Source organism: Pelophylax lessonae (assembly GCF_965119305.1).
Source record: "Pelophylax lessonae genome assembly, chromosome: 12".
NCBI classification, from domain to species: Eukaryota; Metazoa; Chordata; class Amphibia; order Anura; family Ranidae; genus Pelophylax; species Pelophylax lessonae.
In genome coordinates, this window is record NC_138779.1 from 128,821,432 (window position 1) to 128,882,379 (window position 60,948).

Sequence of the window (60,948 nt, forward strand, 5' to 3'; positions counted from 1 at the left end):
AGCTGCCGCCAGCCTCAAAGCACTGAAGATTTTTTGGGAAGGAATGCGTTTTTGTTTTTCTTTATCTTTTTTGGAAAAAAAAAGAGAGCAATGTAGGTGGCCGGGACGGAATACATTTTTGTCAGTTGGTCACTCCGAATGGACCTGATCGAGTGTGGAGCCACGGTGTAGTGGGGATGAATGTGAACGAAGCACCCTGCAACCTTGATTTTAATTCCCCAGGAGATCACAGATTGAAATATTGACACGGCTGTGAATGCTGTCACTTGGCGAATGCTTCACCTCATCTTATCACTAATTTGGAGGATATGTCAGCAATACCTTAAGGAGGTAGTCCAAGGATCTTCCTCTCATTATGCTTAGCACAATGAGGTGCTGGGAGGATACGTTGCCAGGAAGGAGAATGTGTCTATGCCTTAATGAGGTAGTCAGAGGCTCTCCTGTCCACTATTTATAGCCACAAAGTTACTGTGAACACTGGATGTAGTTACCATTCCCAAGTGTTTGCATATAGCTTGCGCTGCTTTACAATACTGTTGCTACCTGCTGCAGAGACAAAAACAAGGTTACTTCTGTTTGTAGGCGACGGACAACAGCATAAGCTGGCACTTTATGTGCAGCCTGTGGCTATCCTATTAGTCCTTATTGCTTAGAGCAGATAAGGTTCTCCATGTGGAGGAGAAAGGGCTCTGGTTGGGAAGCTTGTGTAAAGTTTTCTCAGTTCAGGTAAAGGCTTGTTTGCCTGGCTCTTGGAGATGGCCCAGGACTACAGCATCAGAGTTGCCTTAGTGGAGATAGCCTATGGCCACACCACACCACCCTGTATGTGCTTGATCTCAGAAGCTAAGCAGGTTTAGACCTGGTTAGTGGATGAATGGGGGACCACATGGGAACACTGGATTCTGTACAGCAGCGCATATACCTCTTAACCAGAAGAGGGCAGTAATACTGATAATTGTGCACTTAGCTTCTCTAGGTTATTGAGTCAAGCTGCCCAAGTGATGTGGGGGACAGTTCACCACTCTAGGTCCATGGGGGCCCTTACATGTTCTGCATTCTGAGGCTTTGCAAAGTCTAACAGCCATAGGCATGCCTCCTCAAAGCAGAGGCAACAGGGGGTTTGTGATTTCGGAAGCCTTGGCGCCCTGGATGTTTTGGGGCTGCATTTCTCATGTTGCTCATGCACTCTGAAGTGTAGTTGGGCATTGTGGGAGGTGTGGTTCTGGGGTGCCGAGGTTCGCCATCACTGCTCTAGAGCTATGGTCAGGTGCAGGTTTTAAAAAGAAAGCAGTGTACAATGTTTGCATTACCTCCCATACCCTGGAAGACCTTTTTAAATGTTTGAGGATCAATGATCGCTAATGTTCTCATCCCGGCAGCAGTTTCCTGCTTCCTTACCATAGCTCTCATGCTCCACCAATCTGTCAACAGTTTTAAGGAGTGATTTGTGGACTTCAATTATCCCGACATTGACTGGGATGAGGGGACTGCACACTCTCAGAAGGCCCGTCTATTCACGGGAACTTTACAGGACAACTACATGTCACAGTTGGTGGATTCCCCTACCAGAGAAAACGCAGTCCTGGATCTATTGATCACTAATGACCCAGACATAATCTCGGAGGTAGGAGTTCAGGACGACCTGGGCTCTAGCGATCACAGGATGATCACATTTAGTATAAATAACAATATAACAAGGCAAGTTGGGAACATAAGAACCCTAAACTTCAGAAGGGCAAACTTTCCAAAATTGTACTCATTGATGGAAAGGGTAAACTGGGACCAAACCCTGGGATCACTGACCACAGAGGAAAAATGGGAATGCTTTAGGAATATATTAAGCAAATGCATCTTGCAGTGCATTCCTATGGGAAATAAATTTAGAAGAGACAAAGCCAAACCTGGCTGGCTAAACCGTAGTGTTAAAAAACTTATTAGGGGAAAAAAATTGGCCTTCAAGTAATATAAATCAGAGGGCACAGTATCGGCTTTCGAGCAATACAAGGAGGCTAATAAGAAAAGTAAAGAAGAAATCAAGATGGCTAAAATCAACTTTGAGAGACAAATAGCGGAGGATAGTAAAAAAAACCCAAAGAAATTCTTTAAATATATCAACAGCAAAAAAACTAGGCCAGAGCAAATTGCACACATAATTGACGATGATGGGAGGATGGTTACAGAGGACACTGAAAAAGCAACCGTGCTGAATGCTTTTTTCTCGTCAGTCTTTACACAGGAAAAGGAGGGGTACACTGACCATGACTGTATGGTTAGTAGTAATACACAGGACTTGCCACTATGGCTAACAGAGGGTGAAATTAGGGAAAGGCTGGATAAACGTAACACAAACAAATCACCAAGCCCGGATGGCGTACATCCGAGAGTACTCAAGGAACTCAGTAAGGTTATATCTAGACCACTGTTCCTGATCTTTACTGACAGTATTAGGACAGGAGATGTACCAGGGGATTGGAGGAAGGCTAACGTGATTCCGATATTCAAAAAGGGCCAGAGGCATATCCCGGGAAATTATAGGCCTGTCAGTTTGACATCAATAATATGTAAACTTCTGGAGGGGATGATAAGGGACTATATCGTAGAGTATGCTAAAGACAACAACATCATCAGCAGTAATCAGCACGGGTTTACAAATGGGCGTTCTTGTCAAACCAATCTCTTAGCATTCTACGAGGAGGTGAGCTGTGAGCTAGATAGGGGCAGACCAGTGGATGTGGTGTACTTTGATTTCGCTAAGGCGTTTGATACAGTTCCCCACAAGTGCTTAATTTATAAAATAAGGTCTGCAGGTATCGACAGCAGGGTTTGCTCTTGGATACGAAACTGGCTAAAAGGCAGTGTCCAAAGGGTGGTAATAAACAGCGCATACTCAGACTGGACTGAGGTAGTAAGCGGGGTGCCCCAGGGCTCAGTCCTGGGACCAACCTTGTTCAATTTATTCATAAACAGCATTGAGGACGGGATCAGTAGTTCGTTATCAGTTTTTGCAGATGACACAAAATTGGCCAGGGCAATAACTACACAGCATGAAGCAGATATCCTACAGAATGACCTGGACAAAATAACGGAGTGGGCAACGACATGGCAAATGAGGTTTAACGTGGAGAAGTGTAAGGTTTTGCACTTGGGGACTAAAAACACAATACACGTTAGAAGGGGAACCCTTGGGGGAATCAAAAATGGAGAAAGATCTGGGAGTCTTGGTTGATGATAGATTAGGCAACAGCATGCAATGTCAAGCGGCAGCTGCCAAAGCCAGCAGATTATGAGCATGCATAAAGAAAGGGATGTATTCCAGAGATAAGACTATAATCCTTCCACTTTATAAAACTCTGGTCCGACCACACCTGGAGTATTCTGTCCAGTTCTGGTCGCCAGTCCTCAGGAGGGATGTGTTGGAGCTGGAGAGAGTCCAGACCTTCACTATGAAGAGCGGCTGCAATCGCTCGATTTATTCTCCCTGGAGAAGAGACGTCTGAGGGGCGACATGATAGCAATTTATAAATGTCTTAATGGGGATCTCAGCTTAGAAAAAAAACTGTTCATTCGAAGGAATTGCATGAGGACTCAAGGACATACAATGCGATTAGAGGAGAAGCGTTTTAACCTCAGGCAACGAGGAGGGTTCTTTACTGTTAGGGCTACAAGATTGTGGAATTGTCTGCCACAAGAGGTGGTTTCTGCGGGAAGTATGGTGGCTTTCAAAAGACTCTAAGGCCCCTTTCACACATGCTGTCCGTTTGTCCGTTTTTCATCCATCCGTTGACGGATGAAAAACAGACATCAATGTATCTCTATGTAAAAACGGATGACAACGGATGATCATCAGTTAACATCCGTTTTCATCCGCTTCCGTCAATGTCCGGTTTTTTGAATGGATGAATGCCCTATTTTTCATCCGTCAAAAAAACGGATCGGACAAAAAATAGATGAAAACGGATGAGAACTGATGAAAAACGGATAAGAACTGATGAAAAACGGATGACAACGGATTGAAATCGGATGACAACTGATGAAAAACGGATGACAACTGACGAAAAACGGATGACAACTGATGAAAAACTGGTACATTTTGACGTGACTGAACTGAAGAACTGAACGGACCGTATGTGTGAAAGGGGCCTTAGACTTACATCTCAAGGATCAGGACATTAAGGGCTATGTGAGATGATTACAGCCACACACACCTACACAGGTTGAACTGGATGGACTATTGTCTTTATTCAACCTCACCTTACTATGTAACTATATATTTGTGGCTCAGGGCATTCTTTCAAGACGGATGCAGAGGTGGAGCATGAATATTCATTCCCTCTCTTGGGTCGCAAATATCAGATTGTCTTTGGATTTATCTTAGTACTAAGCACGTGCAGGTATTATGAAGGGTCCTATCTTTATGACAGAATCCTGGAAAACCATTATTCTGGTGGTAAGGAAGGGAGGCTGGTGCCCTTTTCTGGACTTAGCAAACGCTAGTCTACATATTCCTATAGTCTGGGTTTGCAGCACTTCTCAGGTTTTCTAGCAGACGATGACTTGGCCTAGGTCATGGTATGTTTTTTGGTTGGCATTCTCCCCAGAATCCTCTTGAGGGTACTATCAACCTTTATGGCATTTATTTCCTTAAGTGATATCTTGCTGATAGCGAAGTAGGGGTGCTGCAGCTAAGTAACATTTTAGCCTGCAGGACCCTCTAGATCTTGGAGTATCTTGTCAATTTTTAGTAGATTCAAATTCAGTCTACTTAAGTCCTGGATTGCTGTTCATTGCAAGCGAAGGTTATGTCCATCGTTCTGGGTCTGGGTATGTTTTTGGTCACGGCACCCACCCCAGAACCCTTCTGGAGGTACTATCTATCCTTAGGGCATTCGTTTCCTGCTTAGAGCAACGTAGGAGCACTGCTGCTAGTTAACGCCTTAGCCTGCAGGACTCTCAAGAGCTTTCATCTTGTCAAGTTTTAGTAGAATTGAATTCAGTCTACTTACTCCTAGATCGCTGTTCAGTGCTAGTTAAGGTCATGCCCATCTTTCTGGGGCCTTGGATCCTGAGCATTATCTGGACTATATCCTGTTGTTGGCTCACTCCAGGGATTTTCTCATAGACCACCGGGATCAAGTCTTGCAGACCCTATCAGAATTTGGGTGGATGGTGAATGTGCAGAAGAGCCAACTTGTTCGTACCAATGCCTAACCTACCTGGGCAGGGGTTTCAGTACAGTCCAATACAAGATTTTCCTGTGAAGAGAGGAGATCGATCGAGTCTGTGCGGAGACCGAGGGGATTAGGTCCTCAAAGGAAATCACGGTTCGTCTGGGGATGAGTTTTTTTTTTTTTAGCTCTCCTGACGGCCTGTATCCCAGCAGTGCCTTGGGCACAGTGGCACAGGAGAAGGTTTCAGTTCTGCCTTCTAAGCCAGTGGTGCCCCAGTTCTCTCAGCCAGAGTTTCCAGGTTCCTCGCTTAGTTTCCAACAACCTTCTGTGGTAGACCAAGAGGAGCAACCTCTCCCTGGGCGGGCCCATCAGCCCTGGAGACTGGATCACGATTACTTCGGATGCCAGTCTACAGAGTTGGGGGCGCATTGCCTACAACTGAAATTGCAGGGAGTGTGGGACCAGAGTTTGCCATGTTTCTCGAATCTCCTAGAACTAACAGCGGCCAGGGAGGCGCTGAAGACGTTTCGGCCCGTAATCCAAGACAGGAGAGTCAGACTTCTCATGGACAATACGACGGCAGTATTGTACATTGTGAAACAAGGGGGGACAAGAAGTCTGCAACTTCTCCAGGTAACTGCGGAGGTCTTCTCCTTGGCTGAAGCCCACTTGCTGGACTGTTCAGCATCGTGTCTCCGGGGCCCTCAGAATACCCTAGCAGACCAGTTGAGCAGGAACTTCGCCAACTACACAGGATGGATGCTAAATCCAAAATATTTGTCGAATTTTCACACAATGGGGAGTTCCCGAGATAGACTTAATGGCAACACATTTCAACTGTCAAGTTTTTTTCACCACTTATTTTGCCCGTAAGCTCTGGCCCAGGATGCTCTCTATCAGAAGTGGGGCTTCAAGCAGGTCTACCTATTTCCACCAATTTACTCTGATCCAGTGGCGGAGCCAGAGGGCTAGCTGGGGTGTCAATTGCCACCCCAGACAAAATCCTTGCCACCCCTGTTGCCACCCTGCTCAGGGCAGGAGGGGTTTGACCGGGAACTCGGGGCTACATATCAACACTTTAACATTAAAGGCAGCACACTAGCACAGCAAGTGATAAATGGTCGATTCGGCGGGGGAGGGGGCCAGCTGCAATGTGATTGCAGCTGTCAAATTTAGGCATTGATGTCGGGTGTGGGCGGGGCCGTATGCGGGGGGCCGGGGCTCCGCCCCCTTGCTCCGTGGAGAAACAGAAGCTGGCTGGGAAGGAAGCTGGCAGGGGGCGGGACCAATTGTAGCTGCTGTATGGGCACACAGAGGCTGAGCTTCCCATCCTCCCCCAGCATTCAAACCCAGGAGGATTTTCATTTCATCCTCCGCGCCTGAAATTGGCTCCACCCACCTCCCTGCCACCATCAGAGAGAGAAACTGACTGAAGCTGGATGGGGCAGGAAGGATTCAGCCGCAGGATGGATGGTGTCAGCTCCGGTTCCTGGACTTGGTAAGTGTTGCTGGCTCTGCCCCCCTCTCTCTCACCACTACCCCCCACTACCACCCCCTCTCTCTCACTACTACCCCCCCTCACTACCACCCCCTCCCCCCTCTCTCACTACTTCCCCCCTTCCCCCCCTCTCTCACTACTACCCCCCTCCCCCTCTCTCACTACTACCCCCCTCCCCCTCTCTCACCACTTCCCCACCCCACTACCCCCTTCCCCCCTCTCTCACTATTACCCCCCTCCCCCTCTCTCACTACTACCCCCCTCCCCCTCTCTCACTACTACCCCCCTCCCCCTCTCTCACTACTACCCCCCTACCCCTCTCTCACCACTTCCCCCCTCCCCCTCTCTCACCACCACCAACCTCCCCCCCTCTCTCACTACTACCCCCCTCTCTCTCACTACTTCCCCTTCTCCCACTCTCTCACTACCTCTCTCTCTTCTTCTATCCCTGTATCCCTCTCTCCTTCTATTCCTCTCTCTCCCTCCCTCTCCTTCTATCCCTCCCTACCCCCCTCTTTCTCCCTCTTTCCCGCTCTCTCCCTCTCTCTCTTTATTTCTCTCTCTCTCTTTATCCCTCTCTCCCTCCCTGACTATTCTGATTCTATTCTTCCAGAAGCACATTTGTGAGGTCAGGGCTTCTCATCCAACATCTGTGCCTGTTATAGCTGCGAAGGGTGAGTCATTTTATGGTGGGGCATTGGGTGGATCTTGGGCGGGACTTGTGGGAGGGGTTATCAAATTTACCTTCGGGCTGCAGCCCCTGGTCTTTTTACCACCTAGCAATGCCCCTGCCGCTCACGCTCGCTTATGCGTATAACATTACATAGCATAGCTGAACCTGAACGAGAGGGCCCCTGTGTAGCTAGTTCTCTGTGACTCTGACTGAGTGCGGTGAGCTGAGCAGGAGCGGCGCCATGATTCGCTGCACAGCTAACCAATCACGCGTGCCTACACACCTGATTGGTTCGCTGTACCGCTACTCACGGTGAGTAGCGGCACAGCGAACCAATCAGGTGTGCAGGCACGCGTGATTGGTTAGCTGGGCAGTGAATCACGGCGCCGCTGCTGCTCACCGCGCTCAGTCACAGACAGTCACAGAGAACAAGGTACACAGGGGCCCTCTCGTTCACTTCTTCTACCTGTAACCTTAGGTAAGTCTCTCTCTGGTCTCTGCATGATTGAAGGGGACACAGCACGCTGGTCACTACATTGATAGGTTGGCAATCACGCTGGTCACTACATTGATGGGTTGGTACGCTGGTAATCACTACATTGATGGGTTGGTACGCTGGTAATCACTACATTGATGGGTTGGTACGCTGGTTACTACATTGTCAATTGATGGGGGGGTATGCTGGTCACTACATTGATGGGGGGCAATATTGTGCAGCCCTACTCATAGGCATGCGCACGGGGTGTGCCGGGTGTGCCTAGTGCTTCCGCCATGGCCGCCGCCGCTCTGTCTGCTGCTCTCTGCCTCTGGCTGCTCAGCTCCCGAACCCAATCCTGTCGGTGCGGAGACTGATAGGGACTGTCTGGGGGAGGACCCTGGCCTGCTGTAAGAGGGAATCTATATAGGGGACCTCACCTCACCCTGGCCTGCTGTAAAGGAGGATCTATGGGGGACCTGCCCTAGCCTGCCCTAAAGGGAGATATATGGGGATCCTGCTCTAAAGGGGATCTATGCAATAGATCCCCCTTTAGAGCAGGGTCCCCATAGATCCCCTTTAGAGCAGAGCCCTGTGATCAGTGTGCGGCCTTAAAAGAATAATGTTTACTTTGATAATTGTTTATTTAATTAAAAATGTTTTAATACCGCTTAGGATGTTTGTTTACATTTAGTTATAAAAGTGTGTGTATATGTGTGTGTGTGTGCGTGTGTGTGTGTATATATATATATATACACACGCATGTATATTGACCCCCCAAAATAATACCTTGCCACCCCTTTGCCACCCCTGTTTTAAAAGTCTAGCTCCGCCACTGCTCTGATCCTAAAATCATCGGTGAAGATCATGGAGGAGGGAGTACCCACTATTGTGATAGCTCCATTCTGGCTGAGGAGGCCATGGTTTTCCCTTCTTGGCCGTCTGGCGGCGCGTCCTCCAATAAGTCTCCCTCAGGTCAGGGACCTTCTCATCTGCAATGGCCACACTCACCCCAAATCAGCCCATCTGGCCTTGACTGCATGGAATTTGAAAGGAGCAAGCTCCAGAACCTGAATCTCTCTGACTCAGTAATGTCCACCATTCTGTCATCCAGGAAATAATCTACTAAGGCCACTTGTTATAGAGTGTGGCAGGGGTTCGAGGCTTTCTCAGTCCAGCAGGGATTTTCTTTCCGTTTCCCCTCAGTGGCGAATATATCTGATTTTCTACAGTACGGCCTCGACCTCAGGACTAAGCTTCAACATGCTTAAAGTACAAATTTCAGCACTTTTGGCCCTTACCAATACCTGATGGTCAAAGGAGTCTCTAGTAGTTGGATTCCTCCGTGCGGCAATCAAGATATACCCGCCTATTCGTCCTTTTCTTTCCAAAGTGGGATTTACCGTTCGTATTAACGCCCCTTTTTTATAAAAGCCCCTTTTTTTTCCCCAGATTTAGACAGTCCTTTATGGTACCTGACATTAAAGACGGTTTTTTGACAGTTTTGGTCTCAGCCAGACGAGTCTCAGACACTGCGGCCTTCTCCTACAAAGAGCCATTCTGCACCTTCCTTCAGGACAGCGTGGTGTTACGACCTTCTCCGAAGTCCCTTCCTAAAGTCTCGTCGGAATTTAATTTTAATTGGGAATCGGTTCTCCTGGCCTTTCACCTTCTCAATCAGCCTTGGAGGAGCCTAGATGGTATGATCTGGATATGAAGTCTCTCCCACAGACATAGCTGCCCAGAATGGTCTCGTTCCTGAAAACCGATGCTCTTTTTTTGTATTCCCAAAGGGTCCCAGGATGGGTACGCCGGCCCCTCCAAGAGTCCTCTCGACAGGGATAGTTAAAGCAATCCAAACAGCTTACTCCCTGGAAGGCTTCCCCCCTCAGGAGATCCGAACACATTCCACAAGAGCGGTGTCATCCTCCTGGGCAGCTTGGTCCAAAGTATCGGCAGACGTGGTCTGTAAGGCAGCAGGTTGGAGATCTCCTAATACCTGCATAAAACACTATAAGCTGGATGTGATGTCATCCCAGTATTCTCAGATGGGAGCTTCAGTATCGTCTTCTGCTTTATCAAGATATTAAAATTTGTTTCTTGCAGCAGTACCTGGTGTTTGTAATTTATTCTTCCCACCCTGTGTTTTGGCTAGTTAAGTCCCGTAGTATGATGGCATGACGCAGAGCCAGGAAAATGGAAAATTGTTACCAATACTTACCATAATTTCCCTTTCCTGGCTCTGCGTCATGCCAGCACAAACCCTCCCTGGTCCGTCACGAGCTCATGCAGAACACCTCCACCAGGTACTGCCTGCCTTTTATGCTATTTCAGGGATGTCCTATGGGGGTCAGAGGGGTGGAGTTGACCCGTAGTATGATGGCATGACGCAGAGCCAGGAAAGGAAAATTACGGTAAGTATTGGTAACAATTTTCCATTATATATACCTTGCTAGGAAACATGTTGTTGTACTCCTTGGTCACTTAATGGTTTTTCTGCTCTTTTTAGGATGAATTTTTAGGATGAATTTTCGTCTAGATTATCTTCATCTGCCTATGATCGATCTTTCATTTTTCGTTTTCTCTTTTTTTCTTTCATCTGTAATATTTAGTGTCTCTGCTTATATATATGATGATTCTATTTATTATCGTGTATGATGTCTGTACAATGCTTGACCTAATGCGGATACATGTGTAGATGTTACCCTATTCATTAATCATTATCACCTTATTATACACATATGAAATTGGGTACTTTATATTTTTAGTTATCTGCCAGATGTTCTTTGATCTTTTTTCTTTTTTCTCTTTTTTTCTTCTTTTTTTTATTTCCTCTCCTTATTTCTTGTCTTTTTCTTCTTTCTTTTTGGATTGTGTTTTTTATTATTTTTTGTTTTTATTTTTTTTTGCTTTTCTTTCTCTTTTTCATGTGGGGTTCACTCTTCTTTCTTCCATGTGTGAAAAAGATTCTTGCCAGAAGCCCATGTTGCAATTAGCTCTCATGGTTAGCAGCCTTTCACTTACCCAATTAACGTTGATTGGTTTTTCCGGTCTTTTGGCGGCAGTTTCATTATTTAGTTGGCATCTCCATATGTATCCACACGGTTATGACTAAGTGAACATAGTTTCCTGAAACGCGTTAACTGTTTTTCACTCTCCTGTCCCTGGTTTGTCGTTTTGGATTTTCAATAAAAGGTTTTTATCATCTACCATCACTCTCAAGTTGGTGTGTGGTTGCCTCCTTCTACTTGTACAGCTGTCGGGACTACAGACCTAACCTGCACCCTTCTGATTGTGAGGACATTTCAACACCAGAGCGGTCTCTGTGCTCTCATATCTATTTGGCAAATATCTCCTAAATGATGCATGTTTAGGAGATATTTACACTACCTATAGGTAAGCCTTAATATGGCTTACCTATAGGTGAAACTTGAAGATGGAAGATTACTTCCTCATTAGGGGACGCCCTGCTGCAGTAAATGTATGTGGGGTGCTCCTTAAGTGATTAATCTCTCTGGTGACAAAAAGTGCAGTAATAATTTATTCCAAGTGCCGATTCCCTGCATCCCTCCACACACCGCACCACTGCACTCACCAGCTATCCATAATCTCTTAAACGAATAAGCGGGTCTTAAAGCGGAGTTCCGGGCACAGAAACATTTTTTCAATGAACATACCCCCGGGACAGTCAGGGCTAGTACATTCCACAATGGCTAGCCTCTGATCTGTCCCGGTTCGCACTTACCTGCAAGAAGAAATACTCACTTATAACATTTCTTCCACATCGTTGCCATCTCTGTTGTGGGCAGATGAAGCCAGCGCGATCCTCTTCTGCGTCCTCTTCCGCGTCGTCTTCTCCCAGAATGCGCCTTCACCGGCCCCTCTCGTCACTTCCGGTGCGGCGCAGCATTCCTACACAGCTTCTGGGCATGCCCAGAAGCTGTTTAGCAGGGAATGCAGCGTCGCACCGGAAGTGACGAGCGGGGCTGGTGCCGTCGCATTGATTCCTGGGAGCGATGACGTTCAGCTCCCAGGAATCATTGCAAACCGGAAGTGACGGCGCGGGCTGCAGCCACAGAGGGAGGAAGTGAAAAAAGGTGAGTATTTCTTTCTACAATTACGAGGTAAGTAAAAAAACAAAAATAATCCTAACTATCCAATTCCTTTTCAGGCGAAGCAAAGCAAGCGGATGGGCACAAAATCGATTAGGTCGATTTTGTGCCCGGAACTCCGCTTTAATATGCTTGTTTTATTCCTTCAGGCTCTCTCTATTTCCTCTTTGGAAATACACAGGTACCGATCCTCCTCCTCCCCGGTATAAGAATTCCCAAGGAAATATATGAAATATATGAAACAGACCAAAATGCTCCTAATAGTGCATTATTGTTATTTTATTAAAATAAACAAACTGTTTAAAAATACTTACATAAGTAATGTTCTTGATGAATAGCACTGCAATCATACTCTTTTACTTTTATAGCATTTAATAACATCAGAATTTTTTTATGGTGATATTTACAGGTAAAGGGCAGCTATTGTAACAATTTACAAAAGAGTCCACAGCGCAGAGTATATGTATATATTTGTGGTCAGAGAACCAATACGAGAGAGCAAAATTATAACAATTAACAAAGTATGGTTGTAGCGTGCCAAAACCTCTGTTTGGGCAGGCCTGTAAATAAAGAGGGCCCACCAAGATGGAATTTAGTAAAAAGGGGGAGTGGTGGGTGGGGTACCCTGCGACATCAGCCCAGCGAGGAGGGCGGCCTGACCTTAAATAGGCCGACTCCTCCCCTCCCACAACTGCAGGCTCCGCCTGCCTATATATAACAATTATTTTTTTTTACATATTTGTCCCTGCTCACCGTCACACCAGTTATGAGGAAGCTGTACTGCACTGGTGACAGTATGTAAAAAATTACTTTAAAAAAACACACCATTCTTCTTCAAGCCAAGTGGTGCACAGTACATTTTTTTTCTATTTAAGTATACACTATAGGATTGTAACAGACCTGGGACACTTTTGGGCAGTGGCACTCCAAAGAGAATAGTAATGTGAAGCACATAGTGCCCCCTTACCCTCCTTTCAGACCATATTCCGAGCCACATTCCTCTCTGAATAATGTGTCTGGGTTTTCAGGTGGACTGAAACCCGGACACGTGATTCAAAACCCAGACTGTCCAGTTGAATCTCAGACAGGTGACAACCCTAGCAGGAGGATGGAAATGGACCGCCTGTCTGTTTCCATCCGACTGTCATTAAATCCGGATCCCCATCCATCTGTTTTTAGCGGACTGGATCAGATGGAATGCTGGCGGGTGCATCCACTGACATCCTCCACTCCAAAAAGAAGAATGGAGGTTCCAATCTGTCCGCCTATAAAACTGACAGGCCAACCCAATCGGAACGTGTGAAAGGGCCTAAACAATATACACAGATTTGAGTTATTTTCACCAGAAATACATATTCGTACATTTATGAATAAAGATTATTTATTTTGTAAAATTTAAAAACAGAAATCAAGAAAAACAAGTTTTTTTTTCTTCTAAATTTTCTGTCTTTTTTTCGTCTATTTTGAAAAAAAAAAACCCAGTGGAGATTATGTAGCACTGCCCCCTTGAGGACTGCTGGATATTACACTTCCGGGTCCCCCTGGGTTACCATTAGCAATACTGGCATTCACAATTTAACACCTTACTTCTTGGCTCAGTCAATGATCAGTACTGGGGTATGTAGTTTGTTTTTGGTGTTTTATTTTAAATAGGGATGGAAGAAGGGAATAGTAGGATACTCCAGATTAACTATTTACAAATTGTGAGGACTCCTCTGTCTGATGATGCAGCCAGGCTGCTGATCCATCTTGCCACTTGGGTAGATTTGGATTTAAGTCTCATGGTAGAAGACTTGGTGAACTACATTTATCTTCGGACACTCTCCTCACTATCCCCTTTCTTGACTGCTGACACCCGTCCACTGACTATCCTACTTTTGGGGTGGGCCCCCTCAGGTCAAGCCCCTCAACATGATCCCCTGTACTCACTATACTGATTTTCTAGGGTCTCCAGTGTCTCTCCCTCAGTTAGTTTTCCTGGACCTCTGGGTTCAGCTCCGTTCCTCTGGCCCTGAGGACGACCTCCTGATGCCATGTGCCACTGCTACAGAAGAGGAGACACCCATCACCCTCCCTCCGGGACTCTGCTCCCCAGCCAAAGACCCCACAGCCCATGTGCTCCTGGCTTTTATACAGTATCCCAGAATGCACCGAGACAGACAGTCTCTACCACTTACCAGGACTGTATCAAAGTCTATGTCAGTGGCGGCCCGTCCATTAGAGGCGCTGGGGCGCCGCCCCCCCCTAATTCATGCGTCTGGCCCCCTAATCTACATGCAGGGCACCGGATGCATAGATTCAAAGCGCGTGATAAGAGCAAGAGGCTCTAATAGGCTTCAAAAAAAGGTGGGCTCGGGGCGCAAAGCCCTGAGCCCACCCAGTTGTGTGACAATAGCGAATGAATATTCGCTATTGTCACACGGATTCTCCACCTGGCCAATCAGGAAGCGGGTCCTGAGACCCATTTCCCGATTGGCCGAAAGGAGAAGCCATCCTATTGGCGAAGGAGGAAGAGGGAGGAAACGCAGGGGAAGCCCGACCAATGAAGGGGGACACTGAGGAGACTGAGGGGGAAGCCGCCGCTGCTGCCACGGCTGCCTCCACATGTCAGTCCAGGGGCAGCACAGGGTGAGTGGGCCGGCGACCAGGGGGGAGAGGAATGTGGTGTGCGGTCCGGGCTGGAGCTGGCCTGGTCCGTGGTCAGATCCGTCTGCTGCCTCCCTGACCCATGGAGCACCAGCCACCACTGGCCTATGTATCCATTGGTCAGGTTTCCTCCCACTGTCCAACATGCCTCCCTATTGGACCAGTGTGAATCACTCTCTAGACTCAATGAATCACACACTGAGCAGACCTACCTCACAGATCCTGCTCTCTGCTAGACAGAAAGCAATATAGATTTGCCTGCTGCTCCTCTGAGAGGCAGACAGAGCCAAAAACTATAATCTCTCACTAGCACCTACCTAGGAGGGTGCTACAATTAAATACCACCAAAAAAGAGCTCTATTTTTGTGTAAAAAAAAAAAAATATATATATATATATAAAAATGTTATATTGGTACAGTGTTGCAAGACCACACAATTGCCAGTCAAACGCTGAAAATTTAAGTGGTTAAATACCAGTCCAGTCACGTGTAATCATTCTTGGGAAGTACAATTCAGCGTGAGTTTATTTGAATTAACTAGTGCTGCCAATTACTTCATTACAAGTAAAATGCCAGCAAAGACATATCAGGGAAGAAGTGGTGGGATAAGCATGGAACTACATTATTTTATACAGGACACATTTTTCTTTTTTGAGTTAAAGCCAGCTGTAAGTCACATCTGGTCAAAAGCCACCTCCACCCCTGCATTCTATTGGTTGCTCCTGCTCCTCCCTATGTGTCTCCGAGATAAAAGTGTCAGTACTTTTCCATCCTCTGTCACATTAAAATAAATCCATAATGTGCACTCAAAATGATGCAGCAGTCTTGCATGCCCTTTTTAACCCTAATGCCCCTTTTGGAGACATAAATGAACAGAATGAGGAAAGCCTACAAGAGAACGCAAATCAAGGTAAGCCAACTTGATCTAACTGATTATTATATAAATCATTTTTTTTTTAACTGTTATATTTAATAGAACACATTTACTGGTCTGAGCACCGAAGGGATTGGATTGATGAACAGAATATAACTGAATATAGTAAACAGGAACAAATCTCTAATAGAGACAAGGGAGACAGCAAGGTTCAAATGCATCACACATGACACCACACACAGTGCAAGAATGTGGGAGGCCCCATGATATGGGGAGAGCAGGGAGTGGGCATGCTGCTACCTGTAGTCCATTTGGACCTATAGAGACGTACAGTTCCACAGAAACCGGATAAATATCAGTGGCACATGATGTGACTTGTAATCCCTTGCCTGAGTGGTTACTGAGGAGTGTTCCTGGTGATTAACCCCTTGGGGAAAGCGCTATTTATTTCATTTTCAGGTGAGCGCAGTGTATTCACTGGTTGTTTCCTTATTTCCTGCACAACCTGAATTGGATTGGGATCTTACTGTCTATGGACTATCTTTTGATCTTTTTATCTTGGGCTGCACATTATTGTTTATGGAATATTTTATGAGATAGCAGTGATTTATCTTTTGTGTTCAGCTGCAATATTTTATTTAATTTTACATCATCTGTCTGCGCTGATTGATTTTTGTATTAGTACTTTAGAAACGGCAGGGACAATGATGGGGACTGCTGGGATTTGTGGTTAATAGTGGTCTATGAACTGTGTCCATGGTTGCAGACTGGATTAGTATCTCTTAAACTCTGGGACACGGGTAACATACTGGATAACTAATATGCACACAATGGGTTCAAGGGTCTGAATTTAGATCAGTTAGAGTGTAACAAAACACTATACTGTCACAGATGATAAAGGAGGCCATCTCATTGTAGATAAATTGTGTCTATAGGCCGTATGTGCTGACACTTGATAAATACTCTGTGTTGCTGCAGGTACAGCAAGTCAACATAACACAATTTCCACCAATCTCCAATTATTCTTTCCCTGCTCTCAACTACTTTTTCCAGACCACTTCAACAGCTCAAATAATTTTTGAACATTTAGTTGCAGACATAGAAATACAAACCTGATACTTTCCCCACGCTGCTAAAAAATGTAAAGTGTTTCTTTCACTTTGTGTCCCCACTATAGAGATTTAGCTCACTTCCTGCCCCAATGACCATACAGGAGTAAAAATCTCACTGTCAGTGACACAAACAGTAAAAACCTGACTAACCCTTTCTCACTATATATATATATATATATATATATATATATATATATATATATATATATATATATATATATACATATATATACATATATACACACACACTTTGAGCTTGGCAAATCTTGCTATGAACAAGGTTATGTGAATAAAAAACACACACACACACACACACCTTTTTTTAACCTTGTCTAAGCCTGATTAAAAATTTGCTATCAAGGCAAGGAAGTAAATTTTATAAGGTGCCGGTTCCGGGGATCTTGTCTCACTATAAAAACTTATCCGAGAGAAAAAAAAAGCATGTATACTCTTCCATGTTCAGGTATAAGAGATATAAAAGATACTTGATAATCTATTCACAAGGTTAGACAAAGTTTTTAAAAACACCAAAGATAAATCCCCTCAACCGGTTATTAGTTTCCTGGTTTATTAAAATGGGAGCTGATAAGAAGAAAAAAAAAAATAACCTACAACACCTCTTGGCAAGGTTCATTACTTCATTCATATGTATATGAAACAATGTATAACCAATAGGTTGGCTGTGGAATCCTACGAACCATAAAAAAAGCATGTATTTGTGCTTTTTGCACAAGTTTATTGTTTTTGTCCCTACCTCACTCTTACATCTAGGGAATGCTCTGTTCAGTTAGTCCCACCCTGCTTTAATGTGTCTTTAGTTTCTGTTCTGAGGACATGGAGCTATACATATTATTTGTTGACCTCTCTGATGTTCATCTGTCAAGATCTGACCCTTTTCAATTAAAAGGAAAGCATGGCCAAAGCTTTTTTTGCCTTTTTTCAGCTGACAGCGGGATAAAGCACGCTGTTGGCTGACATCATTCGGCCTGTCCGGGCTGAGAAAAGATCAAAATTTTACAGTCGGGGTGCACCCAAATGCCTGGACTGGCAGCTGGTTCAGCCTCTCTAGCTGTGCCCTTGGGAGACAGAGCCAACCACTCTCTCCCCTCCACAGCCCAGTGCTCCAGTGAGCGCTGGAGGGGCAGAGCAGAGAGTCGCTGACTGACAGTCAAAGCTCTCTGCTCAGAGTGGAGGGGAGAACTGAGCAATCAGCAGTGTTTGATCGCTCAGTCCTCAGTGCATAGGCAGCAGGGACAGATGCAGCATTGGCCTACACGAGTGAGGTTTTTTTTTTTTGTTAAACCCATACTTCTCTATTAAAGCAGAGGACACTACAGTGTGTGTGTGTGTGTGTGTGTGTGTGTGTGTGGAGGTGGGGTGATGTGAAGGGGGCAGAGAAAAGTACTGTGGGGGTGGGGTGATGTGAAGTGGTGTGATGTGAAGGGGGGGACAAAGGATACTACTGTGGATGAAGGGGGAGTCATATGAAGGGGAGCAGAGAACACTACTGTGACACACTATGTTGGGAGCTTGATGGTTCTTTCTTTTCTTTTTTTTTTTCAACCCCCCCAGGGATCTTTAGTTACCTCTGTGTTCAGGGGTAGATCGCTGAAAGATTGATGTAGAAACTACAAGTGGTTGTTTTTAATACACTTTAAACAGGCATCATCCACTGTTGTCACCATCAGGAAAGCCATTCTGGGTAATGCCATACAGCCATCTCTGGAGTGCAGGTAGATAGGAAATGGCTGCAAAAAGTCTGCAGGAGATCAACAGCACTAAGTTGCAACAAGGAATAAAAAAAATGTGAAAACATGTATTTTATTTAACAAAAAATGGCAATTGTTTAGTGTACTCTGTGTTTTAACAAATTAAATGTCATTCAACTATGGTGACATACCTGGTACAACTAAAAAACCTACACAAGCAGCAGGAAATGAGGCAATTGAAAGTTGTTCCAAAGCAAACTCTTCAGAACCCAAGAGCCCTCACTGCTGGGGATATTAGTAATGGAGCTCTGTCAAGATTAAAGATTAAAAGATTAATTAAAAATTACATCTTACAAGTCTATACTAAGCATTAAAACTGACACAGATTTAATTAGAAAGTACAGCAGAAATGCTGTAAGTAGACATATTTTATTACCTGTAACAGAGTTCCACACCCTCTGTATATTTAATCCTACATATTGATCCTCCACTTCCCACCCACCCCAATCTCCACTTTCCACACACCCTATTGAGTCAGAGCTCCGTAATAATGCCGAGGCTTTAGGGTTATTGTAGAGAAGTGCAGCCTGACTGAGTTGCTCCATATCTAGCCGTAAAACTTTATAACGTATCTACCACCATATGGCAGTACCATGAACCTTATGCCATATTTGTATTGCATTTAGGACATACCAATGTGAATACAAAGTTGGCAAACAGATCAGACTGCCCATGTGCACACAATCAGTAGAACCTTCTACTACTATACAGTATATAGGTTCAAGTGTGGTGTGACCCATTCTACTGCTAGTTGAGGCCTTTTTGGTCAATAAAACCATTGCTCCATAAAAGGCAGCATATCACTAGATCAATCTGCCCCATCTACCTTCATACCTAGTGATGACTCATCTCTTTCTTCTCTGTGCCAAGCCTAGGTTCTTCTCCAATACTTTTTTGTGCTCGCTCTTTGCTTCTCCTGCCTTCTCCATTCTGTTATTAGTCTACACTTTCTCCTCATCCACTATACCCATTCTGCAAACCCCATATCCTCTATTGCACTTGGTCTTGATTGCTCTTTTCTTCCTTTGTCCCCATGTCAAAACACTCCATACAGCTCATGACCGGAGGAGATAGTAGAAAGAAATATATTTACAGCTCATGGTGAAAGACTCACTGCAAGCTCAGCTGAGAAGTCAATGGGTACCAGTTCAGCTCATCGTACTCTGGTAATGCAGTCAGAAATAAGAGCGTCGCTGTCTGTACTGCAGCAGGTTTTTTATTCATTTAAACCACAGGAGGGGTCATCTCTGACAGCAGAAGCTCCTCTGTGCTTTGAGTCCACATCCAGGTCCTCTTCTTCACCTAGTCTTAGGTTTTTATATCATCCTCTGTACCCACTCCTCTAGGTTGGTACCTAGTTTCTATGCATCATCCTCTTCCTCCATGTCTGTTCTCCAATTCCCTGTACTCGTTTGTGCCTGTTCTCCACTCCACGTTGGCATTCTTGTATGCACAGTTACCAGAGATCTACTGCCCATGGTCCTGTAGCTGGTGCACTTGAGGTCTGCTCATGGTGCTCAGGTGCAGCCCCGCTGGTCTAAAATGTTTCACACTGGTCCAATAGGGAGGCATATTGGACAGGGGGAGGAAACCTGACAAATGAGTGCACAGGCATTTAGTACAACCCTGGGAATTGGCAGAGGAAAGTGCCTCGGTGCATGCTGGAATACTGTATAAATGCCAAGGGTACATGTGCTCTGGGTCTTTCAGCTGGGAGCTGCCCCTCCTCTGTAGAAGCTGCAATGTGGCCTCAGGTGGTCAAACTGAGAAGAGCAGAACCCAGATGTCCTGCAGAGCTGACTGGAGGGGAGACACTGGAGAGGATCTGTTAAAATTACCAGAAAAAAGTCACAAATAACGAACCAAGAACTAGTAAGAGTAGCGCAGATAGTAAAATATGTAATCCTCCACACAAAAAATAAATAAAGTCTCTTTAAATCATATGCAGAGTCTCTTAAAGTGTTCTCCACTGATTTGGGAATAATCGTGATTTTAGAGGGTCACCACACCACACATCCTTCACCCTGGTGCTCAATAAGGGGGGTGGCAACTCACCAGATGGTATGGCCCACCTATTCTCATAGGATAGGCTGCAAGGCATAAAACACAAATCTCCTCCAATCAGATATCGGCAAACCGACCGTGTCTCTCCCTGCAGAGATTTCCTTCTCCTCACAATGATTCTTAAACCTCTGCTGCTTATTCTGTCTCAGAAGTCTATTAAGTATTGGTGGTCATTTCCCTTCAAGCTGAGTTTCACGTTCCCATACAGAAGTTCAGATGTCATGCCTGCCTCCAAACGCCTTCAAAAAACACCCAAAAAACGCCTCCTTGGACTTCTCACCCCTGAGAAGTCCAAGGAGGCGTTTTTTGGGTGTTTTTTGAAGGCGTTTGGAGGCAGGCATGACATCTGAACTTCTGTATGGGAACGTGAAACTCAGCTTGAAGGGAAACGACCACCAATACTTAATAGACTTCTGAGACAGAATATAGAGAAAATGGGGTTTTTATAACCCTTCATTTTCTTTATGGGATGGGAGCAGGGGTTAATGATTTATATAAGAAGATTTTATTAGGTCTGGGCTTAGTTAAATAGGCCTACTTCTTGTGTAGTATATGACAGGCTGAACTTTTGACCCGGGCTATATCAGCTTTGAACTTCCCGCCCAGGAGTGGTAGGTCTCCGGGCAGATTTCAAGTTTAACATGGTTTTCCCGCTCATGGGAGCACTGTTTCCAGGCAGATCAACGCGTGCAGCCCGGCTCCCGCCTGTTTTTTTCCCGCTTCTGGGGGCTAACCAGCCCCAGCCAGTTGTAATTCAGGGCTATTTAAGGGTGACTGCGGGGCTCCGAGTCACTTCGTTACCTCAGGAGCTTCAGGAGCAGTTCTCTCCCCAAGTCATCCGGCTCAAAGATCATCTGGCTGCGCTCAGCCTTATCCCCATCTACAATGAGCCTGCTTCGGAAAGTAATTGAGCGTGCCGGCGAAGCTGGGGGTGATGCCTGGCTTAGGCACTGCTTGGGCTTACCTGCGCCCGAGGTCATGGAGTCAACGGAGGTCGGGCCCGAAGAGCGGAGGGGACGGAACCCATCGGCGGAGCTGAGCGGTGCGGCAGCGGAGGATGAAGGACGCAATGAAGATTCGTCACGTCCGGCGGATAGGGTGGAGGTCCTTGGAACGTCATCGGGCATGCGCAGTACCGGATCATCGGTCGCGGCAAGTACGGAGGCCGGTCCGGCCAAAAGAAGACGGACCCCCCGGAAGAGTTTCCCTTCACCTTCGCCCCCGGGCATTTCCGGGTCATCACACCGCAGATCGTCCGGCAAGCGGCAGACTGGAGGGACCGAAGCCAGCACGTCGAGGAGCGCGGCAAGGAGACCGAGCGGAAGGTCGGAGGATAGCGCGCCGGGAGCCTCATCTGGAATCCAACACCCCCCTGAGCACAGGGTGTCGAGGAGGGATCTGGAGTCGGCCGTCAGCATGGAAGCCACTGCTGCTGCACACAGGGCATCCCTGATGGAAGTCGCCAATCAACAGCCTGCATCTGCGTTGCCTGTCTGGGGTGAGTCATCAACTCCAGCTATGTCAGGAATGTTAGCTGTAATGTCAAGAATGTGTGAGGAATTTAAGTCAGTATCTGATCACTTGAAAAGCCTAGCTGTTCCCTCTGCTTCCAATGTCTGGTCAGCGCCATCTAGTGGCGCTTTACCAGAATGTCATTCTAGTGAAATTAACCCTTTTTTAATGGCTCAATCGCAGAACCTCCCAGAGACCAGTCTTAGAGAAGCCATAGTTTGCGAGATTTCCCCACTAGGTTACCATTTATCCGAGGCAGTAAAAGAGAAGATTTGGTCTGGAGTTTATATAGACATGCTATCTCTTTTACCCTCGGCGAAGGAGTTCGTGTCCAAGCCTGACAAAAAGAACGATGAGGAAGAAAGAAGACGCCCTATTACTAAATCGTTCAATAATTGGCTCCAAGCATTTTTAATATTTTCCAGTGTTTTGTGCGAGAAATACCCCAACAAGAGCGTGGGTTTATTTCAACATATTGAGGTGATTTTAGAGGCCTATAAAAATTTCGGTGGGGTAGCATGGTTCAGCTATGATGTCGCTTTCCGACAAAAGCTGGCTGTGCAGCCATCACTGAAATGGGGTGTAAAGGACGTAGGATTGTGGCTAGATTTATTTCTGCCTCAGCGGTCTTTTCCCCCCCAAACAGCCTTCTGCAGTCCAACAATCAGGGAATCAGTCTTTCAGAAAAGGCTTATGCTTCAACTTTAACGAGTCCCAGTGCAAGTGGCCGGGCTCATGTAAGTTTAAGCATGAATGCGCATTTTGTTCAGGCACACACCCAGTTTTTAAGTGCTTCAAAAAGATGGGAAGCTCGCAGCAGCCAGGGAGTTTTCAAAAAGGCTCACACCCCAGTGAGGTTTCCAGAAATGCTCCCCTGGCTGCTCCAATACCCAGACAGGGAGAAAGCACTAATACTAATTGAGGGTTTTCGTTTTGGTTTCCTTTTACCACCGTTTCTGGGACTTGGTTGTACCATACACAGGAATTTGAAGTCTGTTTTTGGTCTACAAGAGATAGTAGAGGAGAAAATAGCTAGTGAGTTAAGCGAAGGCAGGTTTGAGGGTCCATTTTTAGAGCCACCTTTTAAAAATTTTAGAGTATCCCCATTAGGAATTGTCCAAAAAAAGGAGCCGAACACCTATAGACTGATTCACCACCTGTCCTACCCAAGGGAGGGCTCTCTTAATGATGACATAGATGAAAAGTTGGCATCTGTCCAATACGCCACTTTTGAAGATGCGCTAGAGAGACTTCGTTGGGCAGGACAGGGGGCGCTTCTGGCGAAGGCAGACATAAAGTCTGCTTTCCGTCTGTTGCCCATTCACCCTTGCTCTTTCAATTCATTGGGTTTTTATTTTAATGAACGTTTTTATTTTGACAAATGCCTCCCAATGGGCTGTTCATTATCTTGTTTTTATTTTGAGACTTTTTCCACGTTTTTGGAATGGGTGGTATCTCAGATATCAGGATCTCATCTTTTGGTACACTACCTAGATGATTTCCTTTTTATGGGTTCCGCCTCTTCAAACACGTGTGCTTTATTGTTGAATATTTTTATGCAGGTCTGTGATCATTTTGGGGTCCCCTTAGCAAGGGAGAAGACCGTTTTTCCTTCTAGTTGCATAACGTTTTTAGGTATCATCATAGATGCCGACCGGATGGAATTTCGTTTACCCGAAGAAAAAATTGAAAAACTTCGCAGAACCTTGTTGTGGGTAATCCGGCGCAAAAAGGTTAGTTTAAAAGACCTGCAATCGTTATTAGGCTTATTAGCATTCGCCTCGAGTGATTCCTATGGGAAAGATTTTTTCTAGGCGTATATATGCGGCGATTGCAGGGCTTAAATCCCCTTCGTCACATGTAAAAATTTCTGAAGAAATGAAAGAGGATTTTTTAGTATGGCTGCAATTTCTTCTCTATTTTAACGGATCAACAATTTGGCAGGATAAGTTTATTTTAGATAGAGATTTCCTGTTTTTCACAGATGCTGCAGGTTCCAAGGGTTTTGCGGCAGTCTGGCAGAACCGCTGGTGCGCTTCTGAGTGGTGCGACAGGTGGAAGGCGTTAGGTTTTACCCGCAACATCGTTTTATTAGAATTATTTCCCATTGTGGTGGCCCTTGAACTGTGGGGTCATCACTTTAGGAACAGGCGTATAATGGTTAGGACGGACAATAGAGGGGTGCTTTACGCCATAAATTGTCTTTCCTCCAAGTCACCTCCGGTCACCATTATGCTCCGGTACCTGGTAGCAAAATGTTTCTTTTTTAACATCTGGCTAAAAGCATCGTTTGTGCCTGGAAAAGACAACACTCTTGCTGACTGTCTGTCTCGTTTCCAGATGGAAAAATTTTTTCATTTGCTACCAGAGGCGGAACCAGCCGGTCACCTCTGCCCCGACCATCTCTGGAGTTTGATTTGACAGCTATTTTTGACAACATTGATAATTCGCTGGCTCCGTCAACATTGGCTGGATACCGATCAGCCTGGTTGCTGTGGCTACAGCATCTGAATTCCTTAGGTTTACCGGAGGACTCCTTCTCAGAATTATTGGTGCTATCCTTTTTAAATTCTCTGTTTAAGCAAAAATTGTCATGGTCTCATGTGAACAAATTACTGGCGGGGGTGTCGTTTTTTAGCAAGCTACAAAATCAGCCTGGTTGTTTTTCTTTCTTTTCTGTGCATCAAGCTTTGAAAGGTTACAAAAAAGAACACTTCAGGCTTGATGGTAGAAAACCCATTTCGCTAGAATTATTAGTCTCCTTGTGTTCAGCATTAGACAGGGTTTGTTTTTCAAGTTACGAGGCACATCTGTTTAGAGCCGCCTTTTCGGTGATGTTTTTCGGTGCCCTTAGAATTTCGGAGCTAATTCCTGATAGGCGGTTGGGTTTTCATGGTCTGAGGTTTCAGGATATAAAAATTTCTGCCTCCAGTGTCAGCATTTTTCTTGCTCACTCAAAAACTGACCAATTAGGGGTTGGATCGCGTATAATTTTGCATGAGTTTAAGAATGCCTCTGTATGCCCGGTTTTACTACTCAATAATTTTGTCGCGATTAGACCCGCCCAGAGCGAGGTTTTATTCATTCACGAATCGGGTAAGCCTCTCTCTCGGTACCAGTTTTCCTGTGTTTTAAAAATGAGTTTGAAATCTTTAGGTTTAAATGCCGACAAAGTGACTACTCACTCTTTCCGTATAGGGGCTGCCACAGAGGCAGCCAGATTAGGTTTGGGCGGGGATTCGGTTAAAAAAATTGGGAGATGGTCTTCAAACAGTTTTAAGTCATATATCCGCCTTAACTCTTCTATTTGATTCTAGGTAACAAGATCTCTGTATGGATCCTCGGACACTCTTATATACATTGGGCTTATCAACGAGCCGTGAAGAGGGTCTACACGGAGAATCTGGGACTGGACAGGAGCAAATACCAGGTTTTGTGGTTCAGTAAAAGGGGTATGGGTTGGCCGGAACTGGTCTCGGCGGTTGACGCTTTACTTGTTAAATTTCCTGCCCCGGAGATACTAGTCGTTCATCTTGGGGGTAATGACTTGGGAAAACTAAAAACGCTAGATTTACTTAAAATTAGGGATGATTTGTTGCTTATCCAGATGAAGTTACCTAACACTATAATTGTTTTTTCAGAGGTAATCCCGCGGCTGGTATTTTTTAAATACCAGGGTTTGAGGCCTCTGGAAAGAATGAGAAAACGCCTAAACAGAGGGCTAGCTAAACTACTAAAGGAATTGGGTGTCATTTCTTTTAGGCATTCAGAGCTTGAGGGCGGCTTAGAGGGGTTGTATTGGAAAGATGGGGTCCACCTCTCAGAAATCGGTTTGGACATTCTTAACAACAATTTGAGTTTGTGCATTGAGCAGGCCGCGCGTTGGGTTGGTGGTGACAGGCGCAAAGGTGCTGCCTGTCGGGTGGAAAATGTTGGTTGTAAAAAAAATTAAAAAAAAAAGGTATTTGGAAATAAAATTATTTTAATGTTATTTATTGTCAGCCCGAGCTGTGGTGGCTGGGCTGTTTCTGGACGTTTTAAAGTGGATTTTAAACAAAGTATAAAGTATGTTTTATTATATTCGTTTTAAAAGTCAATAATAAAAAACAGCCGCGGCCTTTGTCCAAACCGTTTTCTTGTCTGGTGTTATTTAATTTATTTATAAACATTTAAAGTTTGTTAGGTTTATTTATCTGGGTTAACAAAAAAGGGACATCCTGCTTCCCATTCCCATATAGAGAAAATGGGGTTTTTATAACCCTTCATTTTCTTTATGGGATGGGAGCAGGGGTTAATGATTTATATAAGAAGATTTTATTAGGTCTGGGCTTAGTTAAATAGGCCTACTTCTTGTGTAGTATATGACAGGCTGAACTTTTGACCCGGGCTATATCAGCTTTGAACTTCCCGCCCAGGAGTGGTAGGTCTCCGGGCAGATTTCAAGTTTAACATGGTTTTCCCGCTCATGGGAGCACTGTTTCCAGGCAGATCAGCGCGTGCAGCCCGGCTCCCGCCTGTTTTTTTCCCGCTTCTGGGGGCTAACCAGCCCCAGCCAGTTGTAATTCAGGGCTATTTAAGGGTGACTGCGGGGCTCCGAGTCACTTCGTTACCTCAGGAGCTTCAGGAGCAGTTCTCTCCCCCACCCACCCCCCCCAAAAAAAAAAAAAAAAATTTAGTTTGTCGCGGCCAGTTATAAATTATTTGACTTGTTGCTATCGCCTTAGCTAAAGTGCTTCGGTGGATGAAATTGTTTTTTATGATGATGGTCTAGTGTGTTGTTGGAAAATGTTGGTTGTAAAAAAAATTAAAAAAAAAAGGTATTTGGAAATAAAATTATTTTAATGTTATTTATTGTCAGCCCGAGCCGTGGTGGCTGGGCTGTTTCTGGACGTTTTAAAGTGGATTTTAAACAAAGTATAAAGTATGTTTTATTATATTCGTTTTAAAAGTCAATAATAAAAAACAGCCGCGGCCTTTGTCCAAACCGTTTTCTTGTCTGGTGTTATTTAATTTATTTATAAACATTTAAAGTTTGTTAGGTTTATTTATCTGGGTTAACAAAAAAGGGACATCCTGCTTCCCATTCCCATAAGCAGCAGAGGTTTAAGAATCATTGTGAGGAGAAGGAAATCTCTGCAGGGAGAGACACGGTCGGTTTGCCGATATCTGATTGGAGGAGATTTGTGTTTTATGCCTTGCAGCCTATCCTATGAGAATAGGAGGGCCATACCATCTGGTGAGTTGCCACCCCCCTTATTGAGCACCAGGGTGAAGGATGTGTGGTGTGGTGACCCTCTAAAATCACGATTATTCCCAAATCAGTGGAGAACACTTTAAGAGACTCTGCATATGATCTAAAGAGACTTTATTTATTTTTTGTGTGGAGGATTACATATTTTACTATCTGCGCTACTCTTACTAGTTCTTGGTTCGTTATTTGTGACTTTTTTCTGGTAATTTTAACATATCTACAACTCTAAAGTAGCTGCGATAGGTCTGGAATCAGACTCATTTAACAACAATTTTTACGTGTGCGCAGGGGATATAATATATTTATCATTTAGATATTTATTTTATATACCTTTTACTGGAGAGGATGTGATTCTGCCTACAGTAAGTACAGATATGTGTCATGGGGCCTGCTCTGAGAGGGCCACCCCTTCTGAGGAAGAGTCAGTGGATGGGTGTTGGTCAAGGGGTGTCTTAAAGATAAAGTAGTTGCGACAAGTCTGCTGCTAGAGAGCAAGAAGACCTAATTCTTCCATATAAGTAGTAGTATGGTTAAAGCAGTGTGTCTGCTTCTACAAATAACCTGGTGAGGCCAAGTGAGAGTTGTCCTTATCAAGTTATCAACTGTAAATAGTTCAAGTTGGAGTATCCCACACTATTCGCTTCTCACATCCAAGTTCCACAATAAATATAAAACCAATCCCCTGGACTGTTTATTGAGTAACGAGCAACTGTCCCTAAGTGACTGTCTGCAGCTAATCAGAGGAGGCCCAAGAAGTCATCACACAGCAAGCCCTACGGGGACAGTGCTACATTTATGTCAAACATTGAATGAAAACAGTTTTAAAAAACACACACACATACATAAGTACCATTTTTTTCCACCATTAAAAAAAGACAGCTTTGTCATTGGGGAGATTTGCCTTCACTTCTGTCCCATAGCTAAAACAGGAAGTGAGAGGAAATCCCGGTAAACTAAAAGAATCGGTCAGGGACCCCTAGGTCACCAGAACTAGTGTCCTCATTGGAAGATTTCCCTTCTATTACTTTTCTGGAGATATCCCAAAATTTGGGATTTTCTTTTACTTTCAATGATAATAGCAAACAGGACACATAGACTAGATAATTCTCCCTAACCGGGGCACAGACAGCAATAAAAACCTGACAAGGGGGCTAATCCCTCTCCACTCTATCCAAAACTAAAAAAGAAAAAAAAAGTTTTGCTTTTAGTTATACTTAAAGTAAATCGGCTCAGATGATTCTGTGTTTTTCCATAGTTCAGTTTCTATGCAGTAGTGTTGAGAAACTGATCCAAAAGGGCAGAGACTACTCCAAATTGGCAATTATATTTTTACATTCCATTAATACCTCATGCCTGGACCACTACTTAACCCCTTGGCGCCGGAAGCCACCAGCCCTTTAGGAAGTTTTCTCCACTGGGAGGCAGGGCGGGTCTTATTACCACATGACCGCCGTGAATGGCTGTCACGGCAGTCACAAGATTTGAAAAGTCTTGTGAGCTGCCGGTGCGTGCTGTTGGCACAGCACTGTCGGCACTCATGCATACAAATATGTGGTCACTCGGCGCCAAGGCCTGGCCACCGAGAGGCTGCATACTGTATTTGTGTGGGCTCGGCGCCAATTAATGAATGTATTTTTTTCCTTAGTGAATTGACGGTAATGCTGTTTTATGAGTTATTTACCTCATGTTTTTGGTTTGTGAGGTAAATACCTCATGAGGTGATAGTGAATTGACATTTTCAGCATCTCATGACATAATTGGTCACCTGATTAAATTATCTCATGAGATATTCTTTAGTAAATGGAGCCCAAAGTCCTTCTGTCCCTCTTTCCTCCTCATTTGTTCCTCGTTTTGGTCTGATCTATATGCACTTTTTTATTTTTTAAAAGAACTGTTTCCCAGGGCTAAAACTTTCATCTAATTTCTAAACTGCTGCATATATTTCAAAAGCCGGTATGCAAGGAAGAGCAGTGGTAGAAAAAATACTTGTGGGTTTACCTAATCATTTTTTTTTATAGTTCCCCTTTAAGGGGGTGTAGCAGGTGGGGGTGTCCTATGCCTACTTATTTTTGCTAATATGTGTCCCTCATTCCCATCTCAAAATGTTGGGAGGCATGATTAAAAATGAGAAATTTTCTTTAATAGTCTGTTCTGTACCTTGTACAGAAGCTTTCTGTCATCCAAGTTGTGCATATTTGTTAAACACCTTGTTGAGCCAGCCTTTTTCAATGACTTCCCTATTGGTAGTGACAACGCAAAGGCAGCTGATCCTCCGGCTGTTGTGTTGCCACTCTCTGTGAACATCCTCCACAACTTTTAACAGTTAAAGATATTTACTTCTTTTTAAACCTGGAAGCTGTCCACATGATTCTTTTTGTCAACTTAATGGGCAGGTCCAGCATGTTGAATGTGTCCTCTCTGTCTCACATGATCACTGAGTCTGCTTGCAGGGCAGCTCTTGCAGGGTAACTCTAGCAGGAATTGTTAAATGGGCTTCTTTACCCTGCTAACCAATTGGTTCTGCACAGCCAGGAGTGATGTAATAAAGTTTCAGCAAAGGATGTGTTTTCTGATTGGACAAGGTTGAGATTGTGACGTCACTGTCCCATCCCCCCACCTTGTCCAATCAGAGAATGTTTTGCCTTTGTTGAGAAAATGCAGAGTGTTCCCTAAATGAAGTCAATGCTGAGAAGATGACCTTCTTTGTTCACTATGCAGTAAAGCAGCCATTGGGCAGCTTCCACAGGGATCCCACAGGTATGGTAAATACATACTTATATTAGAAAAACAGAAAAAACACAGCGCTCGCAAATATATTATAAAGTGCATACAATATTCAAATTAATAAGTCCAAATTTTTAAAAAAGTCAGTTTTAAAATATGTCTTTGATAACGCTCAAGTGGGAGGGCGAAACGCGTCAATGTACTTCCGATGCGGCACTTTCTGACGTCACTTCCTGGTCCTCCGTGTAACGCACGCGGCTGCAGCGTTCCCGGAACCATCTCTGCTAAGCAACATCTGCTATTTACAGGCCTTTTACAAGTACTGCATATTGTGAGCATATTTCTTTTGATGTGGGAAATAAAGTTATCTAAACGGGCTTTACTATGTGGATTCCTTAATCTTTTGGGGCTGCCCAGGGCCATTTCACTGAAAAGGGTAAAAATCCCAGCATATTGCACTTTACATCAAGGAGAGGATCTGCCACGCCTGTGTGCTTTAATCAACCAGTGAGACAGTTTGGATGAACCCTTTGACCATAAGCATTCTCTGACCCCTGATAAGGGTCCATCCATTCTGGTGAGTGGGGTCTCTGAAGGGGATCAAGTGACCTAGCACCAGTAATTATTTTTAGAGCACTTCAGCACTTTCACAGGAGCACCTTTTATTTTGCACAATAATTCAGCACTATTAGCACATTACTTCAAAGTTACACCCAAGGCTTTACTTTGCACTTTTTTGTATATGAAATTTGGACTTTTTTAAAAATGTGGACTTTTATTATTAATTTTGAATTTTGTATGCACTTTATAATATATTTGCAAGCGCTGTGTTTTTTCTGTTTTTCTATTTGTCTAAGGGTGTTTTCACACTTGGTGCGATTGCCTGGTCCGAACCTGAGTTTGATTGCTCCCCCCTCCCCTGCCCCTGATGGACTGTGTTCACATTTGATTTTTGTATCCGAACCGCGGTACACTTGTGTCATCAAGCTGCAGCCAGCGCGCACTCATGTTGCTTGGCAACCGCTGTAAACGAGAAGGTGCCAAAATGGATAGAATTGCTTGCTTTGGTATGGTTGCATTCTCATCAGAAGCGACCCGTATTGGAGTTCACATGACCCGTACCCCAGACCACCCTTTTTAAGTGGACTCGGGTACGGTGCGCATCTGAGTTCAAAGACAGTGTTCACATCATCAAAAAGAACCCAAATTCTGAAGTCAATCGAACCTGGGTGCGCACCAAAAGTGCTAGTGTGAAAACACCCTAAGTTTTTACTTGGTGAACAGCAGCTGCATCACACTCTTATATTTATATTCACATTTACATTGATATTTGATATTACATCCATTCAGCGTGGGTTTTAATCACCAATCAACATACTTATATTAGTCCAAACTGGACCAATATAACTATGGAAAAATTGCCATACATATACTTCAGCCTGAAAGCTAATTGTTTTTTTGAGTACACATTAAGGCCTCATGCACACTGGACATTTTTACAGCTGCTGTTTTTGGCGTTAGACATTTTTTTTTCTGCACTGAAGAGTAAAATATACAGAGTATATTTCCCGTGCCAAGTGGAGAAACCTAAAACTTATAAATAACTAATCAAATAAATGAATGTGATTTGCAGCTGCTATAGTAAAGTGCGAGTGCTAAAATGTGAAGTAATCTGTTTATATAGGATTACCTATAGCGCTTGCTTAAAAAATAGTAATTGCAATATTTAAAAATTATAAATTGTGTATAAACCCAGTGATCTGATGCAAATGATATACAGTGGGTACGGAAAGTATTCAGACCCCCTTAAATTTTTCACTCTTTGTTATATTGCAGCCATTTGCTAAAATCATTTAAGTTCATTCTTCTTCCTCATGAATGTACACATAGCACCCCATACTGACAGAAAAACACAGAATTGTTGACATTGTTGCAGATTTATTAAAAAAGAAAAACTGAAATATCACATGGTCCTAAGTATTCAGACCCTTTGCTCAGTATTTAGTAGAAGCCCCCTTTTGATCTAATACAGCCAGGAGTCTTTTTGGGAAAGATGCAACAAGTCTTTCACCCTGGATTTGGGGATCCTCTGCCATTCCTCCTTGCAGATCCTCTCCAGTTCTGTCAGGTTGGATGGTAAACGTTGGTGGACAGCCATTTTTAGGTCTCTCCAGAGATGCTCAATTGGGTTTAAGTCAGGGCTCTGGCTGGGCCATTCAAGAACAGTCACGGAGTTGTTGTGAAGCCACTCCTTCGTTATTTTAGCTGTGTGCTTAGGGTCATTGTCTTGTTGGAAGGTAAACCTTCGGCCCAGTCTGAGGTCCAGAGCACTCTGGAGAAGGTTTTTGTCCAGGATATCCCTGTACTTGGCCGCATTCATCTTTCCCTCGATTGCAACCAGTCATCCTGTCCCTGCAGCTGAAAAACACCCCCACAGCATGATGCTGCCACCACCATGCTTCACTGTTGGGACTGTATTGGACAGGTGATGAGCAGTGCCTGGTTTTCTCCACACATACCGCTTAGAATTAAGGCCAAAAAGTTCTATTTTGGTCTCATCAGACCAGAGAATCTTATTTCTCACCATCTTGGAGTCCTTCAGGTGTTTTTTTAGCAAACTCCATGTGGGCTTTCATGTGTCTTACACTGAGGAGAGGCTTCCGTCGGGCCACTCTGCCATAAAGCCCCGACTGGTGGAGGGCTGCAGTGATAGTTGACTTTCTACAACTTTCTCCCATCTCCTGACTGCATCTCTGGAGCTCAGCCACAGTGATCTTTGGGTTCTTCTTTACCTCTCTCACCAAGGCTCTTCTCCCCCGATAGCTCAGTTTGGCCGGACGGCCAGCTCTAGGAAGGGTTCTGGTCGTCCCAAACGTCTTCCATTTGAGGATTATGGAGGCCACTGTGCTCTTGGGAACCTTAAGTGCAGCAGAAATCTTTTTGTAACCTTGGCCAGATCTGTGCCTTGCGACAATTCTGTCTCTGAGCTCTTCAGGCAGTTCCTTTGACCTCATGATTCTCATTTGCTCTGACATGCATTGTGATCTGGAAGGTCTTATATAGACAGGTGTGTGGCTTTCCTAATCAAGTCCAATCAGTATAATCAAACACACCTGGACTCAAATGAAGGTGTAGAACCATCTCAAGGATGATCAGAAGAAATGGAAAGCATCTGAGTTAAATATATGAGTGTCACAGCAAAGGGTCTGAATACTTAGGACCATGTGATATTTCAGTTTTTCTTTTTTAATAAATCTGCAACAATGTCAACAATTCTGTGTTTTTCTGTCAGTATGGGGTGCTATGTGTACATTCATGAGGAAGAAGAATGAACTTAAATGATTTTAGCAAATGGTTGCAATATAACAAAGAGTGAAAAATTTAAGGGGGACTGAATACTTTCCGTACCCTCTGTATAAAATTTTAAATATACTTAAATACACTTAAATAAGATTGCAATAATTAATAAATATGATAATAAATATAATAAAATACAAGTTAATATATAGTGCAAAAAAATTAAGTGTTCTCATGAGATTTCCTTAAAGTTCATGTGCAAATTAGGCTCATGTGCAGAAAAGTTTATAATAATGTGACTTCTTGGTGATGAAAGTTCAAAATAAAGTGCACAGTGAATAGTGCTTAGTGCTTCGTAATAGGTAATTCCACTCTCTCCCTGGTGTCCCTCCTTGTGTTCCACCGTGACAAGATAGATGAATTTCACACTAACCAGATTGCGTGGGTCCTATGTGCCTTATGACACTAGGACCGTACGAGCTTTAGTGACCAACCAGGGTCGGTATGCGTTCCCTCCAGACAGGTACCTGTTCCTGCAGCAACGCTCCTCCTGTCATCCACCTCCAGTAAGGGATGTATAAAAAAAGGAAAAATCCAGATAGTGCAGTACCGTTTTTTAAAACACATTTTTTATTGCACACAATCCAGATAATCCATATCAAGTCCCAGTAAAAAATAAAACAAGTGAAATCAGGAATAAAACCAATAAAACGCCATCACATGTGTGAGCTACGATGTTGAGAGCGACACTTCCGGCTAGCGTTCCACCGTGGGTTCTAGGAGGCGTTTTTCAGCTGTAAAAACATTCTAACTCGGATAAAAGCTAAAAAAAACACAGAAACACCTGGCTATTCTGCGTTTATCAACGTTTTTGAGCCATGAGCTTTTGTGGGAGTATAGTTTTGCTAAAAAAAACAAAAAAACTCCAAAATGCTACAGCTGAAAAAAGCTAAAAACGCTGAAAAACGCTCCTGCAAAAAAGCAGGAAAATGCCTTCTACAGCTACAGCTTTCTACTGACGTTTTGATGACATCCAGTGTGCGAGAGGCCATAAGAAATAAGAAAGTGTAGATATTTTATGGGGATGTTTTCTCTTTCTTATAGATTGCAGTTTCCCACCTGCTTTGCTGGAAGAGGTACGGAACCTGGAACTGCTTGGTGTTCAAGCTGCAGAATCTGGAGATCTGAAAACCGCTCTGCAAAAATTTAGTAAGGCTGTGGAGCTACTTCCTGACCGAGCATCTGCATACAACAACCGCGCTCAAGTGCTACGCCTACAGGGAGACATAACTGGTACTACACTGCATCTACACAATTACAGTACATTGTTTCATTTTAGCATGTGCCAAGTTGCTTCCAAACAATACAAAACTATAAAACAGCATTCTGTGTATGTATATATATATATATATATATAATGATAGAGATAAACTCCCAAGCTTGCCATGTGATTTACACAGCTCTGTCAGATGGTACAGCCAGGTAAGTGGCCTTTTGCCTCCTGACTTAACCAGTTTAGCCTGATCGCAAACCTACCCCTATGCTGCAATTGGACAATGAAGAGACAGCAGCAGACTGATGAGGCAGTCTCTCCCCTTCTGTCAGCATGCTCCTTGTCAGCACAGGTGCATGTAAAAGAGCCTGATTACCCTTCCTTACTATTTTCAAAATCAATAACAAAAAGTTTTGGCTTCAGTTCTACTTCAAGGCCCAAATCCAGGATTTTTAAAAACGTTGCCCTCGCAGTGGGGACCTCCTGCACTGCAACTTTCAACCTCAACATTTGGACAGATGGCCTCACATTCTCATCAAGCACACTTTGATATAATGCAGAATGTATAGTTGACACAATAGCTGTAAGCTGCCGGGGCCCTAAAGCAGCAGAGCGACCCCCAAACCATAATGTCTACACCACCATGCTTCACAGTTGTTATTAGGTTCTTCTCCTTAGATACTGTCTTCAGTTGTGCAAACATGTTTACTGTGATATGAAACACTATTTTTGATTAATTGGTGATCTGTATAATGTTCCAGAAGTCCTGGTTGGTGCCCATTTGTTCAATGGAAAGCTGTAATCCTACTTTAAATGTGTTTTTTGGCTGCAAAGGTTTTTTAACACTCCACACATGCAATTTGAATTGGTGCAATCTCTTTCTAATAGCAGATGCATGTACTTTGACCCCAACTGTTGCAAGATACTTAAACATCCTGCTATGAAATGTGGTTCTGATTGATTTTTTTTTAGCTTTAGTGCCCTTTCACACTGATGCACGTTTGCTGCGCTGGAATGCACCTTTGCATCGGGACAAAAGCTTCCATTGGAGTCAATACTAGGAAATGCACCAAAAACACACCCAAGGTTCATTTTTAGGTGTGTTTTTGGGATCACTATGCTGGTTGTTAAGGAGCGGGCTCCCTCCTGCATCCTTTTTTTTTTAAATCCAAAAGGTGTTTATTAAAAACAACAGAAAGGAAAAAAAACAGAGAAGGGAAGGGAACAGGTGAAAACATACACAGCAATGACAATCGGGTACATACATTCATGTTGAAAAATACCGCACCCTCGCAGGGGTCACATCTCTTGGTGAGAAGAAACAGCATAGAGCAATATAAAAATAGGAATAATCACAGTAGTGTTAAGATAATAGAGAAGGCCGAACCCACTTAGGCCGATATAAACATAAACCAAAGCAGCAACGTATCAGGATAGACAGGGTTCGGCATAAGCGCAGGAAGAAACATCCCCACATCAGCAGTGTGAAAGTGACACCCCCCGAAAGCACTATACCTATGTGGCCATCATACCCATGTCAGAATCCCAGGGATAGAGAGATACCGGGAACAGGTCTCCACCATAGCAAAGGAACGGAGGAGCCCAGCTCCCAGAAGGGCAACAAGAAGGAGGGGGAGGAGAAGGAATGGGTGGAACAGAGAGAAGGAGAAAAAGAGAGGGGAATACAAAAAGGGAAGAAAGAGGAAGAAAGGGAAAATAGGAGTTCAGGTGAGAAAGACCCCATTACAGCTAGGATGTCTACCAACAAACTAAGCCTGCAGAATACGATACATAAGCAGCTGTGCAGGTGCTAGTCCAGGGCAATCTAACCAATCCTGCCAGATTTTATAAAACTTTGTGGCTGCATTACGATGGCGATACGCTAACTGTTCCCTTAGCAGAATATAATTGACTCGTGCCACCCACTGTGCCAATGTAGGAATCGTTGGACTCATCCAATAGTTAGCAATCAGTTTCCTGGCCAAGTATAATAGCCTATGCACCATAACATATGCACCAGGGGTAAACGGCTCCGGGTCTAGTATGCCCAACAGACACACCAGAGGGTCAACCGATATAGGAGCATGGGCAACTTGTGAAATGCATTGTGTGACCTGAGTCCAATACCTAACCAACTTCGGGCAGCGCCACAGCAGATGTATGAAATCTCCCCTGTGGGAATCACATTTAGGGCAAAGAGGCGTATCCCGCCTACCCCACTTATGCAGGAGGACTGGGGTACGATACGTCCTATGGAGTATAAAGAGCTGGGAAAGCTTGTGGGAAGCGGACAGAGACACCGAGGGAAGGGCCTCCAAGGCCTGATCCCACTGATCTCCGCCAATATCCCCCAGATCCATTTCCCATGCCGCTCTGCACCGCAAGGAGGCCGGGTCCTGTATACACGAGAGAAGCCATTGGTACCTAAGGGAGATCAGTCCCCGTTTATCTTGAGCCCTAATCACTGAGTTCACAATCGTCTGGTCCGCCTGTCGTATGGGGGACAGTCGCTGCTGGGCTTGAAGGGCATGGCGCAGTTGGAGGTAGCGATAGAAGTGTTGGCGAGGGAGATTAAATTCAGACTGAAGGCGGTCAAAAGGCTTAAGCACAGAGCCCTCAAACAGTTGGGCAAAGTACCTTATACCCCTGTCCCGCCACTCCAGAGAGTCTTGCAACCTAGCGACCTCTGGAAAGGCCGGGTTATCCCACAATGGCGTAAAATCAAAAAATCCGTCCGAGTGTGACAACACACGCAGTTCCCGCCACAGGCGACGCAATAGGGTCGCCGTGGGAGCACGGAACGGCAATGAGGGAAGATCCATCTCCAAAAGGGACGCCGCTGAGAGAGGTAGCCTGGAAATAGTCAGAAGCAGGGACTGTGGGCCTGTCGAGGACTGATCCCCCCACCCCGCCAAATGCTGCAACTGAGCTGCAAGAAAGTACATCCACGGATGGGGCACTGCCAATCCACCCTTATCCTTGGGGTACTGAAGGGTAGACAATTTAATACGGGGCTGCTGCCTCCACCAGACAAGGTCATGAAACTGGGACTCCACCCGCTTAAACCAGGACACTGGGATCCACATTGGAGAATTATGAAAGATATACAATAGCTGGGGGGCCCAAATCATTTTAATTAAGTTCACTCTGCCGACCACCGAAAGTGGCAGCTTACACCAACTCTTACCCTTAGCACGTTGCTTGTCTAAAAGAGGCAGCAGGTTCAAACGCAGGTACTGAGCCGGATCCAGGGAGACCATCACCCCCAAATACCTATAAGTGTCTGCTACACGCAGGCAACCCAGGGCCGGCAGAGAGGGATTGGGTATGGGGTCAAGAGGCATTAGTATGGACTTATCCCAATTAATAGAAAAACCTGAAAATGAGCCAAATTGTGCTATAAGAACCATAAGCGAATTAAGGGAACCCTCAGTGTCACCCAAATACAGAAGGGTATCGTCCGCATATAGGGACACCTTCTCCTCCAGGTCACCCCTCCGGAAACCCACCACAGCCGGGGAACTCCTAATGAGGGCCGCCAACGGCTCTATCGCCAGTGCAAACAGCAGTGGGGACAGAGGGCACCCCTGCCTAGTACCCCTGTAAAGGGGGAACGGGGAAGAAAGTTCCCCATTCACCCTGACTCGCGCCCTAGGTGCCGAATACAACGCCTTAACCCAACCAACGGAGTCATCGCCCAGGCCAAAGCGAGAGAGGACCTCCCACAGATAAGGCCACTCGACGCTATCAAATGCCTTGACCGCGTCCAAGGACAATATGGCTCTATTACCCGGGTTATCAACTGGAATTTGTAAATTGAGATAAAGCCGCCGTATATTAATCGCCGTGGACCTGCCCGGAATAAATCCAGATTGGTCCGGGTGAATGATGGAGGTAATGACCTTCGAAAGCCGGTTAGCAAGAATACGTGCGAAAAGTTTTATATCAGTGGTCAACAGGGAGATCGGTCGGTATGAGTCGGGGTATCTAGGGTCCTTCCCTGGCTTGGGCAAGACAATAATAATGGCTTCACTCATGGAATCCGGCAGGACCCCTGTCCGCAAAATATCCTGCATAGTGGAGAGGAGAGCCGGCAGAAGGACTCGCCCATACCTAGAGTAGACCTCAACCTGAAGGCCATCCGCTCCCGGTGCCTTATCATTAGGTGCCTGCCCCAACGCATCCGTCAGTTCAGACATAGTAATCGGAGCACTAAGGGACAGACTATCCTGCTGCCGAAGCTGAGGCAGGGAGCACCCGTCCAAAAAGGAGGACAGGGCCGCCCCCCGGCCCCCGCACCGGGACTGATACAGATCAGCATAAAACTGCCTAAAGCCCTCAAGCACCTGAGGAGTGGAGGAGACCACCTCCCCGGAGGGAGAGACAATCTCCGTCACCGAGCCAGGATCCTGTTGAGACCTGGCTACCATAGCCAGCATGTGCCCAGTGTTCTCGCCCTCCTCAAAGTACGTTTGCTGCAGGAAATATCGTTTTGTCAGAGAAACCTTCAGCTGCAGACTGGTCATCACATGACAAGCACCACATGACTTCCACATGACTTCCTGGCTGCCTATAAAAGCTGAGCAAGTGCTCAGAGGAATTGCTGGTTTGCCTTTCAGCTTCCTGTACCTGAGTTCCTGTTTCCTGTGTGATCGTTTACCTGCTGTGACCCGGATTGACCCTGACCTGCTCTGCTCTTCTCCTGGACCCGACCTTGGCTTGTTTTACGGACTTTGCTTTTGCTTACCTGTGTTTGACCCTCTGCCTGCGACCCGGATTTACCTTCAGTCTCCTGTGCCTTGACCCTCTGCTTGTGACCAAGTCTTGTCTCCTATCTCCAGTGCCTTGACCCTCAGCCTGTGACCTGGATTGTCTGCTTACCTGTGTTTGACCCTCAGCCTGCTCCGGACTTTTACTGCTGGATCCTGATCAGTCTCTGCTCCAGCTCTACAGGACCTCCACGCAAGCTCTACCCTGCCTGCTGGTAGCTTGTGCCTCTTTGTGCCATCCACCCTCTGTATCACCTCCAGAGGGGCGGAGTGCGCTTAGTCGCAACAGCGAACCGCTCTCGGCATCTCGGCCTCGGTGAGTACCTCTATTCTGATAGTACAAACCAGCCATGTCAGAGGCCGACAGAGCGCGTTCTCCTCTTGAGATCCTGTGCCAGCAGGTCACAACCCTCACTGATGCAGTCCAGAAACTGCAGGAAGGCTATGCCCAGATTGACGGTCGTCTCCAGCAACTTTCAGGGTCATCTGCATCAACAGCCGCAGCCCCTGCGCCCACCAGCGGAGCCTCCTCTTCTCAAGTTGCATCAAGCCCCACAGTGATCATGGCTACCCCCGAGCCCAGGGTTCCCACACCGGAGCGTTTTTCAGGCGATCGCAAAAAGTTCCGGGCCTTCAAAAATGCATGCTCCTTGTACTTAGCCCTTCAGCCCAGGACTTTTTCGTCCGAAGTAGTTAAGGTGGGATTTGTCATCTCCCTGTTGACCGAAGAGCCGCAGGCCTGGGCCCACAGCCTGATGGAACAGAGGAGCTCTCTTCTGAACTCTTTGGACCTTTTCTTTGAAAGTATGTCTCAACTATATGATGACCCCCAACGCACCGCTACTGCAGAAGCCGTGCTACACTCCCTGTCCCAAGGAAAGAGACCAGTGGAGGACTACACTGCTGAATTTCGAAAATGGTCAGCTGACACAGGGTGGAACGAACCCGCTCTTAAATACCAGTACCGCCAGGGGCTGTCAGAAGCTTTGAAAGAGGAGTTGGCCAGGATTGAAACCCCTGCCACTTTGGAGGATTTAATCCAATCCGCTACCAAGCTAGACAGGCGCATGCGCGAGCGGCGCTCTGAGCACTCCCAGGGTCCCCGACCTAGTTGGATGCTCCCTAAACCTTCTCCCATTCACCCATCCTTTCCAGTGACTCCTGTCACCTCTGCTCCAGAGGCTGAGCCCATGCAGCTTGGATTGGTCCGTGCTCCTCTTACCCCTGAAGAGAAGCAACGACGGCGACAGGCCAATCTCTGTCTGTACTGTGGGGGAACTGGACATTTTCTGCGTACCTGCCCCGTGAGACCCAGTAAGTCACGCTCGCAGTTTTTTATGAACTTTCAGAACCCTGGTTTATCCCAGACTTATGTCACCCTCTCTGTCTCCTTACAGCTAATGGAAAAGGAAGTTCATCTACCAGCAATTATTGATTCCGGAGCCTGTAGTTGTTTTCTAGACACTTCACTGGCCCAAAAACTGCACATTCCACTGCAAACCAAAGAACAAGGCCTCCAAGTCTACCTGGCTGATGGGTCTCTCCCTCGCTCTGGATTTGTCACACAACAGACAAGGCCCATCCTTGTCACCACGGACTCCGGCCACCAGGAGCTTCTAAGCTTTGACATCATCTTCTCCCCCATGTTCCCCATCATTTTGGGGCTCCCCTGGCTACAGGCACATGAACCTGACATCAATTGGAACAAGAAGAAAGTCTCCTTTTCCTCTCCCTACTGTTCCCAGCATTGCCTTCCTCCAGCTCCAGCCACCTGTTTAACCGTAGCACCTACACCTGACAATCTCCAGCACGTCCCTCCGGTATATCTTGAATTTAGAGATGTCTTCGATAAACAAAAAGCTGATTGCCTACCACCTCATCGGTCTTACGACTGCCCCATTGATTTGCTACCTGGTTCTGAAATACCCTTTGGCCGTATCTTTCCACTATCAGAGACTGAACTAGCGGCTCTTAAAACGTATATTGATGAGAACTTGGATAAGGGTTTCATTCGTCCATCATCTTCACCGGCCGGAGCCGGCATCTTTTTTGTGGAAAAGAAAGATGGTTCCCTAAGACCATGCATAGACTATAGAGAACTGAACAAAATAACGATAAAAAATCGCTATCCTCTTCCACTTATCCCAGAGTTGTTTCAGCGTTTCCGTTCTGCCCGAATCTTCTCCAAGTTGGATCTGCGAGGTGCCTATAACCTCATCCGAATCAGGCCTGGAGACGAATGGAAGACTGCCTTCAGGTCCAGGTTTGGACATTATGAATATTTGGTAATGCCCTTTGGGTTGTGTAACGCCCCGGCCACATTTCAGCACCTGGTAAACGACATCTTTCGAGAATATCTGGACAATTTCCTAGTTGTTTACCTGGACGACATTCTTATTTTTTCTGCCACCATTGAGCTACACCGGGTTCATGTAAAGACAGTCCTTGCAATTCTCAGGAGACACAAATTGTACCTTAAAGCAGAGAAATGCGAATTCGAAAAATTTTTTGTGCAATTCCTAGGCTTTATCATTTCTACCAACGGGGTCGCAATGGATCCACAGAAGGTCAAGGCAATTCAGGAGTGGCCGGCTCCAGTAGACAAAAAGGGGGTACAGCGGTTTATCGGATTCGCTAATTTTTACCGGAGGTTTATCGTTGGCTTCTCATCCATTGTTGCACCCATCACCCAACTAACCCGCCAACATAGTCGTTTTCAGTGGTCCCAAGAGGCCCAGGAAGCTTTTACCAAGCTCAAAGCCCTGTTCACCTCTGCACCAATCCTACGGCATCCGGATCCAGCCCTGCCATTTGTGTTGGAGGTAGACGCCTCGGAAACCGCCACTGGAGCCATCCTCTCCCAGAGACAGGGCCCCAAGGCTCTCCTCCATCCTGTAGCTTTCGCATCTCGTAAACTAAGTTCCCCGGAAAGGAATTATGATGTGGGAGACCGGGAGCTGTTGGCCATCAAGTTCGCTCTGGAGGAGTGGAGATATCTGTTGGAGGGTGCTTCCCATTCCATCATGATTTTCACCGATCATAAAAACCTAGAATACCTCAGGACAGCCAAACGCTTAAGACCCAGGCAAGCCCGGTGGGCCCTCTTCTTTTCTAGGTTCAACTTTCATATCTCTTATAGACCTGGCCTCAAGAATGGGAAAGCAGACGCACTCTCCCGGATGTTCCCTGAATCTCCCCAGTCAACGGAACCTAGCACCATCTTATCTCCACAAAACTTCCTTCTGCTCACAGACACTGATCTTATGACCACCATCAAGTTGGCATCCAGCCATTGTACTGACCCAGAAATATCCTCCTTGGAGAAACGAGATGACTTGTTCTGGTCCCAAGGAAGAATTTTTGTCCCACCGGAGGCTAGACCCATGACGTTAAAGTTGCTTCATGACCATAAACTGGCTGGTCACTTTGGGACTCAAAAGACTTTGGAATTGGTTGCCCGTTCTTTTTGGTGGCCTGGTTGGAGGCAGGACTGTAAAGAGTATGTCCTCTCTTGTATTTCTTGCCAGCGCAGTAAAGTGGCTAACACCAAATCTTGGGGATTACTTAGACCTTTACCCATTCCAGAACGCCCATGGGCTGAAGTTTCTATGGACTTCATTGTTGATCTTCCTCCCTCGGAAGGTTTCACCTCCATTCTGGTCGTTGTCGACCGCCTTTCCAAAATGGCACACTTCTTGCCCATGGTGGGCACCCCCTCTGCTTTGGAGACAGCTAACATTTTTATCAAAGAAATAATAAGGCTACATGGAGTACCCGACAGTGTTGTTTCTGACAGAGGGGTTCAGTTCACCTCCAAATTTTGGAAAGAACTTTGTAAAGCACTACAAATAAAGGTCTGTCTCTCCTCTGCATATCACCCTCAAAGCAATGGCCAGACAGAGAGAACGAACCAAACTCTGGAGCAGTATCTCCGCTGTTTCTCTTCTGGCTCTCAGGATGACTGGTCCTCTCTGCTACCCTACGCGGAGTTTGCGTATAATAATTCAGTTCATTCAGCCACCAACCAAACGCCCTTCTGGTCTAACTTTGGGTTTCACCCTTCTTTCCTTCCAAACGCTACCCCTGAATTATCTGTTCCTGCTGTCCAAGATCGCATAGCCTCCATCCAACAGAACTTTCAAAGGATTCAGGAAACCATGCAAAAGGCCCAGGATGACTATAAGAAGTACTACAACAGGGGAAGGAAGGAGAACCCGGTTTTCAAGGTCGGTGAGGAAGTTTGGTTATCTTCAGCTAACCTCAAATTACCTTTTCCCTCACGGAAGTTGGGCCCAAAGTTCATAGGGCCGTTCAAAATCAAGAGGATGGTTAACCCTGTGGCCTTTGAATTGGCCTTACCCAGCTCTTACAGGATTCATTCTGTCTTTCATGCATCCTTACTAAAACCAGTGATTCCTAGCCCCTTCCCGGGAAGAGAGGATCCGCCTCCTCCACCGGTCCAGGTGGATGGAGAAAATGAATTTGAGGTTGAAGCCATACTGAACTGCAGGAAGAGGGGTAGACTTCTCCAATACCTAATCAAGTGGAAGGGGTATCCACCTGAAAACAACTCTTGGGAACCCTCAAGAAACATACACGCCCCTTGCTTGATCCGAGCTTTTCATGTGAATCACCCGGAGTTGATGTCCAGTTTGGGCGTCCAGAGGCCGCCCCTCGGGGGGGGGGGGGGCACTGTCAGAGAAACCTTCAGCTGCAGACTGGTCATCACATGACAAGCACCACATGACTTCCACATGACTTCCTGGCTGCCTATAAAAGCTGAGCAAGTGCTCAGAGGAATTGCTGGTTTGCCTTTCAGCTTCCTGTACCTGAGTTCCTGTTTCCTGTGTGATCGTTTACCTGCTGTGACCCGGATTGACCCTGACCTGCTCTGCTCTTCTCCTGGACCCGACCTTGGCTTGTTTTACGGACTTTGCTTTTGCTTACCTGTGTTTGACCCTCTGCCTGCGACCCGGATTTACCTTCAGTCTCCTGTGCCTTGACCCTCTGCTTGTGACCAAGTCTTGTCTCCTATCTCCAGTGCCTTGACCCTCAGCCTGTGACCTGGATTGTCTGCTTACCTGTGTTTGACCCTCAGCCTGCTCCGGACTTTTACTGCTGGATCCTGATCAGTCTCTGCTCCAGCTCTACAGGACCTCCACGCAAGCTCTACCCTGCCTGCTGGTAGCTTGTGCCTCTTTGTGCCATCCACCCTCTGTATCACCTCCAGAGGGGCGGAGTGCGCTTAGTCGCAACAGCGAACCGCTCTCGGCATCTCGGCCTCGGTGAGTACCTCTATTCTGATACGTTTCTTCTCAGCCGCTGAAAGTATCACTGAGTTATACAAAGCCTGCACTTCCAGCCAGGCCTTCTGCACAGAGGGAGAGGGCGAGGCTATCCTAGCCTCCTCCCTACGCTTCATGTCATCACGAACCGTTTCCTCCCACTGCGCAGAATTACGTTTATCCATAGTAATCCCTTTGATAATTTGACCACGCAAAAAGGCCTTAAGGGCATCCCACACCACCGCAGGGGAGGCAGAACCCCGATTAACAGCCAGGAAGTCTTCCAAGGCCGGTGCAATCGGATCCGGCTCAGGGAACAACGTCAGCCAGAACGGGTTCACCCGCCACAGCCCACGAGTCCCCGAGCCCGGAACCGAAAACCTAACCCAAAGCGGGGAATGATCGGACACCAGGCGAGGCTCGTACGCCGAATCAGTCACCCGGGGCCTCATAGAGTCATTCCCCAGGGCCAAATCAATGCGTGACAGTCCTCCATGAGTGGCCGAATAGCAGGAATAACATTTAGTGGAGGCCTGCCTGTCCCTCCAAACATCTCTGAGGCCCAATTCCATCAAAAACTTAGCAAACGCCGTAGGGCGTGAATTAGGGGCGGGCCCGTGATAGGAGGGGTGGAATTTGTCAAGTGCCGGGTCAAGATAATTATTGTAATCCCCCACGGCCAATACTGGGGTATCAGGGTGGGGCGCCATAAATTGCGCCAATAGACGGAGAACCTCGTGGGAGAAGGGTGGAGGGACATAGACAGCAGCCAAAATACACAGAAAACCATTAAGTTTGCATAATAAAAAAACATATCTCCCCAGATCGTCCACCCTGCTGCGCAGGCACGCAAAAGCCACCTCCCTGGACACCAACATGCTCACCCCCCGCGAATACGAGGAGTGAACAGAATGGTATTGAAAAGGATATGCCCGAGAGCGTAGCAAATGCGTGGAAGTGCGCACCAGGTGGGTCTCCTGTAAACAGACAATAGTGGGCTTAAGCTTCCTAAGATATGCAAATACCGCTTTACGCTTAACCCCATCCGCCAGGCCCCGAACATTCCAGGACAAGATTAATGCATTAAGCTGTGAGAGCTCCATGAGTTAACAAAAACACAATATAAATGTAACAGCAAAAATCCCCCAGACCACCCGACACACCACTCCCCACCGCCAACCATAGTTCGCCAGAACAGAGTCTCCGGGAGCATGCGCACCAAGTGCGTAGGTAAGTAGAGAGGGAAGTGCAGTCCACGCCAGCCATCTGCAGCCGGAAGAGTCCTAGGCCTGAGAGGTCTCACCTGAAAAAGAACAAGAGGTAGGGAAGGGGGGAAGAGCAGCAGTGCAAAAAAGAACAAAGTCAAGGGGGCCAACAGGGCCCAGTAGTAAACCATTCTCCGTTCCACGGAGTCAGCATGTCCCCGCAGGACAACAGGATATGGGCACAGTATGCAAAGGAACCGCATACAATCAATCTGGGGGGGAAACACGACAGTCTCGCTCAGCCGAGCGGTGATCCCAAATGTAATACCCCTATTGGGGGGTAAAAAACACCAACTGTAGAAAAAAAAGAAAACTTGGAAACGGACAGTCAGTGCTCCGCATCATAGACTGAAACTCAAAGCCAGTAAAGGATAACAGCGTCCCCAAACTCAGGGGGGTGCCTGCCGGGCTAGATGACGTTCCTCCCTATCCAGCCAGTTCACAGCAGCCTGGGGGTTGTCAAAGAATTGGGTCGAGCCATTCGCCACCACCTTCAATTTGGCAGGATAAAGCATGAAATATGGCACATTCAGTTTATGCAGCCTCTTCTTAACATCCAGAAATTTAGCTCTCCTGCGTTGCACTTCAGCAGAAAAATCAGGGTACAGAGAGACTCTGGCATTATCTATAGAGAGATCAGCAGTGGTTCTTGCTTTATTCAGGATGACATCGCGGTCCTTGTAATTGAGCAGCTTGAATAGAAAGGGTCTGGGGGGGGCTCCGGGCGGAGGAGGTCTAGCAGGGATCCTGTGGGCCCGCTCCACGGCAAACATAGGGGAGAAGGAATCCTTGCCAAAGGTTGTCAACAGCCATGCTTCAATAAAATCCACAGGGTGTTTCCCCTCCGCCTTCTCAGGGATTCCCACTGCCCTCACATTATTCCTACGCAAGCGGTTTTCCATGTCCTCCAGTCTGGCTGCATTAGCTGTAGTAATAGAGTGGAGAAACTGAACATCCCGCTGTAATGGTTGCCACTCATCTTCTATAGTACTAACCCGGCCCTCCAATGCAGCCGTGCGATCCCGCAGCTTCTGCATGTCCTGGCGTACTAGGGACAGTTCCAGTTTCATGCCCTGAACTTCACCAGCCAGTCTAGCGATGTTAGCGTTGCCAGTGGTGACCGCTGAAAGGACATCCCGCAGGGTGGGCTCCGAGTCAAGGGTCATGGAAGGGGAGGTAGGCCCCAACTGCAGCGGCGCTCCCGCCTCAGGGGGGGCCAAAGGCCCAGAGTCCAGCGACAGTAGAGGGCCAGCATCTCCCAAGTCCCCCGAGGTCATATCCACATCCCCCACATCAGCTTGACAGGGAGGGGGAGCAAGGTCTTTACCTGGAGGCTTTGCGAACAGGCGCTGTGCGGCCTCCTTCTGCTTCTCCTTTGCCGAGCGGGTCGCGGCGCCGCCATCTTGGCCGCCAGGGTCCGCCGCCGATCGGGACTTCGTGCCGCGGGAGGACATCCGTCCGGATGGAAATGGTGGCATGGCCGGCAAGCAGAGGGTGTAGAGAGGTGAGCCCGAAAATTGCAGGTGAATCGGGCACAGGATGGCTGAGATCGGCAGGAGAATAGCAGGATACCAGCGGAGCTACTGTGGGACACGTCCGCTCACATCACTCGTCGGCCACGCCCCCCCTCCTGCATCCTTAACAACCAGTAAATAGCTGATTGTTAAGGAGCTGGCACATGCCAGAATGTGAACATGTGAATGTGAACAGTCTTCACTCCTGCACAGCCTCCGCCTTCACCAGTAGCACCAGTTATGGACCTGACCTTCCCCTGCCTCCTCCCCTCAGATTCTGGGCACCAATGCACCCTGCTATCCTGCCCTGTCTCTCCACCTCCTTCCCCCATGGTAGCATCATTCCTGCTCAAGCATGCTGACCACTGGGGGAGGCATTAGCACTGGTTGTTAAGAACACCTGCGGGCTCCGGCTCCTTAACAACAACCCCTAACCTTCCTTAATAACCAATGAATAGCCAGTTGTTAAGGACATAGCACTAGACGGCATCCTCAAAACCCAGCTATTCAAACATTTTTGCTGTAATGCAATGCATTTAAAATGCACTATCCATTTTTAAAAAATGCATAGTGCATTTTAGAAATGCTGCTATGTTTGCTGTAGTCAGCCATTGGGTTGAATTTGCTGGGTTGGCCAGTCCTGCACAAATAAGTCGTTTGAAATCAACGCCACTTGTACATTATTTTCCTTACAGTGGAAATGATTGATCACAAATCATTTGGCAATCTTCTTAAATTGCTTGCCAGACGCATTGGTATTTATATGTTATTTGCTTTTTTTTTTTTAGATTTTTTCTCTACAAGTGCAGAACACCACAGAGACACACTGTCACACAGAATAAAATAACTAAAAATAGAAACATTTAAACAAAATAGCAAAAAATAAATACAAATAATGTATTTTCTGAGGGCACTTAGAGCGCACAATGACACCACACATGTACATAAATAGTAAAAAGAAAACTAGACCTAGACTAGACATCTGAGGTTTAAATAAGACATGTTCCACCTGCACACTCCCTAAGGAGGGTCTTCAATGTTGAAATCATTGGCATCTAATTTGTAGCACTTGATTCTAATTTTACAGATTTGACTTGCTGGTAAATGTAGAGTGTATTTACATTTTCCATATGACAAATATGCATCAAGTCTGTGTCATTTGTTCATGTATATCACCTTTATCTGTAGGCAATATTTGAATCAAGTTTTTAAGTGATACTAAAGTCTTGTTTTTTTTTTCTTTAAAAATAACAAGCATGTTCTACTTACTTGCTCTGTGCAGTGGTTTTGTACAGAGCAGCCCACATCCTCCTCTTCTCCCCCACCAGCTCCCTTGGCTCCTCCCTCCTGTCAAATGCCCCCACAGTAATCAGCTTGCTATGAGGGCACTCGATTCGAGCTGCCGATTCCGTATGTCCATCCCGCCCCCTCTCTCTCCTGATTGGCTAACTGACTTCGATTGCACCATTGGCTCCCACTGCTGTGTCTCAGCCAATCAGGAGGAAGAGTCTCGGATGGTCGAGGCACTTGTGCACATCGCTGGATAGAGATGGGGCTCAAGTAAGTATTGGTGGGACTGCTGCATACTGAAGGTTTTTTATCTTAATACATAGAATGCATTTACAACCATTTTATTGTTTGCTATTCAAACATCTTGGAAAAGTCAAACATTTCCATTGAGTATACTTTTTTACATGACTGTATACTGTAAAGTCTGGTACACACTATGAGTTTTTTTTAGTTCAACGAAAAAAAACTGTCAGCTCTGGTTGGAGCCGCTGTGATCCGACATTAGTACAGCAATCTCCCCCCCTAAGCTGTTGTGTTCTGACAGAGAGCTTGCCCCCCCCCCCCCCTCCAGAACACTCTGATCAGCGCTCTCAACCATTGGAGAAGAACGCTAATCGAGAGCCAGTCGGCTGCGGGTTTTCCAGCATGCACGTCCAACAGAAGACAGCCAAACGGCCAGCTTCTGTTGGACCGGCTGGCACACACACAAGCTAAATATCGGCCATTTTTTTTTTCCAACCACATGATATCGGCCGCCATTCAGCCCATGTGTATGGGGCTTTAGTGCTTCATGGGCTACTGTTTTGTTACTTCCCCATGTCTTCTAGAGCAGGGAGACGGCACCCCCGCCAGAACACTCCGATCAGCGCTCTCAGCCATTGGATAAGAGCGCTAATCGGGAGCCGGTCGGTTTGCTGGTTTTCCAGCATGCACAGCCAGCTTCTGTTGGACCAGCGAGCATACACATGGGCTGAATGTCGGACTTTTTTTTTTTTTAACCGGTTGATATCTCCTTACATTCGGCCCAATTTTTTCCACATTCGGCCCAATTTTTTCCACATTGTTTATGTTTTAAAAAACACTATACCGTACAAAATAACTAGAGACAAATAGATACTAAGAGGAGGTTGGGAGGAGTTGCAATGGGGCCTACCAAATTAAGTTACGTGCCTTAGTGAATGATTATAAATTTATACTGTACATTTACTAAATCCACTGGTCTGTTTTACATCCAGGTGCCCTTGGGGATCTGAATCGAACATTGGAGCTGAGTGGAGGAAAAGGGATAGCAGCCCGCCAGGCTCTGGTGCAGCGTGGACTAATTCTCCGACTAAATGGAAATGAAGAAGCAGCTAAGAATGATTTTCTTCAAGCAGCTGAACAAGGCAGTGATTTTGCTAAACAGCAGTTAGTTTTGCTCAACCCATATGCTGCACTTTGTAACAGAATGCTCAGGGACATGATACAAGACTTACGAGTGCCAAACCCATAGGAGTTCTTAGTTACAAAGTCATCTTTGAGTTCAACCAAACAAATCCTAAACATCCAGTTAATACGTTTAGAAAAAGCCTACAAAAATCACCTAAAGTGTGGCCCAATTTGCTTAGTTAGGGAAAACATTTTACTTCCTGATCCAACTTGTATACCGCCCTGGATCTACATTCTACAAAATACCATTTTTCTTTTCTTTTTTTTGTTACTACTCAGATTTTCTTTATTAAGCTTCAAAAGGTTTACATAAAAGAAAATGTGTCTGCAGTATTATTTTTTTAAATAAATATTAGTAGCCATGTATGCATTTTAAAGCATTTCTAGCTCTTTTCTAAGAAGGCTAATAAACCAGCTAGAACTAGCTCCCATCAAAGTTTATTGCAGCCTCCCAACTCTTATAGTAAAAATCCTTTTGTATGCTGAGGTTAAACCATTTTTCCTCTAGTAGCAAAATGTGCCTTTTGTCTTTTGCAGTGACCTTAAAGTAAACAGAGTCCAGCTGGACTATATGGACCACAAACGTATCTGCTCATACAATACCCCCCATCCCATTGAAGCTTACACAGGGTCAAGGCCTTTCCCTGCTCTCTTGTGACTGGGCAAAGTGGCCAATTGCCTAGCGCCAGGGCTTTCACATGGGAGGAAGGGGGTAAACTCACATACACCCCCAGAAGCTGGTATCCAATGAAGAAAAAAGCATCCAAGAGGCTTGGGGACTTTGATGTAAGTTCATACAAAGTAGTGAGAGCCGAGGACAAAAACATTCGAAGAGCTCACTGGCTCTGGTTAGGTTGCTCACAACAGACAAGGCTACCCACTAGTGGGTACCCTAACAGGTTACCAGAATAGAACAGTCCAAATTATTTATTAGGTTGTAATATAAAACAGCCTACACCTTTCAGGGTCAGAAAAAAAAACCCCTTTTTCTCTTACGTCCTCCGACAGTCGCCGCCTCTTCATATTCGTCACATATGGGGTATTAGACTTTGCTCCGAAGGAGTAGCTAGGCAACAGAATATGTTAACAATAAAGCTTTTAACATATCCCACCCTCAAGGGGTGGTCCCCTCAGTCAATACCCTCCTACTTCCTGCAACCATATCTCAGTTTTAATGTCTAGCTTGTCAGGAGTGGCTGGCTCTCTCTGTGCTGGGACTTTCTGTCCCAGACTCTTTCTTCTTTTTAATATTTTGTTTGAGTTTTTCTCTCTACCTTTATTTAGCTGTTATTTTGTCAGCGTTAGTTAGTTCTTCGGATGAAGAGGATCATGCGGACTGGGTCTCGGGCTGATCCCCCTGGTCGCAGGTCGTGGGTCAGTGGCTTCCCAGTCTGCCATCGAGCGTTCAGCCAGGTAACGCTCCTGGCATAGTGAACGACCCATCCCTGTTCGGTGCAGGGATGATTGGTGAGGTGGCTACCTCACTGGACGCTGTGCGGTTTCTTAACCCCCATTTTTGTGCGTCTTGACTTGCGACTCTCCCTGCCTCATGTGCAGTGGCTTGTTCGCCTGTGCGGGTCCCCCACGCCATGTGAGGTAAGTGTATTTATGTGGGGACCTGTCTGTCTGGGGGGGTGTCAGTCTGGGACTGTGTTACCTGCCTCTATTCACACTGCTTGTCTCCCTATCTCTCGGCTGCATGCTGTGGGCTGCAAGGGGGGGGGGGGGGAGCTGTATGACACTGTGTGTGTCAGACTGGTCAGTGTGAGAAGCTGTGTGCTGTGGGGCATGTTTTTTTGGCATGTTTGGGCATATACAGCAATCGCTGCGGCGATCTGACATGTATTCTGATATTGGAATGTAATGTGTGTTTTATTGCACTGTGGAGCGGCGGTTTCGGCGCCAAACGACGCCATTTTGCCTACACCCGCTCCGGCCGCATGGTTTACATGCATGGCGGCCATTTTCTTGTAGCCTCCATAGGCTTACATAGAGCGCCCTGGCAGCATCACTTCCTCTTTCCAGGAACACCGATCGAGGCAGCGGCGAGGGTCTCCTCAGGTTTTATCCTTCTGTTCTTGCTATCCATTGCCTGTGTTCAGTTTGCATATTCCCTGTGGGGGTCTCATTGTGCTTGAGTGTGGTGCGGTGGGCTGCGCTTGCCGCGCTTGCTTAAAAGGGGCAGTTAACCCTTGGTTGTCTGGCATTTCAGGGGCAATGGATTCTCAGGAGGGCAAATTTCCTACAGTATTGGTGGAAAGCCAGGGGACCGCTGTTTCCCCCCCAGGGGGGGATTTAGCCACTATTGTGGCTGGCCTTGCTGCTCAGGTGCAAATGCTGGTGGCTGCTCAATCTACTAAAAGGCCCAGAGTTGCTCTTTCCTCTGATTCTGAGGGTGAAGGTGATGGGGCTGTTATGGCAGGGGCCTCCTTATCGGGGTCCCGCTCCTCTCTTGATCTAGTGGGGTCTGAGGTGGAGGCTGAAGTTGAGGGGGTTGATAATTCTCCCCCTGGCTCGCCTGAAGAGCTTGCAATCATGGATGAGTTGATTGCTTCCATTAAGCAAACGCTGCGTTTGCAGGACGAAGTGTGTCCCCCCGCTGCCTTGGCGGCTTATGGGACGCAGAGGAAACGCAGGACGCCGCAGGTTTTTCCCTGCAATGCTGATTTTCAGCGCGCTGTTAAGGATCAATGGCGCGATCTGCGCAAACCTTTTGCGGTACCAAGTAAATTCAAGCTGCGTTATCCTTTTTCGCCTGCCACTGATGAAAGGTGGTGTGTGCCTCCACCAGTGGATCATGCAATTGCGGTTTTGAACAAAGCCACTGCGATTCCTGCAGAGGGTTCCCCTGTTTTCCGTGATGCCACGGATAGGAGACTGGAGTCTCTTGCCCGTCATACTTATTCTGTTACGGGTTCTATGCTTAAGGCTCTGTTTGCTTCTCTCATGGCGGCCCAGGCGATCGCAAGTTGGACGCAGATGCTTAGGCGCGTCCTAGTGGCCGATTCGGCCTCGCCGGCGACCCTGGATATGGTGGATCAGATCCACCAGGGTGTCATGTATCTGTGTGATGCGGACCTGGACCTGATTCCGTTGGCTGCACGTGTGCACAGCGCGGCGGTGTTGTCTCGCCGCCTGGTTTGGTTAAAATGTTGGTCGGTGGACCAATCTTCACGTAAGACCTTAGCCAATCTGCCTTATGATGGGTCTCGCCTTTTTGGGGAGTCCCTGGATGTGTTGATTAAGGGGATCACCGGGGGTAAGAGCACTCTCTTGCCCCATTTCCCCAAGGCTAAGGGGGCTTCTGGGAAGAAGCATGCTAATTTTCGGCCCCCTCAGGGGTCCTTTTGTGCCTTTCGGCCGCACTACAAGGGCAAACCGTTCAAAGGTCAAGGCTCTCAGAAGAAGCCCTGGTCTGGTAAACAGAAGTCCGGCCAATCCGGACCTGCAGCCCATAACAGTTCGGCCTGAAGGGGCGCCCTCACCCAGTTTTGGGGTGGGGGGACGCTTGCTCGGTTTTCTTCAGCCCTGGAAATCGTTCGATCTGGTTACAAGATCGAGTTTCTCTCTCGGCCGGAGAGCAGATTTTTTCCCTCAAATCTTCAACTGTCTCCAGAGCGCTTGCGGGACCTGCACCTGGCGGTGCGGGACCTGAGGGCTCAGGGAGTGGTGGTTCCGGTGCCTCATTGGGACAGGTTTCGGGGGTTTTATTCCAATCTGTTCACCGTGCCCAGAAAGGAGGGCAAGGTTCGTCCGATTCTGGACTTGAAGGCTCTGAACCGCTCTGTGCGGGTTCGCAAGTTCCGCATGGAATCCCTGCGGTCGGTGGTGGCTGCCCTGGTTCCGGGGGAATTCATGGCCTCCATCGATTTGAAGGATGCGTACCTTCACATCCCCATATTCGAGGGTCATCAGAGGTACCTTCGATTTGCCATTGCGGAGGATCACTACCAGTTCGTGGCGTTGCCCTTTGGTCTCGCCTCGGCTCCGCGGGTCTTCACCAAGGTGCTTGCACCGGTTCTGGCATTGTTGAGGGCCCAGGGCGTTTCTGTCCTGGGGTATCTGGACGACATTCTGGTTCGGTCTGCGACCAGCCAGGGTCTGGAGGAGGACCTGTCTGTCACGATGCAAACTCTGCAGGAGTTTGGTTGGACGATAAATTTTCCAAAGTCGACACTGAGTCCGTCGGTTCGTCTCCCCTATCTGGGAATGAATGATACTGGACTCGGTGCAGGCGAAGGTCTTCCTGCCGGAAGAAAAACTCAGGACTCTCCGGGAGGAAGTCAGGTCCCTCAGGGACGTTCCGAACTCGTCTCTGCGGACGTGTATGAGATGTCTGGGATTGATGGTCTCGGCCTTCGAGGCGATTCCTTTCGCCCAGTTTCACACGCGGGGTCTCCAAGCGGAGATCCTGTCCAGGTGGGACGGGCGACCTCAATCTCTGGATCTTCAAATCTCGTTGAGTCTTCGCACCAGGGAAAACCTTCTGTGGTGGCTCCAGTCCCCGTTGGTGTCCGGGGGCAAGTCGTTTCGTCCGATCTCGTGGACGGTGATCACCACGGATGCCAGCCTGTCGGGCTGGGGTGGTGTTCTGGGCGTTCTGTCCGCTCAGGGGACTTGGTCGGAGGGGGAGTCTTCCCTTCCGATCAACATTCTGGAATTGCGTGCGATAAGTCTCTGTCTTCATCGCTGGACGGACCGGCTGCAGGGTTGCCCGGTTCAGGTGCAGACGGACAATGCCACGGCGGTGGCCTACATCAACCACCAAGGGGGCACCAGGAGTGCCCGAGCGGCTCGAGAAGTGGCCGACATTCTGTCTTGGGCCGAGACTCATGTCCCGGCGATAACGGCGGTTCACATTCCGGGTGTGGAGAACTGGCAGGCGGACTATCTGAGTCGCCAGACCCTGGATCAGGGGGAATGGTCTCTCCATCCGGCTGTATTCCAGATGTTGTGCGCGAAGTGGGGTCTTCCAGATGTGGACCTGTTCGCGTCTCGTCTCAACAACAAGGTGATGAGGTTCGTGGCAAGGACGCGCGACCCTCGGGCAGACGCGTCGGACGCGTTAGTGGCCCCATGGCATCAGTACAGGCTGATGTACGCGTTTCCACCGATTCAGTTGCTGTCCAGGTTCCTTCGCAGGTTACACTCGGAACGCAACACGGTGATTCTTGTGGCACCGGACTGGCCTCGCCGGTCCTGGTACGCAGACCTCGTGAATCTGGCGGTCGACGCCCCGTGGCGTCTGCCTCTTCGAGACGATCTACTGTCTCAAGGACCGATATACCATCCTGCTTTACAGTCGCTGGCTTTGACGGCCTGGCTGTTGAGACCGAGGTCCTGAAGGAGAGGGGTCTCTCTCCGGAGGTCGTTCATACTTTAATCAACGCGAGGAAGTCTTCCTCGGGGAAGGTTTATTACCGTACTTGGAAGGCCTATTTTGCCTGGTGTGAGTCCAGGGGGTTTTCACCCCGCACGTACTCGGTGTCCCGTGTGCTGTCTTTCCTTCAAACGGGTGTTGATCAGCGTTTGGCGCTGGCTACGATAAAGGGTCAGGTGTCTGCTCTGGCCGTTCTGTTTCAACGTCCCGTGGCTTCCAACCCATTGGTTGGCACCTTTGTTCAGGGTGTGCGGCATCTGGTTCCCCCGAGGCGGGATCCTCTGCCCCCTTGGGACTTGAATCTCGTTCTATCTGTGTTACAACGTGCTCCTTTTGAACAGATCAGGGAGATCTCGTTGTCTATGTTGTCCAAAAAGGTCGCCTTTTTGGTGGCGATCACTTCGGCTCGCAGAGTGTCGGAGCTGGCGGCTTTGTCCTGCAAGTCTCCGTACCTGGTTATTCATTTGGATAAGGTGGTCTTGCGACCTAATCCTTCTTTTCTTCCGAAACGAGTTTCGGAATTCCATCTTAATGAGGATATTGTCTTGCCTTCGTTGTGCACGAAGCCTAAACATCCAAAGGAGGTGAGATTGCACTCTCTGGATGTTGTTCGGGCGATTAGGGTTTACCTTAAATCGACTGAGTCTTTTCGAAAGACGGACTCCTTGTTTGTTCTTCCAGAGGGTCCTCGGAAGGGCATGGCGGCTTCGGCCTCTACCATCGCCAAATGGATCAGGCAGACCATTGAACAGGCCTATGCTTTGCAGGGGAAGGTTCCCCCTGTGCCTGTGAAGGCGCACTCTACTAGATCTCTGAGTACGTCTTGGGCCTGTCGTCATGGGGCTTCTGTAGCCCAGGTGTGTAAGGCGGCGACTTGGTCGACCGTGCACACTTTCACAAAATTCTACAAAGTAGATGTTCAGGCATCGGCGGATGCTTCCTTTGGCCGCAAGGTTCTTAGTGCGGCTGTTCCCTAGGGTCCCTTGTTGGGGACTCCTGGCTGTTGGGATAAGTTTTGTATCCCCTGGTTTTTTGTCTTTTTTCCTGGGTTGTTGCTCCTGTTGAGCACTTGTTTTTTGCTGTTGCCCAGCTGGTTTCCTACCTTTGGTAAGGTTCCTTCTTTGATGCGGAGACTGCGTTGCCTTTCGGCGCGGATGCGTTTCCCACCCCTCATGTTTGCACTGCTTTGGGACGTCCCCATATGTGACGAATATGAAGAGGCGGCGACTGTCGGAGGACGTAAGAGAAAACTGAATTTTTGTAAAATCTTACCTGTAAAATTCCTTTCTCTGAGTCCTCCGACAGTCGCCGCCCCCGCCCCTCTTTTGGGGTTTGATTGTATACTCTACTGCTATTCCACTAAAACTGAGATATGGTTGCAGGAAGTAGGAGGGTATTGACTGAGGGGACCACCCCTTGAGGGTGGGATATGTTAAAAGCTTTATTGTTAACATATTCTGTTGCCTAGCTACTCCTTCGGAGCAAAGTCTAATACCCCATATGTGACGAATATGAAGAGGCGGCGACTGTCGGAGGACTCAGAGAAAGGAATTTTACAGGTAAGATTTTACAAAAATTCCGTTATCAGGGCTTCAGTTAAAATAAGAACCTTGAATGAACTCAAAATATAACTTTCTTGGGTGAATCTGTGGAGGGAAGCTATTCAAGGGATCAGGAGAGTTATTGGCCAGCAGTATCTGCATGAGCAATCGAAATAAGAAGCTAGAAGTAGCAAGTTGGTCTCCTAAAGTGGAACTAGACTCTCCTATTTTTTTCAGCCAAGGAAGCTGCTATCTTGGCCTCTGTTTGATATTTGACTGCCATGATGCTACACATGTGATCAGTTATGAAACCAGCCATTTGCTGGTTTGACAGTTTGGTACAGCGCACAACCAAGGTGACAGTTACCGTGCAGACACGTGCCAGGAATGTAACTGTTTTTTTTAAACTGATAAATCAATGGGTTTAGTTCCGCTTTAACTTTTCTAAACAGAAGGGGAGTAAGTGCCGGGTCACACTTGTGCGATGCGGGAAGGCTGCGAATTCGCAGCCTGTTCCCGCATCGCAAACGCACATCTGGCAGTTCACACTGCCATATGCGATACGCTGGGGGTGTCAATGAAATGTTAACGACACCCCCAGTTTGATCGCATATCGCAGTGCGATCTGACAGTTCGCACAGGATCGAATCGCACAAGTGTGAACCACTGTGCAATCCGATCCTGATGCGGCTGAAAAAATGCTTCATGTGCGTGTTTGGTGCGGGTGCAGTGCGAATTTAGCCATACAAAGTGTATGGCTGAATTCGCACTGCACATCCGATCGCATGTAATGAAGGAGCAGTGCGCTCCGATATTACATGCGATCGCCGCACACGCGGAAGTGTAAAGGGAAGTCATAAGCAGCTATTGAGACTTACCAAAAGACGTGGAACTCCAGCTGAGACCCTCTCTTTCAAAGTTAAATATCCAAAGAAATTCCCATGTATAGTTTTGATGGCGACCCTACAATTAGTTGAGTATGGCACATTGGGAGTATAGAGTTTATATGTAATATGATACTGTAGGATACTTAAAAAAAATATATATTTTTTTTTTTCCTATTAGTTTGAGTGTTGGTTGTTATCACTGTCTTTTATTGTGAGGGTTCTTGACTGTAGAATCATCATTTGCATATGCTGTATAAATGTAATTTTAAAATGCTGTACTGATGAAAACCAAAATAAAAAGTAAATTATAAAAAAAAATATATCCAAAGAAAAGACAAGATAACTATTAAAAGACAAAGATGTGGTACATGACAAAAAAAATGTTTTTGGAGACGAGCCCACGTGCAGTGATTTCTATGAGGATACAGATAACCTGACAAAAGAAGGAATATATGATACACTATAAACCAGTGAGTGAAACACACAATATAAAAAGCTTTTTATGAAAAGATTATTTGTTTGAAAGGTAAATATATTGTAGAGATGTAAATACGGTGTTTTGTGTTTGTGGATGCATGCCCCTCTAAGAGTATGCACGTGTTTAAGGACTGCTTGGTGGATATGCTACATCTATTGTGGTCGTGCTCTGCCCTTCAGCCCTTCTGGAAACAAGTTCACACAATTTTCAAAACATTTACAGACACCCATGTTCCCTACATGCCTGATTTCTTTCTTTACACTTTTCGGCTTACATGTAAAAGTGATCCTAGTGGATAATTGGCTGCTAGACTACTTTTGCAAGCAGTGGAGAGGGGACTTCCCCCTCCCACTGCCTTCCGCCTTTTTTCTCGGGCTCTCCTGTCCTGCCGGGTAACCAGAGAGTGCAGCCGGTGGTTCAATTATCTAACCATAGAGCTGATTGGAGATGAGAATGGCTCCAATCATCTCTTTGGCCTAAGATACCGGAAGCCACAAGCATTTCCTGACTTCTTTTTCGCCAGAAATAAACAGCGCCATTGGGAAATTGGGTAAGCATCTTATCACACCAATCTTGGTGTGGTCAGATGCTTAAAGGTCAGAGGAGAGATCTAGAGTCTAAAAGACCCCAATTTTTTTTAAAAAAAAGAGTACCTGTCACTACAGATTGCTGTCATAGGGGATATTTAAATTCACTGCGATAACAATAAAAATTATTTTTAAAAAAATGAAAGGGAAGGTGTCAAACTAACATAAAAAAGCAAAATAAATAATTATAAAAAAAAATTCAAGCACCCCTGTCCCCCCGTGCTTGCGCACAAAGGTGCACGCAAGCGTCAGTCTAGTGTCATATGTAAACAGCAATTGCAGCATGCATGTGAGGTATCGCCGCGAACGCCAGGCTGAGGGCAGTAATTCTTGCAGTAGACCTCCTCTGTAAATCCAAAGTGGTAACCCGTAAAGACTTTTAAAGGCTTTTAAAAAATGTACGTATTTTTTTGCAGCTGCACGGGCGTGTGCAATTTTAAAACATGTCATGTTTGGTATCTATGTACTCGGCATAAGATAATCTTTTACATTTTTCCAAACAATTAGGAAATATATATTGTATTTGTGCAAAAAAAAGTAATTTTTTTCTGCGAAAAATTGCGTTTGGAAAATCTGTGAGCAAATATCATGTGACGAAAAAAATTGCAGCATCCGCCATTTTGTTCTGTAGGGCCTCTGCTTTATAACGTTTGGGGGTTCAAAGTAATTTTCTAGTAAAAAAAAATATTTTTTCATGTAAACAAAAAGTCACAGAAAAGGCTTGGTCTTCAAGTGGCTAGAAGAGTGGGTGATGTGTGGCTAAGATTTAGCATAAAATGCCAAGACAGTTCAAACACCCCCCAAATGAACCCTTTTTGGAAAGTAGATACCCAAAGCTGAGAGGCATATTGAGTCCATGGTGTATTTTATATTTTGCCCTAAGTTTCAGGAAAATTACAATTTGTTTTTTTATTTACACAAAGTTTTCACTAAATGATATATTGCTCACACATGCCATTGGTATATGTGAAATGACACCCCAAAATACATTCTGCTGCTTCTCCTGAGTACAGGGATACCACATGTGTGAGACTTTTTGGGAGCCTAGCTGTGTACGGTTCCCCGAAAACCAATCACCACCTTCAGGTTTTCTAATGGCGTTATTTGCTTATTTTACTTCCTCACTACCTGTCACAGTTTCGGAGGCCCTGCAATTTCAAGATAGAACACCCCCCCCCCCTAAATGACCCCATTTTGCAAAATAGACACTCCAAGATATTTGCTGAGAGGCACGGTGAGTCCATGGAATATTTTATATTTTGCCACAAGTTTCGAGAAAATTATTATTTTTTTTTTGTTTTGTTTTTTACACAAAATTGTCACTAAATGATATATTGCTCACACATGCCATGGGTATATGTGAAATGACACACCAAAATACATTCTGTTGCTTCTCCTGAGTATGGGGATACCCCATGTGTGAGACTTTTTGGCAGCCTAGCCACGTACAGGACCCCGAAAACCAATCACCAACTTCAGGCTATCTAAGGGCATAGATTGTTGATTTCACTCCTCACTACCTATCACAGTTTTGAAGGCCATGAAATGCGAAAATGGCACAACCCCCCCCCCCCCCAATGACCCCTTTTCGAAAAGTTGACACCCCAGGGTATTTGCTAAGCTGCATGGTGAGTATTTTGCAGCTCTCATTTATTTTGGAAAATGAAGAAAAAAAAGGAAAATGCTTTTTTTTTCCTCTTTATTTCAATTTTCAAAACTTTGCAAAATAGCTTACGGGATCTACTTTTCGAAAAGGGGTAATTGGGGGGGGGGGGGTGGGATTTGTGCTTTCTTACCATTTCATGGCCTCTGAAACTGTAAAAAGTAGAGGAGTGAAATCAACAATTTACGCCCTTGAAAATGGAAAGCCTGAAGGCGGTGATTGGTTTTCGGGGTCCTGTACACAGCTAGACTGCCAAACAGTCTCACACATGGGGTATCCCCATACTCAGGAGAAGCAGCAGAATGTATTTTTGGGTGTTATTTCACATATACCCATGGCATGTGTGAGAAAAATATCATTTAGTGACAACTTTGTGTTAAAAAAAAACATGTAATTTTCCCAAAACTTGTGGCA

General features: G+C 46.3%; 1 protein-coding gene across 1 annotated transcript; it reads left to right on the forward strand.

Moving 5' to 3' along the window:
* Positions 1-15,282: 15,282 nt before the first annotated feature.
* Positions 15,283-50,105, forward strand: TTC36 (tetratricopeptide repeat domain 36). Its single transcript, XM_082273730.1, has 3 exons — positions 15,283-15,481; positions 34,279-34,467; positions 49,806-50,105. Exons 1-3 carry the CDS (start codon positions 15,370-15,372, stop codon positions 50,060-50,062), a joined length of 558 nt encoding a protein of 185 aa, XP_082129856.1. The 5' UTR covers positions 15,283-15,369; the 3' UTR covers positions 50,063-50,105.
* Positions 50,106-60,948: the final 10,843 nt, after the last annotated feature.

Bases quoted from the DNA above. Each gene is read 5' to 3' on its own strand.
- TTC36 (XM_082273730.1), top strand. From the start codon at position 15,370: ATGTGCACTCAAAATGATGCAGCAGTCTTGCATGCCCTTTTTAACCCT. The intron at 15,482-34,278 runs GTAAGCCAACTT...TCTTTCTTATAG, and splicing joins ACAAGAGAACGCAAATCAAG to ATTGCAGTTTCCCACCTGCT. The intron at 34,468-49,805 runs GTACTACACTGC...TTTTACATCCAG, and splicing joins CCTACAGGGAGACATAACTG to GTGCCCTTGGGGATCTGAAT.